The sequence below is a fragment of the Astatotilapia calliptera genome, chromosome 22 (assembly GCF_900246225.1).
Source record: "Astatotilapia calliptera chromosome 22, fAstCal1.2, whole genome shotgun sequence".
In the NCBI taxonomy this organism is placed as follows: domain Eukaryota; kingdom Metazoa; phylum Chordata; class Actinopteri; order Cichliformes; family Cichlidae; genus Astatotilapia; species Astatotilapia calliptera.
The window spans coordinates 17463990-17524938 of NC_039322.1; the positions used below are offsets into that span (position 1 = coordinate 17463990).

General features: G+C 42.8%; 4 protein-coding genes across 11 annotated transcripts in view; 2 read left to right on the forward strand and 2 right to left on the reverse strand.

The window, feature by feature from the left end:
• Positions 1–7692, forward strand: part of pdcd6ip (programmed cell death 6 interacting protein) — a 19017-nt gene extending 11325 nt beyond the window's left edge. For both annotated transcript variants that reach the window (XM_026157034.1, XM_026157035.1), the window contains exons 10-18: positions 668–845; positions 4250–4361; positions 4566–4735; positions 5089–5337; positions 5528–5662; positions 5793–5887; positions 5990–6125; positions 6215–6405; positions 6778–7692. In XM_026157034.1, the coding sequence (XP_026012819.1) occupies positions 668–845; positions 4250–4361; positions 4566–4735; positions 5089–5337; positions 5528–5662; positions 5793–5887; positions 5990–6125; positions 6215–6405; positions 6778–6964 (1453 nt within the window). In that variant the 3' untranslated portion in view covers positions 6965–7692. The remainder of the gene's footprint in view (positions 1–667; positions 846–4249; positions 4362–4565; positions 4736–5088; positions 5338–5527; positions 5663–5792; positions 5888–5989; positions 6126–6214; positions 6406–6777) is intronic.
• Positions 7693–27938: 20246 nt separating this feature from the next.
• arpp21 (cAMP-regulated phosphoprotein, 21) lies at positions 27939–37467 on the forward strand. 5 transcript variants are annotated; one of them, XM_026157038.1, is made up of 21 exons: positions 27939–28188; positions 31061–31150; positions 31692–31857; positions 32005–32170; positions 32266–32304; positions 32417–32482; positions 32567–32681; positions 32869–33007; positions 33207–33344; positions 33430–33529; positions 33633–33731; positions 33822–33859; positions 33966–34016; positions 34261–34451; positions 34925–35056; positions 35226–35344; positions 35483–35554; positions 35635–35796; positions 35916–36009; positions 36736–36842; positions 36977–37467. In XM_026157038.1, exons 4-21 carry the CDS (start codon positions 32009–32011, stop codon positions 37133–37135), a joined length of 1983 nt encoding a protein of 660 aa, XP_026012823.1. In that variant the 5' UTR covers positions 27939–28188; positions 31061–31150; positions 31692–31857; positions 32005–32008; the 3' UTR covers positions 37136–37467. The 5 variants fall into 5 exon arrangements, with proteins under 5 accessions (XP_026012823.1, XP_026012822.1, XP_026012825.1 ...); XM_026157037.1 differs by lacking the exon at positions 31061–31150; XM_026157040.1 differs by lacking the exon at positions 31061–31150 and having other exon boundaries at positions 33636–33731.
• A 2864-nt stretch (positions 37468–40331) lies between these two features.
• Positions 40332–46508, reverse strand: zftraf1 (zinc finger TRAF-type containing 1). Of its 3 annotated transcripts, none has more exons than XM_026157044.1 (7): positions 45963–46508; positions 45359–45693; positions 44208–44302; positions 43388–43531; positions 42103–42314; positions 41776–41954; positions 40332–40752 (listed from the first exon to the last, which is right to left on the reverse strand). In XM_026157044.1, the coding sequence occupies exons 2-7, from the start codon at positions 45644–45646 to the stop codon at positions 40540–40542; spliced, it is 1131 nt and encodes a 376-aa protein (XP_026012829.1). In that variant the 5' UTR covers positions 45647–45693; positions 45963–46508; the 3' UTR covers positions 40332–40539. The 3 variants fall into 3 exon arrangements, with proteins under 3 accessions (XP_026012829.1, XP_026012828.1, XP_026012827.1); XM_026157043.1 differs by having other exon boundaries at positions 45359–45708; XM_026157042.1 differs by having other exon boundaries at positions 45359–46508.
• Positions 46509–47636: 1128 nt separating this feature from the next.
• Positions 47637–54980, reverse strand: dclk3 (doublecortin-like kinase 3). Its single transcript, XM_026157036.1, has 7 exons — positions 54726–54980; positions 53412–53623; positions 52799–52930; positions 50250–51434; positions 49017–49149; positions 48765–48932; positions 47637–48645 (listed from the first exon to the last, which is right to left on the reverse strand). The coding sequence occupies exons 1-7, from the start codon at positions 54790–54792 to the stop codon at positions 47933–47935; spliced, it is 2610 nt and encodes an 869-aa protein (XP_026012821.1). The 5' UTR covers positions 54793–54980; the 3' UTR covers positions 47637–47932.
• Between the last annotated feature and the right edge of the window lie 5969 nt (positions 54981–60949).

Sequence of the window (60949 nt, forward strand, 5' to 3'; positions counted from 1 at the left end):
TGAGATGGGGACGACAACTAAAGGGAGCAGCTGAAAGAAGGCAGCCTACAAACTACTATGAATGAGAGTGTGACGACACGATTGGCTCGTGTGTTAAAGATGGTGAAGATTCAAAGATTTCTATTCGGGATTCTGCCTGTCATGTCTCTCAAAGTTTGCATGACATCACATCAGGCCCGTGTGAGAGCAGTGGTGACCATGTGTTCTGATGCAGGAGTATTTCTTGGAAGATGTCCTGCTCTGTGTAACGTAAAAAGAACGACTTCACCATCTGAGTTTATGTGGAAACTCTCATATGAGTTGCTGTTTGTGTAAACCACTCTGTGTCTTCCTGTTAACATGTCAGTAAGTGCTTCTGTAAATAAATTTAATAATTCATAACATGAGGGAGCATCAGGTACCATTAACGTGTCGATAAAAGCACTCGTGTCGTCAGTGCGGCGCTCTCAGCACATCGTTTGAAGATCTTTATTAGAAATTTGAGCCAACGACGTCAACATGAGTGCATTGTCATTCAATTAAAGCAGTAAAATGAAAATATTTACTTTAACTCGTTTTCGTCAAGTAAACTTTGTAAAAGCTGTTTTTAATGAGCTCCGTGCTGACGAGCTACAAATTAATGTTCAAGCAGCCGTAATAACTGACAGATGATGCGTTTCTCCATCAGGGTGTTGGCGTCTCTAAACCTGCCAGCTGCTCTGGAGGATCTGTCAGGAGACTCCATCCCACAATCCATTGCTGAGAAGGCCAGGAACGTCGTGCAGCACGGAGGACTGCAGAGCATCGAGCAGCTCATCAAAGACCTGCCCGAGCTGTTGACCCGCAACAGAGAGATCCTGGATGAGGTCGGTGACGCGAGCAGACACGTGCCCTCTGACCTTCCTGCTCGCAGCGACCCCAAAATCTGTTTAACAAAGCGAAGAAGCCGCTTTTAGAACAACAGGCTGCAAACAGCTTGTTCGTCATATGGCTTTGCTTTCTTCAAAACGTAGCATATGAATCCTGGCTTGGACGCCGCGAATGTTGGAGTTTTCTACCACCATTATTACCAGAAGAGCGTATTAATGCTAAAAAAAACTCTTAATCGTTCCTAGTGGCGGAAATCCCAGATCCGCATCATCACAGGAATCTAATCCACTGATCGTTGGGCCAAGGACTGTCTGTCCACCGGCTTCAGCCAACCCATTTTTTAAACATCATGCTGACAAACAAATAAACAGATGGGAGGGAAAACATAAAGCACAATCTGCCTCCAAGTTTGTTGGCAGAGTTGAAAAGTCCAAACTGAAATGCCCTAATTTTCCTAAAAAGTAGTCATTAATGAGACTAAAAGGAGGTAAAAAAAAAAAAAAAAAAAGACGAAAATACAATTGAGCTCGCCAAAAAATGACTATTATTTGAGATTTTAATTTTTTATATATTGAGTTTTTATTTTTAATTAAACTGCAGTTTCAGTTTTTTTATTTAACATGCATGTTGAGTGATCATTAAAAAGTACACGAGGCAAACAAATATGGACGAGCAAAGTTTATAATCACTGATGTAATAATCGCTGCTTCGTGTGTCTCAAGTGTGGCAGTTTCTGAAAACACATGAATGAATGAATGAATGTCTTTTATTCGAGCAACCAAATAATAAAGTTATTGTAATGTACAATTACACAAAAAAAGAAAAAACAAGTTTAGCTCGAAAAGGAGTGGGATGAAGACAAGCTTTTTAACTCCCACCCCTACAATCTTATCTGAGTTTTAAATTTTGTAGTTGCGCAGTACATTTAAATATTTGTGACATACAATTACGGTTATAAAATTATCGCATTGTCATAATTACGACATACAGTAGTGTAAATATTTAGCATCAATAATACAGTCTTTGTTACCACCGCTGAATATCACAGTCATCACCATCATGGTCATTACATCCTCTCCGTATATTATTTATATTTTAGCTATGAAAATATCAATGAAGTTTGCTTCCATTGTATAGTTGTAACTTCATCAATTTTACTTTTAAGAATTAATTCTGGTCTACTGTTTCCTAATAATGGAGATAACAGTAATAACAACAGCGTAAGACAATAATCAACAGTGTCCATTTCAACTCTACAAAATAATTGTTTATATAAGTATTTGTTGTTAACATTCTATATATAAACAAAGAAAAAAGAAAGAAATAATACAAAGAATATATTATTATTTACTATCATCGATAAACAATCACACACTCGATTCCTCTTTGTACCTTGACAATATACATTTTTTGTACCTCGATTTAAACAGATGAATATTTGGACATTGCTTGAGCTCTACATCCATTCTGTTCCAAAGTTTCACTCCACACACAGACACACACAAACTTTTCCTGGTAGTTCTAACTATCTGCCTTTTAAAGTTACTACATCCCCTCAAATTGTAACCTCCTTCTTTATGTGTAAAGAGCTTTTGGATATTTTCTGGCAGTATACCCTTATTTGCCTTATATAGGAGTTGAGCAGTCGAGAATTAAACTAAATCAATCAATTTTAATAGTTTTGACTGCAAAAACAAAATATTAGTGTGACTATAATATCCTACCTTTATCCTACCATTAAACCCAAAGAATACATTATTCTTATAGCACATTTTTGTAGTATAGCCAGGTGATGCAGAGAACTTTTGTAATTATTGCCCCACACCTCTACACAATAAGTCAAGTATGGTAGGACTAGTACACAGTATAACAAAAACATTGCATGGCAGTTTAAGAAGAACTTGGCTCTATTTATGATTGAGATACTTTTGGACACTTTATTTTGTATATGTCTGATGTGTGATTTCCAGCATAATTTGCTATCAATCATTACTCCCAAGAATTTTATTTCTGATACTACGTCTATGACTACACCATCTATTTTTATCACAGTATCTTCATTTACATTGTAATTCCCAAAGAACATTACCTTGGTTTTACTCAAATTTATAGATAATTTGTTAACATCCATCCATATTTTTAATTTCCTTAACTCGTTGTTAATGTTAAGTACTAGGTCACTATGGTCGTCGTTAGAATAAAAAAATATTGGTGTCGTCAGCAAATATAACTAATTTTAATAACTTTGATACATTAAATATGTCGTTTATATAAAGGTTAAATAGAGTTGGTCCCAGAACTGATCCTTGTGGCACTCCACAGCTAATGCCCAAATACCCCGATTCAAATTCGCCCATCTTCACATACTGCTGTCTCTCAGTCAAATAACTTTGGATCCATTTCAAGGCCACTCCCCTAATACCATATCTGTCTAATTTTTTAAATAATCTGCTATGATTAATCGTATCAAATGCTTTCTTCAAGTCAATAAATATCCCTGCTGCATGTCTTTTTCTATCCAGACTGTTGGTTATCTCTTCTATTGCATCAATGATAGCCATTGAAGTTGACCTTCCTGTCCTAAATCCGTACTGACTTTCATTGATTAGTTTATGTTTGTCAATAAATTTACCTAGTCTATTATTATAAAGTTTTTCTAATATTTTAGAAAACTGCGGGAGCAGGGACACTGGTCGATAGTTAGTGAAGATGTGTTTGTTTCCACTTTTATATATGGGTATAACTTTAGCTATTTTCATTTTCTTTGGGCATTTCCCCGTTTGAAATGATAAATTACATATATAAGCTAGAGGTCTGGCAATGCTATGTATGATTCGTTTAACTAATGTCATATCTATACCAAAACAATCAGTAGAGGTCTTGTTCTTACAGTTGTTAACTACATCTAAAATATCTAATTCAGTAACTCCCGACAAGAACATAGTCTTTGAATTTATTTCTATCAGTGACATTTCGCTGTGATTACTTTTTGGAATTGTTGTAGCCAGCTCCGGTTCCACATTTACAAAAAAGCTGTTAAAACACATGCCACAATGACAGGATCTCACCAGCTGTATAAGCAATTTTTCCGTATCCTGACATTATAATAACAATAATAAGAATATCCAAATAGTCTAACAGATTCCTCATGTGTCATCAGGACCTCCCCAACATGATACATATTCAAACCCGTTTGAAAACCCACCTTTAGAATCGGTTCTGATTACTTTTTTGTATCATTTCTTACTCGGGTTTCCTCATTTTATGTGTCTTTAAACTCTGTTATCTTATGCTGGTGTTATGTCCTCTCATTATTTTAGATGTACAGCACTTTTGTGCTAATCGATATGTATCGGTGGTGTTTTTGTCCTCTCAGCGTCTTTGTGTTCTCGTCCTTTAGTCTCTGAAGATGCTGGACAATGAAGAGACGACCGACAACGAGCTGAGGACCAAGTTCAGCCAGCGCTGGAGCAGAACTCCCTCTGGAGACCTCTACAAGCCCCTTCGAAGCGGTATGCCAAGGAAGATTGTTGCTCTCATTTGTTGTTGGTGTTGGGCGCTTTTTAAAAAAAATTTATTTATTGGGGCCATTACACACTGAGCGCGCTGCAAAAGAACAACAGGAAATTCCTAATTTATTGGACACAAACTTGTCGTGCAAGTTTATGCGCTGTAAAAAGCCCTCTCTTAGTCCCTCTAATCCTCTCCCTACACAGAGGGCGCTAACTTCCGCAACATCTTGGACAAGGCAGTGCAAGCCGACCAGGTGGTGAGGGACCGCTACAACACCCACTGTGACATGATCGCCCTGCTGTGTAAACCAGAGAACGAGCTCAACGCCGCCATCCCCTCTGCCAACCCGACCAAGACACTACAGGGCAGCGAGGTCTGTCTGACATCTTTACATCTTTGTTTGTGAGCTTAAATATTGGGAATGTGCTTTTTTTTTTTTTTTTTTATGTGTGTGTCCCATAAACGTCGACTCCTGCTGCACAGAAACCCCCGGTGGACATTGTGTTCCTTATGGCCCTTTACCTCCTCCCCTCACTGCCTCCCTTTTTCTTTTCTTTTCTTTTTTTTTTTTGCTGATACTGTGTTGTGTTTCACTGGGGAGCTCAAATAACTAAGCAAGCAGAACTGAAAGAACTGCACCTCTCTCCAGCTGCTGGACTCACTGTAACGAGGGTGAGAGGTTAATGTCGGACTGTGGAAAAGTCATGTGTCTACCTTCCCCTGTAGGTAGTGAACGTGCTGCGCTCTCTGCTCGCTCAGCTGGAGGAGGTAAAGAAAGAGAGGGAGACTATCGAGGGAGAGATCAAGTCCGTGACCTTTGACATGTCCACCACCTTCCTGACGGCGCTGGCTCAGGATGGAGCAATCAATGAGGAGCAGCTGTCGCTGGGCCAGCTCGACCAGCTGTACGGCAGCTACAACCAGCGAGTGCAGGCCAGCCTCCGCACACAGGAAGAGCTGCTGGGGAAAGTTCAGGTACAGGCAGCTTTGGTGGGAAGTGTGCGGGTTTTATGTGTGTTTATTGCTTAAATTGGGTCAGAATTCCCTCACGGGAATGATGCTTTAACTGTATCGGATTAAAAGAATGTATAGATGGACATAAAGTGCATACATAATAAAAGGAGTCGGAGGTTAACCGTCCTCTCAACCTGCGATCTGCTTCCAGACGTCCCACCAGGAGTTCAGCAGCCTGAAGCAGTCCAACGCAGACTCCAACCAGAGGGAGGAGGTCCTCAAGAAGCTGGCCTCGGCCCACGACAGCTACATGGAGATCAGCAACAACCTGCGCGAGGGCACCAAGGTACGTGCTCAGCAGAACAGCGGGACCAGCCGTGCCGCAGCGATGCATATCTTTTGTCAGATGTGCTCTACTTTTGTGCGTCCCAAACCGGGTTAGTTATTTTTGTCCCTGTTTGTTTCTCCCCGCTCAGTTCTACAACGACCTGACAGAAATCCTGCTCAAGTTCCAGAACAAATGCAGCGACATCGTTTTTGCCCGTAAGACGGAGCGCGATGAACTCCTCAAGTACGTACCCGCACGGTCATTCCAAGCTGGCCAAGAAGGAAGACTGTTTTTGCAGTTGGGTTCTGTTTTATTTTATTTGTGATGTTCGATTTTTGCTCTCAGGGACCTGCAGCAGAGCATCGCTCGAGAGCCCAGCGCTCCAGCCTTCAACGTTCCCGCCTATCAGAGCACTCCCGCTGCCCCCTCCGGCCCCGCCGCCCCGGCTCCTGGACCGACCCCTGCACCCAGAACCGTTTTTGTAAGCGGATACTCAGCCCAGCATTGAATATTATCAACATCTGTCAGTCGTGTGCTCATCTTTCTGTTCTCTCCCTCTACGTCTTCCAGCCTGTGCAGCCTCAACAACCCGAGTCAAAGCCCCAGCCCCCAGCCAGGCCACCTCCACCAAGCGTGATCCCTCAGGCAGCCTCCACCACACCCGCCAGCTCACAACCTGCTGCCGCTCCCACTAACAACCCACCACCCATGGCACCCCAGGCCCAGGGACCACCTTACCCCACCTACCAAGGCTACCCTGGGTCAGTTTTCAAATCTGTCTTCTCTGTTTTTTGTTTTTTTTCCCAGTGGATTTCTCAGATCTGAGCACCTCATTTGGTCCTTAAAGTGACAAAAAAAAAACTGCTGCAGGTTGACCGGTTCGCATTCTCATTGGTGCATGAAATATCTTCTCAGTAAACATGGAGCAATTAAAAATCTATAGATGGTCTTTAATTTTACCAGCTGCAAATGCCATTAAACCCAAACTCAGTTCTAGCTCTGTATACTGATGCTAGAAGAGGGCGTTACTTGCTTCATTATAACTTTTAAATGAAGTCTGCAACCTTTGACTCTGAAGTGTTTTGATTATACAATGTTTGAAGTTTGTCTCGTCTGTTGTCTTTTCCCTGCAGGTACTACCAGATGCCTATGGGCTACAATCCTTATGCTTACGGCCAGTACAACATGCCCAACATGCCCTACATGCCCTACCAGACTCCGGGTCAGGGAGGATACCCAGGAACTGCTCCAGCAGGACAGCCCTACCCAGGCTACCCCCAACAACCCCCTCAGCAACAGCCCTACTACCCTCAGCAATAACTCCCCTCTTCATCCCCGTATTCCTCACATGTTAACACCAAATTAAAAAACAAACAAACAAACATCCCCAGCAATAACACTTCAATCCCATGGGCTCCTCCACTCGTCTTACACTTTTTCTCCTCCTGACAGCAGCTGTGTGAAGGTGGAGCTGCTGAAAAGCCTTTAACACTTTTCTGTAACTCATCTTTCTTTTTGTTAAGCGCATGTTTTTCTGGATCCTGGCAGCACTTTTCCCTAAAACTGTTTCAGCTTTCATCAGTGCACTAACACCTCCTCCTCCTCTTTATTTTTTTATGTACTCATTTTCTAAAAGTTTTGTTGATTAAATTAAACCCTTAACCTCTTTCCGATGATAACTGACTCTTTGACTGAGGTGGACTGCTGTAACAACACTCATCGAGGCGCACAGAGCGGCTCTTCATTTCCTCGCTGGAGACTGTGCATCTGTATTGACTCAATCAAATCTCCCAGCGCATCTATATTAACTATATTACTATTTTTGTAATGAATACTGATGCTTCTCTGATGTATAAATCTATAAAAAAAACAACAAGAGAAAAACGAATGGCCGGTAGGTTTTCTAATGTAGATGACTGTTTTTGTTTCTCTTTCACTCTTTCCTCTCGCTCTCTCACCCCGGGAATGTGGGTTTATTTCCGTGTTACAATCAAGAGGCTGTACAAGTGGGAGAAATGGCTCTGCTATATAAATATATGTATAAATAAGACTCTGTATGTGATTAACCGAGACACTCTGTGTGCGCCACTCCTGCTCTTTGTGTTTTTGTTTTTATCCATCACCTTTGAGATTAAAAACAACAGCAACTAGACGCCATTTGTTTGTCTTTATGTGTTTCAGATGTCTTTTATTTATTGATTTATTTATTTTTTCCTCTCCTTAAACTGTGGAGGTTTGTAAAGCAGCCAGAAGAGGGCAGTCCTGCAGTTCACAGGGGAGGGGGAGGAGGGGGTGTGAAGCAGCACTACCTGCCGTTGTTGTTTCTGTCAGCCAATCAGAGATTGACTTGTCCCATCCAACTAATCGGATGCTTTTTGACCCCCGAGCACTGGGGGCAGATCCCATTTAGATGACATGCAAATTACGTTCCAGTGAGGTCGTGATCTCATCCAATCATATTTCCCCGCAGGTGATTTCTCCATAGACAGATTTCATCCCGAGATATTTATTCAGTGTCAGGAGACGCTAATGATTTCGCATATCTCCTCCCCGTGTGTGCGCGCGCGCGTTTGTGTGTGTGTCAGGGAGGCAGATGGCAGCGCAGTGTGATGTCTGGAAGGATGCATGGAGATGTTGGCAGAGAGCTGCTGGTCCCCTGCCTACATCCATCACTCCACCTCTCTCTCCATTTTCTCCTCTCTTCTGTCTAATCTGTCTTCTCGAGTTCCTACCACCACAACTCTTTAAAAAAAAAAAACCCCACCATATTTCACTTAAGTTTCCCTCTGTGCTCTTCCCATCCTTTGTTTTCCTTCTTATCAGATTTTTTTTGCTTTGCTCTTAAGCGTTTTCTCTTTTTCTAAATAATTATTATTTTTGTACACCACCTGGCATTTCCTCGCTCCCCTGGCTCATCTGTTTTTGCTCACCATTCGTCTGTCCTTGCTGTCCGAGCTGCGAATCGCTGGCAGTGAGTTATCTACACCGGTCAGTATCTCCTGGCTCATAAACGTCTCGCAAGATTACGTCAGTGTGCGCGCTCGCGCTTTGGAGTGAGACTCACAAGGAAACACAGTTTTAATCAGATCTAACAGCTCGCATCTCCTACTGGAAGTGACACAACACATACACACTGCCATGTTTTTCTCTCTGTGTATATCTATACAGCATGGCTCTGCCGCCGCTGCTGCCAAAGCCAATTGTAGCTCTGGATGTGTTTATCAAAGGTGTCTGTGCGTCTCTGCCGTTTAATTTTAACAAGGCGTTCTCCACCGGAGGAGTGTCATATTTTAATTGGTCTGAAACAGAATAAAGGCAGCGAACAGAGCACTGCAGTGACAGGTATTAATTACCTTCTGCCTAATGGCTCCCAAACTCCGCACTCAGCCATATTGGTGTTCACACTATTCTTACTCCCCCACTCTTCTCTCTCTCTTTCTCTCATCGCTTTGCTCTCCTCCTCACCATGTGTTTGTCGGTAATAAGGCTGAACCGAGGCTTTTCTTTGGCTATGATGTTGATAATTGCAAAGAAATACTCGATTAGAGGAATTGCTGCGCAGAGATACCCAAACGGGGGATTTGGGGCAATTTTTCATTTGTCCTAGGGTTTATGTAAAGAGTGTTTCAGTTTAATAAAATAATGGAATATAGAGCTGAAGCTCGTACACTAACCAGCCACTTACCAGGCATACTTATTTAACTCGGCAGCAGCTCGGAGCGTTTAGGCACGAAGGCACGGACACGACGACCTGCTGGAGTTCAAACCGAGCTTCAGAATGAGGAAGGAAAAGGGATTAAGTGACTGAACGTGGCTGCTGATATACTGGGATTTTGCCACACAAGCATCTCTAGGGTTTATGGAAAGGGTGTCAAACATAAGGCCCAGGCGCCAAAATAGGCTCAGCAAGGACTCCAACCTGCCTCAATGGACTGCTTTGAAAAATGTTAAGGAGGGCATAATTATTATATAAAAGACATGATAAAGACCAGCCTTATGTCCTTTTATACTACACCAAAGTAATTACCAGATAAACATTTAAATGACAGTGAAAAATCAGGAACTTTTCTATCAACCATATTTAGAGATAGAAATACATACAGTGCTGTGCAAAAGTTTTAGGCACCTGTGGAAAAAAATGCTGTAAACAAAGAACACTTTCAGAAATATAAATGACTGTTTATTGGCCCCAAATAAAAATATTCTGCAGCAGGACAACAAACTCAAACACACGGCCAAAGTCATTAGGAACTATCTTCAGCGTAAAGAAGAACGAGAAGTACTGGAAGTGATGGTATGGCCCCACAGAGCCCTGATCTCAACATCATCGCGTGTGTCTTGGATTAGATGAAGAGACAGAAGGATGCTACATCCACCGAAGATCTGTGGTTAGTTCTTCAAGATGTTTGGAACAACCTACCAACCGATTTCTTTCAAAAACAGTGTGCAAGTGTACCTAGAAGAATTGATGCTATTTTGAAGGCAAAGGGTGGTCACACCAAATATTGACTCGACTTACATTTCTCTTTTGTTCATTCACTGCATTTTGTTGATTGGTGAAAATAAATGATTAACACTTCCATTTTGGAAAGCATTGTTTGTTTACAGCATTTTTTCCTCACCTGCCTAATGAGTGTGAGTTCACAGTGACTGTGTCAAGCTCTAAAAACTGTCCAACATGGAAAAAATCCCAAAAATGTAACAAAATTGGATGTTTGCTTGGAAGTTCCACTGAGATAAAGATCTACACAAATTACATTAGAACTGACATTAGAACCACACGCAAGCTTTAGGCATTCATCACAATATACAAAATCAGCAGCAGGGGTTTCTCAGTAAAAACACCTGCATGCTTCCTGCAGCACATTTTTTTATGTGCTTCTAAATTTAGCAGCAGGAATGTTGACACAATGGTCCTTTTCCTTTTAACTGGTTTGCCTCCACACGCTGCAAGGAAAAACATTTTTATGTCTTGGATAAATGGCAAAATAACACACAGAATTATTCCGGCAACACTTTCCTTTGGAATTTTTGACCTGCTTGCTCAGTTCCTCATGGGAAAAGTTTATCAGGATGGGACTTTTCAGTCACTTCGGCGCTCTCAAATCTCATCAATGACTGATCGCCTTTGCTGCCTGTCTACAATATGGTCAATACTGGCCATATCTGTCACTGCCTGTGTGCTGTGTTCTATGTGCTCTATATTCAGAGACTAGGTATTGTGTTGTGTTGAACCATTTGTTGTAATATTTTTAAAAAATGTAACAAAAACTTCCATTCATCCATTTTCTTCTGCTTATGCAGGGTCGGGTTGTGGGGGCAGTAGCCTAAGCAGAGAAGTCCAGACCTTGCCACTTCCCCTCGCTTGTCCGGGGGAACCCCGAAGTGTTCCCAGGCCAGCCGAGAGATATAATCTCGCCATAGGGACTTGGCCAGAACACCTCGCCCAGGAGGCATCCTTGTCAGATGCACCTTAACTGGCTCCTTTTGATGTGGAGGAATAGTGGCTCTACTCTAAGCGAGAGGCAATCTTGTTCTTTCTGTCACTACCCAGAGCTCCTGATCATAGGTGAGAGTAAGTACATATATCCACTGGTAAATTGGGAGCTTTGCTCTATAAAGTTAATAGAGATTAAAACATACATGGACGAACCCTCCTTGTAGTTTAAACAGGACTGATGCTGGAAGTTCTCAGGTGTTTTGTTAATGAGGGTCTACCTGTGTGAACTTTTAACCTCTGCCTGTGATTGGTTCAGGTTGTCTGTTTGTTAGAGTGATTCCAAAGGTTTTCATGGAGGACTTTTTATTATTATTATTAATCCTTTACTCGCTGTGTGATCGGGGAAAAATGGACAATAGCGGACTTTTGTCTTCCCAAGAAAGCACCACAAACTAAAAATCCAGTGTAGGTATGCGGTCTTGTATTGTGATTGTAATTGAATAAGTTTTGCTGTGACGGCCCCTCTTTAGTGTGCACACACCCTGGCTATCATTCAGCGTTCCTCTTTCGGCTCACTTTCTTTGAGGAGAGTGCGAGAAGCTCTAAAAGGAAAAGGCACAGTGCTAAAATCTCATTTATGGTGTTAATTTGATCAGCTATCTGTCAGCTCACAAGTTGCCAGTATCAGTGCCTGTGCATTGCCTGATAATTTTGCCTCTACTAAAGCAGCTCTCTGGCCCTGCTATGTGCGATATTTTTTTTTTCCCCATAGAAGCGAGATGCCTGAAATAGCTCTGATTGACAGGTATAGAGACACAGTTACTATAACAACTACCTCCTGGCTCTCATGAGCACTTCTCTTCCTCTCAACCACCACCGCCATCATCCCTCCCCCCTCACCTCTTCTCTTTTCATTTTCTTTTACCCCCTCTCCTTTTTTCCCCCCCCCCCCCTCCCCAATCTTCCTCTCACCACCCTCCCCCCTCCACTATGTGCATGTGTGGGTGTAGAGGGAAGAGATTATGAAAAAAAAAAGATGAACTCCACTGCAATATTTCCTTCACATGGAGATGTTTGTGTTGCAAGATAGAGGCCTGGCACCAGCTATTGGATCTAACCTGTGTGGGTGAGGGTAGGCGAGAGTGGGAAGATGAAACATGCTTATACAACACGGGCAAATAAGCCTTTTATATTCTTTTCGTGTTTCCTTTTCGGTGCCTGTTCCTCTGTCAGGTTGAGCCGCTCTGCTTGTATAATCAAGTCAGTCCAGCGTGCTCTGTGTTCCTGCATGCGGTATATATGTGTGTGTGTGTGTGTCGGTGGGTCTGTTTGCATGCGTGCACGCAATTTGTGTCAGCGAGCGGCACAGTGAGGCCACCCGATATGATGAGTGAATTTCAAGCATGATAGGATCTAGTGGGACTGACAACGGAGAGCGCACAGAGAAAGTAGGTGTGTGTGTGTGTGTGTGTGTGTGTGTGTGTGCGCGCGCACTGCTGGGAAGAAGACGGACGTCATTGCTACCACCTGCTTCTGTGGGACAAAGGCCAGACGCATACACAGACATTTGCATATGCAGACAGCCAAGCAGAGGTCAAACCAATCTCTTAACATAGCATTAATGATATGATTTACTTAGCCCCCACATCCAACCACCTCCACCCACTTGCCCCCCCCACCACCACCCTGTCTTCACCCTCCCTCCCCCAGCCCCCTGTCCCTGCCTCTCCTTTCATCTCCCCGTCTCTGAGTCATCACACAGGGTGAGAGGTCTGAGGAAAACAAGCTGCCAGAGTTGGACATGCCATAACAATGCAGCACCTGTCAGTGCATGTGTGTGTGTGTGTGTGTGTGTGTGTGTGTGTGTGTGTGTGTGTGTGTGTGTGTGTGTGTGTGTGTGAGTACATGTGCATGCTGCTGTCTCAGAGCGTCTGTCATCAGGAGAAGGCAGGGAACATTTCCAAGTGCTACTGTAAATACAAAGACACTGTGCCCTGTCTGTGCTTGTATGTGTGTTTGTGTGTGTGTCTGCGTGCGCGTGTGTTCTCACCGCTGTGGCTTTCTCCAGAAGTTGCTCTGTCGCCCTATTGATTGGCTGTCTCACTTTGTGGCAGGAAATGAGACGGCGGCTGCCACTCAGCACCTGTGTGACCCCCCCACCCATCCACAGAGAGCTCCTCTAATGATCTGAGCTCAGCTGCCTGGGTCTTGCACTGCAACCGCTTCCTCACCGGCTCACGGGCTCAGACCTGATCAGTGGCGCACCCATCAGCGTCTCACAATCGTGCACACATCAGACAGGTACTCCTGAAAAATATGTGTGTGCGCGTTTCAAATAATGAGAGCACCTGTAGAGGTCTCTCCTCTGCAGAAGTTGATGATTTGGAAGAAGTGAGCTGTGCATCAGGTTGTGCTTTTGTGCTGATCCATTGCACTGAACTGACCGGCTGAACTGATGTAAACTCGTGCTGATGCTGTCAGCTCGGTGGCAAATTTGAGCCGATTTTTCTGCAGCGTTGACACGAAGGCGAATAATTCAGAATTAATTAGGCTATGACACACAAGAGGAAGGGGGGGTGGGGGTGCAGCCCATAATAAGACATTTAAAACAGGATGGGATCTGGTATCCAAGTGCAGGGTATCCATAGAGACCGTTGCTATGGCGGAGAGAAATCTCACCTCATTAGGAACAAATATAAATAGCCTTGCGACTCAGCTTATGGTCATGATGGCCACGGTTGAAAGAACAGGCTCTGAGGCTCCCGGGTCAGCAATGCAGGCTGGAGAGTTAAGTGGAAGACAGAGAGATGGATAAAGGGAGTAATTCAGAGAATTAGAAGGAAGGAAGATGGTTCATAAAGGGGAGAGAATAGATTGGGTGCCTCATGGTGGGAGGCAAAGAAAGGGAGGAGGAGGAGGTGGAAGGGAAGAAGACAGATGCGTAAAAAAATGGAGACAGAAAGCAAGTTTGTCAGTAGCATCTGAGGAAAATCTCCCAAAGGTCAACCTGTTTGCTTGTTTCTATCCTCAGGAAGCTTTTAAAAAAAAGCCAAATAAGTAAAATCTGCATTCACATCCACTGAACTTTGGATTTAAATAAAAGTACAAGACAATCCAGATACAAAGTGCAAAAGAAAGCGTGACTAAAATAGCATAATGAGACGGTGTGAGAGACTTTTTTTCTTCTTCTCTTCTCAGCAACACATGAGCGATGGAGGAGGGGAGGAGGTGGGAGTCGTGGGAGGAAAAGTTGGGAGTGGGAGAGAGGTTGACAGCCGAGAGTCGAGGAGACTGATGGCAGCAAAGTGAAAAGTGGAGACGTCCTAGCACAGATTGCATCAACAGGTCTGAGCCCCTCCAGGTATGCTGCAGTGCGCCGCAGTGTTACTACAGTATTGACTCATCCCTGAACATCCGGAGATTCTCTGCGTGGACTTCATGCTTCTCACTTCCTGTGTTTTACTTTCTCTTTCGCTTCTTTTGCAGCCTGCGGTCTCATGCTGTCTGCATGCATGCGTGCAGACAGCATGTATGTGTGTGTGTGATTTAAGTGCATATCCATTGTGTTTTGTCATCAAGCCTCAGTTAGCAGCTGAAAGTCTGCTTAGTGGCATGAGACCAATGTGGTTCCTCTGCGTCCCTGACCTGTGTAAAATCCACCCGCTTATTATTCGTTCACATCAGATATCCAACTGTGTCCCCCCCTCCTTGTTTGTAATCATAATTATTGCACTGTAAGTGCATCCCACCCCACCCCACGCCCTCCACATATCTGCCGTCTCATGCTTAATTGCTTTCAAACCTTTTCAAAATGTGCCAGATTATATTAAATCTTGCGGCAAAAATCAGCAGAGATCCATCTGCATGGTGAATGCCATCGCACCGCTTGAGTAAATTTAGCAAATTTCAAGCAAACTGATGGGTCAATTAAGGCAGGAGAAGCAGAGAGAGAGAGAGAAAGAGACTCCCTCCTCTAAGATGCAAATAAACCTTAAAAGCTCGTCGCGGCTTCCTGTTCTTCAAAGCTAAATGGTTTTTCCTCTGCCTTTTGTTGTGAACAGTGTGTTTTCAACTCGGGAACAAAGGTGTCTGCGACTGAAAGATGAAAACTGCGACAGCTGATGAAGATGGTACAGAGTTCAGACGCACGTTTGTGTGGGCCGTCTAATTGAGGGGATTGTTTGATTCCTCTCCCCTCTGTGTTTCTCTCTCTGAAGGCCTGTCAAACTCGCACTCGGCGGAAGAAGAAGGAAAAAGAAAGAAAGAAGAAGAAAACACAACAACGCGTATGGAAGGACCAGAGGAGCAGAGGAGGGAACGAGAGTGGCGATGGAAAGACGGCATTTAGGAAGAAAAAAGGAGGGAGTTTACGCCCACTGCCTGAAGAGATGAGAAGACAGGCAGAAGAGGAGGGGAGGGGGGTGAATGTGTGGAGGAAGCAGCAGTGTGAGTGTGTGTGAGTGTGTGTGAGTGCCATAGCCCATCAGCCTGTCAAACATCCGTTACAGACCGCAAACCCACACAGCCATTGTGCTGCTGAGGTCTATCACTTAACAGGTGCACCTTCTTCACCCTCACACATCGTCTTATGATACAATATATACGTATTTGCGTCCGTGTGTGTGTGTAAAGGTGTGCGTGTGTAGGTGGCCACATTTACGCAAGTTTGAGCTTCGTTCACTGAGCTCAGCCCATCCTGGATGATTTCTGTGTAAGCGGTGATCCACAGTGAGTCACGCTCATTGATCAGAAAATAATAATTAAAAAAAACAGCCGGGTGGATTCTTCTCCCGAGCTCCTTCTCCTCTCCCTCTCTGCCCAACCCACGTTTGAACCCTCATTGTTCCTCGCCGTGCTCACAGTTTTATAATTCTGACTGCTGACGCACCGCATCTAAATTCATCACCCACTTACCCAAAGGTGTTACAGCATTGATTTCAGCACTTTTTAGTGTTTTTTTTTTTTTTGTTTTGTTTTTTTTACCTCAAATACCCTCAGAAATAGGTACAGTTGAGATCAGAGGATATTACATAACAGAGAGAACACAGGAGCCCCCTTTAAATAAGGTTAATGTTCTTCTTCTCTGTTGTGTGTGGGCGATAAAAAGCAGCATGTGATATCTCTAATTAGAATACTCGATCATTGTGAAATCGGCGAATCGCACCCCTGAAACCTCCAAACCTGTAATCCATATGCTCGGATATATTTGCAGTCTCCGCTTATGATGCACGTCAGGCGTCCTACCAATGAGAATAGTCATATCTGTGTTACTAATGTGAACCCTGTTGTGATGCAAAATAGTGAGTCTTGCTATTTAAAAAAATGCAACCTTTTCAGAGGACCTCTTGTCACTTTTTACCATTTGAGATGAGAAAATGATCTATGTAGGCATGCATTGGTTGTTATAGTTAGAATGTTTACATATGCACAGCTATGTTGGGTCACTTTCTCTGCAACACAAAAACTTCCAGGTTTCATGTGATGTCTTATCCATAATTTAAGAGATCTGTCTGTCCATCTCAGCAGCCATCCATCCCGTCCACTTTAGACTTGACAGGTGTGTTACCGGGTACCTGAGTGAGTACACTGCCGAAGTTTGAGTTGGTTTGGATGAGCAGGCCTCAGATTTTTTTTGGCCTGAGGTTGTTTTCTGACACAGTTTTCTGACACAGACCTCATACACTGAGGCTTGTTATGTGTTGACGTTCTCTTAAACCTCCTAACAAACCTCTTAATCAAAAGGTTTAACCACCAAGATAACATCTCAAACCCTCAGAACCACAAACTGAACCCATATTTAAGTTTAACTCTAAATCCAACCTTCAATTAAGTGTTTAAAAAAGTCTTAGATTCTCAGCCTGATGATCTGAACCTTGAATTGATTTTCTTGTGACAAATGTCTTCTATTACTCACTGCTGCTCTCAGGAAAGCTGCTTCCCACACTCTGCCTATTCTCCAACATCGCACACACATTCTGAGAGTCCTTATCTGCTTATTAAGTGATAACATAGGATCCCTGTTTCCAGGCGTCTACTGTGTTGATCTCAACACCTCAAAGAGCATCAGTGGCCATTCTCGGCCTCTCCGTCTTCTCTATTAGCGCTGTTTATGTGCAGCACGTCTTTATGCAAAGTTTTTTTGTATGTTTTTTTACGGTATAAGTAGAGCCCCGGGGCTCGCAGTGTCCCAGACACAAAATATTTGGACACGTCAGAAGAGAAACTTGTACTTGAACAATTTAAACCTTGTCCAACATTTTTCCTTTCTAAGGCGTTTACATTAGCTTAACAATAGCTCTGTAGCTAGCCAGCAGTTAGCAGATCTTTATAGGTCAACTAACCCTCCACACATCACTACTGTTTAGTTGTTTACATCCAAAGTTACAGCAGAGCTGTCCGTTTTAGTTTTTTAAACATACTGCAATCAGCACATGGTTTATCATCTTTAGATGGAAACTAGCTAGCTAACTTCCTGCTAACATCGAACTCAGCTAAACCTTGTAAATGCTCATTTTCACAGATGCCTGGATGTTTAAACCTTTTTAAAATAGCCAGACTGATCATTTTACCGAAGTTTAAAGAATGTGGACCATTTTTAACTTTCAGCATTGCCTCAGTTTTTGTTACTTTTGAGAAGTGAAGGAACGATTAGCATTAGAAACGCTAATGTCAGACTTAACAAGCAGATAGCTGTCGTCTTTGCAAAAACCACACCTTTGTGATTGCTCACAGAGTGTACGAATGAAAAGCGAAGTCTGTGCAGAACTGCATTCATTCTCATGACCAGCAAGGGACAAGCTCTCTGCTTTCAAAGAGATCTGTTTGTGTTAAAGACTATGGTCAAATTACCCTCTTGACTCCTGCGCTCAGCAAACACTTTATAAGTATGCATTGTTTCTCAGCCGGATCCACCAGTGTGATGGCAGGACTGAGGGACTTTCTAAACTAATGCGTGACATCATGGTGGCTATGTCCATCCTTTGCATACAGTCTATGTGTTTTATTCCATGTGTAAAAGCTACAAAAACATGATTGAATTTTCCGCAAACATGGAAAATACTTTTACTGCAATTATTGTGCTGATTATTCAAATACTGCAAAAACAGAAAGCATAGTATATGTACATGGTAAGAAGACATTTATTCAATCTAAATGTAGTAAATATAGTTTATTTTGCTGTAATGCATACTATCATTATTCATCTGCAGAATGTATCTTTATTTTTATCTCATCTTTATAATGTGGACAGTTTGCAGGGTTTGAATCGGTAAGCCTCCACTCAGCAGGTTTGCCTCATTTGGAAACAGGAGCTGGTGGTGTGCTGCAAAGCATCCTGATGATCATTACTCTTACCCTGAGCCATAGTTCACATGAAAACGAAATCATGAAAATTATGTTGTCTTGATTAGAATGAATGAGCCCTTAAAGAAAAGCCGCATCCCACTGAGGTTGGGAAGCAAAAGGAGAGGAGGTCTATTTTTCTGTTTCTTGTCTGTGGATGTCTAGTCGCACGGCCACATGCTCCATCATAGTTTAAATATTCATAGGCTGCCAGCTGAATATTCATGAGGCCCCTATTAATATTTATGAGCTTCACTTGTTGAGGTGTCACTCGATCTCTTGTACACACATGCACACACAGACATTTACGCACACTGACAATCAAAGGATATGACTTTATCTACATGGGTACATTCATAAGCACTGGTTGCTCTTATCATGTGACGCAATGGTTAAAAAAAAGAAAAAAGAAGAAGCCATGGCCTCCTATTTATAGTAGCCAAAGCTTTATAAAACTCTGCTTACTAGGTAACAAGAAGAGCTCGACTTTCTGGGCAATAAATGTGAACTCTTATAAAGTTAGAGCTCAGTGAGGCTTTAAGATGGGAAACCGGCTGTGTCTGAACCTGCAGATATCTACCTAGCAGCACTTCTGAGAATCACTAATTAACACTGTTTAAATTAATCATGAAATCAGTACGAAAACAGAAGTGTAAAAGCAACAATTCACTGCTTAACACGTATATTGTGCAATAGGCAAAAAGCTGAGATTTAGGAAGAAAAGTTCAAACACCAACCCTGCAACATGTAGGATGGTTTTCTATTTATATATATAGTTTCTGTTCTGTGGCAGGGCTGGCAAACATATGGACTGGGGACCAGAGCCGGCCCGCCAAAGATTTAAATCTGGTCCCTTACAGCACATAGAAGGCTTTGGAAAATATGAAAATTTGAAAGGAGAGCAAAAGATGTCAGAGCTTTAATTGTTTTACAATCATCATGCTGACAAAAGAATCATAAAAACCAACATCAAACACCAAAGTGTAATACAAACCATTCAGTCACAGAAAATACGACTTTTTTAAAAAACTGGTTGTTGTGCTCACAACCTTTCCTTGATGATGATTGCGCTGTTTTCTAAAAACGGGTGCTGTCGGTTCATTTCAATAGCAAGCTCAAAAAATAAGGCATACCTTTACCTGCAGTTAGCAGTAAGTTGCGTGTCACAAATATTTGTTAATTGGTGTGCGCGTTTGATTTAAATATTCTCCTCCCTATAGTTTGCTGCTGGAGAAGGGAACTCCAACTTCTTACATGTAGTCTTGTCACTGTGCGCTCTTTGTATCTTTTTTATGCCAAAACCCAGTTCGCAGTGCATCAATGAAAGTTATCTGAATCTGAATAAATCTGCCCCCAAAAGGCAAAACATTTCCTGTTTTTGCTGTATTCACAAAATAATTATCTGTTTTCACGGCGTGTACTGAGTAAAAAACAAAAAAATTGGACACTTTTAGTGAATTAACAGGAATGTACCGTTTTTTAATGACTAGAAGTTCGGAAAATGATCTGTCAGCACCTTTTCTGTAATTTTATTTACTTGTTTCCTGACGCGTAAGCCCAACGAGTTGTGTTGATGGATTTCTTTGATGTACTGCAGGAGTGTTTCTTTATCAACTGGACCAACTGAGACTTGTCATCAGTTTTATAAATAGACATTTATTAAATGTGTAGCTGGGCTCCAGTTTGACTCTCTGGGTTGAGAAGGGGACCCATACACCGTAGGGCTTGTGCAAAGGCCATTTACGGTGCCTTCCACCTGCTCTTTCTCCCAGGTTTTCTGTCTTTTCTTCACTGTCCTGTTACAATAAAAGCTAAAAATTAAGAAAAGAAGAAGAAAAAGTGGATTTAAACTCCTCTACGCTAAAAGAAAGCCAAATTTGCATATGGTTTTGTGGGGTATGAGGTAATACTTTTACTCATCCAGCCCACTTCAGATCAAACTAGGGGTTTATGTGGTCCATGAAATAAAAAGACTTTGTGTAATATGTAATTTGTTACTTAGCAGATTTTAAGGGGCCTGCATGCACTGCATGTGACTACTGAAACAATCTAGCTAATTTCTTCTGTTTATTTCCAGTCATTGCGGTACATCTGCTGGCTGACTAACATCATCCAACCGTGTCACTCTGCAGATGAAAGCGTCTTAGAGAGACTCATGCTTGTGACAGCATATCAGGGTGTACACATTAATGGCGTCCTGCTCGGCTGAGCTCTAATGTTAGTTAGCTGCACGCTTCCTTGGCTGGCAGCTGTAGTTCAGCAGAAAGAAAATTGTTTTCTACATTAAACTGCACGCAGCACACTTTCTTTGTGCTTTATTTTGAGTAACCACAGCAGTGTCTCTCTTCAAAGATGTCTTTGAGTAAAGGCAAGTGATGTGTGTTTCCATTATGTTAAGAGACATCTCTTTATCTTCTATCTGGGCAACTTACACCAAAGTATTCAAGTAAACTTAATTTTTGCGGGTATTTTCTCTTTAATTATGGAATCATTGTTAATTTACAAGACACACTGTAAAGGTGCATGTTTTTTTAATCTAATTTTATATATATATATATATATATATATATATATATATATATATATATATATATATATATATATATATATATATATATATATATATATATATGATGAATTGTTATTATGAGTAACTTACTTCACGTGTCCTTCCACGCCCTCCCTCTGGTCAGGGCCACCCACACTCTTACCCGTTTCCAGTAAGGCCCTAATGACACTTCTTCACCTTAGTGAAAACACAGGAACTGATCTCACTGCCTGACACGCACAGTCAGCTGTGCATTTTCTAATGAGTTTATATAACAAAACACAACTGAGGTATTTCCATGCGTGCACGACGGGAAACGAGCGCCGCTCAGTCTCTGTCCTGTGTGCGCACATGCCAGCCACACTGCCAGACATAGCAGTAAGCAGCAGGTGTGTGGCTCTATATGTGTGTGTGCGCGTGCCTGCCAGGCTCGTTTACAAAGCAAATTTTAGATGATACACACACCAGCTGTCTGTGGATGAAATCTTGAAGTGGACAAAAAAACTGACCTTAAATTCTAATGTAAAGTCATCCTCTCTGTGTCATCAAAGTGACATGCAAATATGACAGACCTGTATAGATGTGTAAGAGTGTTTGAATGCCTGCTAGCTTTCATATGACGCACATCCTGAGGCTCTTGCACAGTCATTTCTGTAACTTGTGGTTGTAACTGTGAGTCTAAACTTCTCTTTTGCCCCCACAGTTCTTCAGTAAGTGTAGTCTATCATCTGTACTGTAAGCAAAACATCACAGAGGCCATACTGAATCTAGATATCAAACAAAGTAAATACACTACTTTTTGTTAATTAGACGTGGGCATGGTTATATATATTTTTGAAGTGGCACATTATTCAGATTATTAATAAAAATCAAAAGAATAAAAATTCCACTTAAATTCTCTTCCCACCAGTGATGGATTAATAGTATCAAAGTTAAGTCTTATTGATTAACAGCGCCATCATTTGTGGGAACCTCCTCTGTGTTCTGAATACTCTCCTTACCTGTGATTATGTGTTAAGAGGGAACTTGCTGTTTAATTCAGCTCAGAGACTCTCCCAAATAATAACATAGAGATCGGCTCAGCAGCGATGGCTTCAGATAATGCGTTTAAAAAGTTCAGACCAGTAATTTTCTATTTCAGGACAAAGCTGTGAAGTATTTTTTTTTTATCCTCCGAGCTACATTTATCACATATCGGACCGAGGGATCTACTTGTGTAATTTTCTCTTTGAATAATGGAGTCTGTGAATGACTTTGAACTGAAAGAGACTAGAATTAATGGAAAGCGAACGAGCAGACTCAGGACTCCATAATCCCATCTTCGCACGGATCTGTGTTTTCAGTTGATTCTTCCATTTGGTCCTGATTGCTTTTTCAACAGGACCTGTGAGATAAGATGCATAAAAAACAACAACAACAACAAAAAACCCCCCCGAAAGATTAATCTCTTTCTAAAATTAGCTGCATGGATGTGCACATAGATCTGCATCTGCAGGAAGATGAACATGTTATTCCAGTGTGCAGGAAGTCCACATTTCTCTTCCAGCAGGGCAAAGGAGGAAAAAAAAGTTCATAAGTGATATCGACCATATGCACCAGTTCAGTTCATATTCACTGCTGGGAGATCATAGAGAAGTGTAGAGCTGTGTATGTTAACACCATTACCACAGAATAATTTCTAATGATGAGGAATGCATCAAGAATCTAGAATGTATCAGCAAGACCACAAGGGTCAAAACATTTATAGTAGCAAGAAGAGGTGGTCAACCACATTATAACAGGGTGTTAGTGCAGATGGTTATCTTATTGAGTCTAGTCCCAAACAAAAACACATCTACACTCATGTTAAAAGAAAGATTTTGAAGGATTTTTTGCGGTGAGACATTAAATACTTCTGTAAGAAGGCAGGGGAACTATCAGCCAGGTGCTGCTAATTAAATCCACTTGATTAAGTGATCATCAGAGAGTGTGAGCACCTCTATAAAAGCTCATGTTGTGGCAGTTTGCTGGTCTGGAGCATTCAGGTGTGTGTTACCACAATGCCACACTCTTCCCAGGAGTGGGCATCCCCGTAAATTCCCCCAAGCTCAGTCTCAAAAAAGTCCCAAGAGCTACATCTCGTGCTCTACAGGCCTCAGTTAGCATGTTAAATGTTAAAGGTCATGCCAGTACAGTATGGCTTGGAGAGTTGCCAGGAGAAATGATTTTCTCTCTAAAAAGAAAGTAGTAGCACAGCTTAGGTTTGCAAAGTTGCATCTGAAAAAACCGCAAGACCTCTGGAACAATGTCGTTTGAATGGAGAAGATGGAGAAGTGGAGAAGTCTGGCCATAATGGAGAAACACTTCATGTCTAAGGCTAGCACGGTGGTGGAGGGGTGATGGTTTGGGCTTGATTTGCAGCCACTGCACTTGGGCAGCTTGAATCACCATGAACTCTGTATAAAAGTGTTATAGAGTCAAACGTGAGGCCATCTGTTTGACAGCTGACGCTTGACCCCAAGTGAGTAACGCAACAGAACAATGATCTTTGCACACAAGCTGCACAGCTACTCGTCTGCAACAGAATGACAGAAAAAGGTAAGAATCAAGAGGTTGCAGTGGCTCAAATAAAATGATGTGGCGGGATTTTAAGATAGCTGTGGATAAATCAATGCACACAGACCTCAATGAACTGAAGCTACTGATAACATGGGCTTTGATCAGTAGTTGTTTATCAATGATCATGAGAATTTGCATATTAATGATCAAGGAACTGACTTTATAGCCCATTGTTCATTCAGTGGCGCTAGTTTCAGTCATTGTGCAATGTACTGGTTTAAAGGTTGGGGAAACCTGCAGTCAGCTAAGACTGAAGAAGTGAGTGACTTGGGTGAGTGACGAAACGTGACGAAACGTTTCTCGCACTGAACAGATGAACAGAATCAACCTTTCCTGGATGATTGAGCATGCATCAAGCCATGCAGAAAATGATTACTTCAAGTTGTCGCTGCTAAAGGTGATTAAATATGCTGAATCACGGGGTGTACTGTAGTTATTTTCAACCTTATAAGGTGGGAAAATACCTTTAAGACCAAAACTCCTCAGTCTAATTTGAAGAGCTTTTCATTTCAGTCCTTTGTGAGTTTACAGATTGTAATTTCCTAATGAATTTTCATTCATGAGCTCTACAAATTATCAATCGGTTCACGCAGCACGAAAAATACAGGGTGTTTGACAGGGGAACTCAGGGACTCTTTTTTTGTCCTGGGAAACTAGCAGGCGGGGTCATTCCCCCAGTTCATTATGTTTGCAAAGATGACCTCAGTATCACTAAAACAGACCTGGGCGTGATATAAAGCTAGATGTCATCCACGTAAAAAGATACCTTTTAACTTGCGTATCTTGTGGTGAAACCTTAGAAGGAGATGAGTCAGCCTGAAAGGTCCTCTGTGGTTAGCGCACACTGACATGTTGATAAAGTATACAAGCCTCCTGCAGCTAAGGCCTCTAAGGTCATATCTGCTGTGATGGCCAAACCATTTCATTATAAATACACAAATATAACTAGGGGTTGGTTTTCAGCGGCAGGTTCAGCTCATTTGGACATGTTATATTCATATTTATTGTAATTTGCAGTTGACAAAACAGACATACCTGGGGAAAAGTGCAAAGGTGGTTTTAAAACACTTACACTAAACACAGGTGAACTTTTAAATACATAAATAATAATGTGAAATGTTTCTTTACTTGTAGTTGCCATAGTTTATCTCATCTACATCATGTTTATTAGGTTTTTCACTCACTTGACATGTCAGGATTGTTATACGTCTAAAAGTGCAACAGTCAGACAAGTTAATGTCACGTGTCTGCAGAATCTCTATTAGATTGAGATCTGGTGACTATGGAGGCCATTTGAGTACAATGAACTCACTGGTTCAAAAAATCAGTTTGAGATGATCTGAGCTTTGTGACATGGTTTGTTAACCTGCTGCAAGCGGCCATCAGACGACGGGTACACTGCGGTCATAAAGGGACGGACAAAGTCTGCAACAATACTCAGGTAGGCTGTGGCATTTAAATTACACTCAGTTGGCACAAAGGGTCCAGGGTGTGCCAAGAAAATATCCTCCACACAATTGTACCACCGCCAGCAGCTTGAACTATTGATGGAAATGGATGGATCAATGCTTTCATGGTGCTTACTGCCAATTCTGACCCTCCCATCTTAATGTTGCAGATGGATACCTCGGTTGTACCAAGTGGTTACTTGGGTTATTTTGACTTCTTGTTGCCTTCCTATCAGCTTGAAGCAGCTCTGACCTCTGATATCAACAAGGCATGTTCACCCTGAGAACTGGATATTTTCCCTTTTTCAGACCATTGTAGAGATGGTTGTGTGAGAAAATCCCAGCAGATGACCAGTTCGAAACTATGAGTTTCTATGATGTGAGTGGCTGATTAGTTTTTTGTGTTAACAAACAGTCTAACAGGTTTAGCTAATTAAGTGGCTAGTTAGTGTAGCTGTCCTCTGTAAAACTCAAGTAATAACCATTTTTTTAAATACACCATTAGTTTTATGAAATGAAGATTTTGTATGAATGGAAACATATGAATTCATCCAGCTGGCTATCATGTTAAAAGGTTAAAACTATCAATAGTTCATGAATAAACCATTTGAACGAATTCAAACATCTGACTGAATCATCCAAGTACGGACACTCACTTTTGATTAAAGTACATGCTCTTGATAATAATTCAAGTATCAGTCTGAATTCACTTTTTTTTCTCGTAACAACCCACTTTTTGACATTTTTACTTGAGTAAATGCCATGAGTAGCACTAATGGTTAGTCCCATGGTTGGGTAAAGGATACTCCAGTCTTTGGCTCCTGAACAGAAAACAAAAAGGAGGCAGCGATTTATTTGCTATTCATCAAGGTAAACTAACCAACGTGTGATATAACAGGCTGTCTAATTATTCTCACACAATAGGCTGTGCACACGCAGCTCTTGTCTCTGTAATTAAATGCTGTTTTGAATGGTCTAACATTGTACCGTGGCAGATTTTTAATTAACTGCACAATTCATAGGCCATATACCGTACGTGTAGAATATTTAAATTGCCCTACATACTGTAAACGCTCGTTATTGCAGGAGCTAAAACATACAGTCTGAATAATATACCACAATTGTTTTAATGCTTGTAATTAATGAAATTATATTTAAATGTAACTGCTAAAAAAAAATCTAAACAGATTGGAAGCTGAAGTGAAAGTGACATTCATACTTTCTTCTTAATAAAGAGCACAAGTAACACAGTTCAAATTTAAAAACAGATCCCCCCCATTCCTCACCTTAACGCCAGTCTCCAAGTGACAGATGAGACGCTACCAGATCTGCTATGCAAATCTGTTCTGTACTCATGCTTGGAGATGTTGGGTCATTTATTAAGAAATCATTTGCCAGTGTGAACTTCCTTTCAGTGCATATCCAGTACGTATTTAGAGTCTGCAGTTAAAATGTTCTCTTAAACTGGACCCATTATGCTCATTTCCAGCCCCACATTTGTATCAGTAGACCCCAGTATGGTAGCTTTGCATTATTCATAGTAGTCCTTATTCATCTTATACTGGGCCTCAGTTAATCCTCTGTATGAACCAAGATGTCTTACCTCTATTTTCTGTTCGCCCAGGCCAACTTTCTTCCAATTGGCTGTCAGTTGCAAACAGAAGGTCTAAATGATCATCTATGAATTTCCTCTTTCTTTAAAAAATACTTTCCCCTACAGATTCAAGAGCAGAAAAAAACTGCCTAAAATTGAGTTTTTAGAGTTGTTGTGTATGTACATAGATGTTTAATACGAGCACCCATAACTGTAACAGCGTGCAGAGTGCAATTGCTTTATTTTAATTACAGCACTGTATGTTCTTTATATTTTGGTTTCAAAAAGCCAGACTTTCTTGTATTTTTTTAAACTGGTCTTGAGAAATAGTTCTGCAGGATTTCTTAAGGTCTCCCAGAGTTTTTCATTGGACATTTGCTGATTTTTTACGCAAACTGAGTCCAGGGCTTCTACCTGACCATTTTCAAACATTTTTTTCCTTGTTTATTAAGCTACCTAATGCTGAACCATGAATCAGAAGCCGTGTTGTGTTTACACATGACAGAAAGCTTAGCAAAGACCAACCTTAAAATCAAATCTTTAGGCACTATGTCACAAATCACAAATCAAATCCAGTGCCTGGACTGGATTGGACTGGACTGTGCCTGCAGTGTGGGATCATCTTGATAGAGAACAGAACAAAAGGCAGCAAACATCCAAAGAAGATCTTTGAATGTCCTTTAAGAAGCCTGGAGAACTATTTCTGATGACTACTTAAAGAAATTACAAGAAAGCTGCTTAAGTGAGTTTAGCGTGTGTTGAAAAGGAAAGATGGTCACACCAAATATTGCATTTCAAGCTTGTTAGAACTGTACAAACTCTGTTTGGTTTATATAATGTATTTACATGTATATTTGCATATTTCAGTAAGTTCCTGCACCTGTTTCCAATTTCCCTGGCAAAATAAAAAGAAATGAGGAGTGTCTCAAAAGTTTTGCACAGTAATGGCTATTATTTGGAAATGTACTATTAGCATAATATTATTAAGACTACACGAGCTTTAATGGAAGTAAGTTATCTTAACTATAAATAAATTATATGAAAAGCACAATCTCTTTTTTTCCTTGCTGTGATGGAGCAGCTTGGCCCAAAACGCTGGCTAATACTCAACCAAAGTAGGCTACATGAGGTAACAGGGTACATGAGGTAACAGGGTACATGAGGCATATTTTTAGCTCCGATAGAAGAGAATTCAAGTGTAGTTAGTGATTATTGCGGTAGTTGTAAAGGAGGCTGAGCCGAGTTGAAAAGAGAAACAGCCGCTCCTGCAGCGAGGGAGACGCAGGGACCGAGATGGAGATGAGTGGGCTGCTGGAGGGCCGGCTCTCGTGCATTCCTTGCGCGTGTGTGTGGGCGCGTGGCTCAGGGTTCAGAGCTGTCGGCCCTCCTCTCTCTCTCTCTCTCTCCCTCCCTTCATCCCTCCCTGCTCCTCTGCTCCGACAGAGATAGGCAAAAGGCGGAGGAGGAGCAACGGAGCTCACAATCAGCAGAGGCAGGGTGTACGGCGGACCGTCGGTTTGTAAGCTGCTCCGGCAGAAGCACCGCGGAGGGAGTGAAGACATCAGCCTGCTCACGGTAAGCTAACTGACGCCGTCACCGCGGCAACAATTGTACTTCTCCGCGGTTAGCTCGATTAACGGTCACTCCGCCGGCAGACAGTGACGCTCCCCTCTCTCTTTTGATGCTGTTATGTCACCTCCGTTTCCTCTTTGTATCACTTACTTAAAAAAAAAAAATCACACCGACTCATCTACTTGGGTTGAACATTGTTTTGTAATTTGGCTCTCCTTTTTGACAGCGGCTAACACCGGTAATCTGACAAGCTAACTGCGCCCCGGGGCGCACCTATCAGCCGCATTTCCCCCTGTAGCGACAGGGGGAAATGTTAGCGACACCGCGGATTGATAACCGCCGATAAAAGCCTCTTATTGTCAACTCAATATGCGTATTATTACTTTAGTAAAGAGGTCCGTTATGCTCTAACAAAGGAATATCCGCCACTTTATTAATATTTCTTATTTCCTCGTGTGTGTTTTTAAGTGTACAAATGTTAGTTTAAGTTGCCCCTCCTCTATAACATCCACATTATTCCTCCTGCTTTACATCCGCCATCCTTCCGATTCACGCTGACAGCACGGTGAAGTCCCGGAGCAGGAGGTCCACTCCCTGCCCCTGGTGTAAAAATAGCCCCGGTGTGTCAGCTTAATGCGACACACGCTCCCACCGGCTTTCTAGCTTCCAGGACCGAGAGAGAGAGAGAGCGAGCCGCAACCCGAAAGTAGACCGCACATGCCCTATCAAACACCGGCCCGTCCCGCTATATGGGTCAACAGGATGCTTCGAAGTTGTGCATGAAGATGCCACCTGTTTCTTGCAGCCTACTTTTTTTTTTTAATGTGTGTGTGTGTTTGTTTTAACCCTCTATCGCCAGCCCTTTCCTCCCTGATGAGCTGCATGTATGTGTGTTTGTATCTGCATGTATGCACAGTAGGTGTTTTCCTCGCCTTTCCTTCGACTTCAGCTGCAGACCAGTGCAGCTGTCGTACCCGCAAGATACTTAAGTGATAAGACTGCTGTGGCCGCCCAGGTGCTGTAACCTAAATCTCACATGTGTAGCCTAGTTTCCTATGCATCTCTCACTGTCTTAAAGTGGAGGGTGCAGCAGCAAGGAGATGAAGTAAAAACCTGCAAGCAAGCTGGAATGAATATATACTGTATGTCTAAACAAAAAAAAAGAGGCACCTTTATATTATGCAAGAGGGGGAACAAAAACAGCCCAATTAGGAGCTTGTGGGGGCAGAGGCTGTACACATTATGGATGAACAAAGCGGCGAGTTTGCCTCGAAATTTCTCAGTTATTGTTTTAACACCAGAGAGACTTGCTCTCTCATTTTCAGTCTGTCACTGAGCCATTTCCTAATGAGCTCCCGGGCTGAGGGAGAAAACATATGAAATCTTGTTTTAGATTCAGCTGCAGCCTTTAGAGACAAAACACAAGCAGCAGCAGCAGCTCCTGTGGCCAGAGGCAGCGAGGATTTTTATTTTTTATTTTATTTTTTGTAGGTTTTCTTGAGATGGAGAGATGCGAATGAATTCCTCGGAGGTGGTAAAATGTAAAGATAAATGTCTACAAGTGTAAAGAGCACACAAGCAATGATGTGGATCTCTGTGTTAAACGATGCATGGTAATTATAGCCCTGCTATTCAAAGGCAGATTTCTTTTCTCTCTTTCTCTCTTTCTCTTCATTGGCCTTAATTACAAACATGGCTGCGGCAGGCTTGAGGACTTAATATAACCCGCTTTAGCTGACAGTGGCCATCTAAAGTAGTTTCTGGACATTTTCCCCCTGGTCCGCCTGTGTCTCAGTGTGTATAAGCCAGGCAGCTTTTGGCTGGAGAAGAAAGGTGTCCTGGTGAGTAAGTGGCTCCGAGGTTGGAGGCTTCGGGGAGAGCAGCAGATGGATGATGATGTAGCGGGTACTGGCGCTCCCTGCCTCCCGCTGCCATCCGTCACACGCTAATGATCGTGTCACACCTTCTCCCCGGGCGGCCGGCCACTTTCTGCAGTGCTCAGCGCAAAAAACCTGGTAGCTCCACTCAAATCCTCTCTTCACGGCCGTCGGCTGAAAAGCCCGGAGACAGACTGCACGGCGAGCCTCTCCCTCGTTAATTCTTCACTCTTCTCGCTCTCTCTCCATCGCCTCCCGTCACCCCTCTTCACCTTTAAAGTCTCCACAGACTGCTTCCTCATCTCTCTTCATCCCCTGCTTCCCGCACCTTCCATTCGTCTTGTTTTCCTTGTGCATATCCTTCCCCAGTCCCGCTCCGTCTTTCCATTTCTCCTCTCAACGGTTGAGGTATAACGCAGCTCAACAGCAGCTTGCTCCCTCTCATTTAATACTCAGTTTGTCTTTGATTGTATGTCGTTTACTGCTCGCCGCCCCTCCCCTCTCCGAGGTGCAAGGTCAGGGTCGGCCTCAGGCAGCGCTCATGAAACTGGTCTGTTTTGGTTGAAGGACAGTTCAGCAGCAACTGGCCAACATCACGCTGGGGAGTCTCTGAAATGATGTCCGTTTGAGAGTGTGTGTGTGTCTCTGAAGTGCTTCTTCTTTCTTAGGATCACAACGCCAAGACAGAGAAGCGGCTTTTTTCCAGCTTTGTGTTAAGACATCAAAACTAATATCAGCAGATGGTCATATCAGTATGTTTGGAACTATAATCAATACTACACATCAGTACATTATGATTCACCTTCTTTAAGTAGTACATAAAATGTTAGACCAACACACACGTTTAGTCTCCTGTGTGCCATACTGAGAATAATTCCTTTTCTTTTGCTGTCATGTACAGTGTTTCATTTCACTGGAGCATAAACACCACTTTGGTTGCACATGGACTGACAGATGATTTTTCTCTTCTCTTCTTTTTTTTTTTTTGAACAAAAAAGGCTGCCATCATCTCCAGTCGGGTGTTAAATAAGCACGCTGTGGGACTCTGCATCCTCTGAGCTCGTTATTCTGTCCCGGGTGTTACAGGAGTAAGTGTCCCCTTGAGCTGTGTCTTACAGCAGAATTCGGCCCTGTTGGGAAATGATGGAGGAATGCCACTGCCTCGTGCCCGTCTGTCTATCTCTTTGGTCTCAGCTATGTTCTCACCACTGGGATCAGAGACTCAGCTTGGTATTCTAGGAATATCAGAGCGGGCCAGATCGGGTGATACTCTCCACAGCTGCTGCTTCTAAGAAAAGCTCGCAGACATGCTCGAACGCAGACACGCGCACACACGTAAATACACACAGCAAATGCAGCATCCGAGCACTGGGCTGCGCGTTACCGTCACCGATACACGAGCGTGTTTACTGTAAAACGCTCGCTGGTGTTAGGCAGTGATTAACTGTGACGCCAGGAGAACATTTTGGAAGCAGAGACACACAAGCTCAGCTACTTGATCATCTTGATGTCATTTCCAGCAGCTTTATGCTCCGAGTGTGTTCGTCAAATGTGTAGTGCAGTTTCTGCTGTTAAATGACCACTAACAGTTTTTTTCTCCTCCCCTCCTGTGTTATTTGAACTCTTCAGGCTATTTCCCCCTCTCCAGTAAAGTGCCGGCAGAGAGAGAGAAGAACAGTAGAGGAGGCGAGCAGAGGCGGAGACGATAATTGTGTTTCTGGCTGCCCTGTGGGAACATGGGATATATGACCTCATCATTCACCTGTGAGGCTCAACAGTAAACAACTCCACATAGGTAGAAAAAATGTGCCCCCACACACACAGAAACAGAGACTCATGCAAATGCAGGCAAAATATCTTTAAATAGCAGTAAAATATACAAATGCAGACACCCACTTGGTAAACAGGCTCAGAGTGGAAGTTGTTTTTTTTTCTGTTTTAGAAGGATGACTGAAGCAGTTGTAGCAAGTACAGATGTCCTCCTAAAGCCCTCCGTTGTCACGTCATGTGACGTCGTCAGCTGCCCCTCCCCTACGTCATGCTTGCCCCCGTGCAATCAGAAGGAGGGCGTGGAGTGTCAGAGTGACTTTAAGAAGCTCGAGCAGCAGGTAAGCAACACTAAGCGTGGATCCACTGAAAATTATGCGTTCCCTCCACCGATGCCCGTTCACGTTGTTATAATAAATTGTATCCTTACTTGCAGAAACAGTGCAGCCAGGTTCAACCAAAGAAAAAAGTCAAGGTAAGCTAAAATAATTCTGCCTCACATTATTCATTCTTTCTAAAATATTGATTGCATTGGACTCTATGAATTCATAATATTGCTTGTGTGTGTGTGTCTGTGTGTGTTTCAGGCTAGACCAAAGTTAGTGCGTGCTGAAGCTGTCTGTGAGGACTGCCCACCATTTGAAGAAACCGAGGTAACACACGTACACACATAATCATCCACCTTCTCCTCATCACCATCACCACCACACTCAACTTATTCTTTCTTTCTTTTTCAGGCACCTCCAGACGCAAACATCTCATCGAGCTGCCATGACAACAGGAGAACTTCCTGTAAAGAGGAAGAGCAGGAGAAGAGCAGCACAGATCCAAAGAAACCTTCACTGTCCAAAGGTATGTGTGTGTTTTCTGAAATATCTCATAAAAGAAAGAAAAGAAGGAAGCAAATAAAATGTAATAAAATTGGACTCTGTGCCGCTATTTACATGTGGCTCTCCTGGGGTGTTTAATATTGCGGTGTAATTTCGGATTGTGTTTGTTGTCTTATAACACATCCTGCCTGTGCCCGTGTCGCTCTCAGAGTCCAGTGTGGAGTACACCGACTCCACCGGCATAGACCTGCACCAGTTTATCGTCGACACCCTCAACAGCAACCCCAGGGACCGCATGATGCTGCTTAAACTGGAGCAGGACATGATTGACTTCATCACCAGCAATAGGTGTGTGTGTGTCTGTGAAAGGACACCTTCACTGAGCTTTTAAAAAAAACAACTCACGTTTTAAAGATTAGGTGAATATGTTATGATAGCGCTGGAGTGTTAAAGTCTATTCTTTTCTCTTTCACTTTCACCTTCCCACTCGCTTTCCCTCTTCCTCTGTTATTCCCGTATCTCTCCTTTTGTTTTTCCCCTCTCTCAGTCCCTTTAAAAAATTCCCTCACATGTCATCCTACCACCGCATGCTGGTCCATCGGGTGGCGGCCTACTTTGGCATGGAGCACAATGTAGACCAGACAGGCAAATCTGTCATCATCAACCGGACCAGCAGCACACGCATGTAAGCAAGTACAATGTGCATTTCTCCCGTAGTGCGCTACTTTTCAGTGCAAACTTAACAGCAGTCCTAACTTCTTTTGTCAAAGACCCGAGGAGCGTTTTGTGGACAAGGTGCATAAGGACAAGACAGAGGAGATCCAGCAGTGGAAAATAATCCTAAAGAGAGACAACAGCTCAGATGACCAGGTCTGTCTGACCTCCTATATTGCAGCTCATTTGGGAAATTTCCATCCTAAGTGACTTTGATCCCATTGATGATTTCACCTGGCCTCTCTTTGCTTCCTCACAGCAGAGACGTCTCCACCCTTTCCAAGAGAGGCAAAGCAAGTCGGTGGAGGAGAGAGAGGAGGAGTACCAAAGAGCACGGGAGCGCATTTTCAACAAAGAGGTGAGAGAAAGAGAGCAAGGAGGACAAAACCGACACAGCGGCACGGGCACAGAAAGGATTTTCACTAATTTCTCTGCCATACTTTTACAGCCGTTCTGCACCCCAGAGAGCGCCCATGCAGAAACCAGGTAACCTTGCCTGCAGTGCAATTTTTCCATTTCAGCCTTTCAGCTTTTATATTTAGATGAGAACATTTATATATGTCTGTGTGTATGTGTGTGTGTGTGTGTGCAGGCATGTGGACGAGTACTATCCAGATGCTGAGGCCCGGAGGAAACTCTTCAGGTAGAGCTTCGTCGGCACAGATGCACAGTCATTTATCATCTTAATTTGGTCAGCCTGGCTGGCACACAGCTTTTCAGCAGAAACAGGAATAAGACCCAGATTTTATTTTCATGAGTTTGTGGGAATCAGGGTTTAGGAATCTTGGCACAAACGAAAGGTTTTAGAGATCATTTCAGTGGCTTTTTAATGGTGCACCTCTCATGGGGTAATAAGACGGTAGGATAATTCTGGATGTGCCTCACAGGGGGAGCCGTGACAGCTCAGGCTCCAGCTGGACAGGCAGCAGCAGGCAGAGCAGCACAGAGACTGACTGTCGCTATAGCAACGACCCCCGACCTTGGAGCAGCACAGAGTCAGATTCCTCCTACCAATGGACAAGTGCCGCCCAGAAGACCCGCCAACCTGCTAACAACGTCTGGGACGCACGAGGTGCAGGTGCGTCTTTTTTTTTTTTTTTTTTTGTACTTCGTCTCAGCGTAACATTTAATGACTTTGTGACACTTCCTGTGTCACACGTTCAAGGTGTAAATTCACTCATCAAAGGCTGAGACGTGTCGGTTCATCCGCACCTGAGCGCTCGCGTTTGCATGCGCAGACATCGGCGCCATTGCCGCACTTGGGAAAAATCACTGTTTATAAATTAGTGGTTGCATCTAATTAGCGAAAAGCGGTGGAAGTTGTGGTGTGAACATTTTTAACTCCATGAGCGCTCGCACACCATAGCTGTAAATTTTCACACAACACCTCCAGCCTTCTTCACATCTTCAGGAAGAACAAAACGTCACTGAGACTGCGCCGAGGGGCCGCGCGCTATGTCTGTAGCACAGACAGGTGGGGTGTGGAAATGTGGTATCTGTTAAGTGGTGTTATAATAAAACTCCCTCCTCTCTTCTTTCGAACGCTCCCAGGCTCCATCTCTCTGTACAGACTGCCATCCACTTGTCCTCACTCGTCTCCTCCCATCATGGAGGAGCAGGCACCCAGCTACATTATTGAGAATGGGATCCCGCCGGGAAGCATTTTAGTGAACCCACATACTGGTAATTGACACGAACGGAGGCTCACACACACACACGCACACACACACACACACACACACACACACACACACACACACACACACACACACACACACACACACACACACACACACAGATATTATTTTAAAGAAGACAAGCACATTTTCATACCCAACCTTTGACCTCTCAGGGCAGCCTTTCCTCAACCCTGATGGAACCCCGGTTGTGTACAACCCTCCAGAGAATCAACAGCCAATCAGGAGCCAAACTCAGCTGCAGGGCTCCCCCCCTCAGCAGCCGCAGCAGCAGGTATCACACATACACACACAAACATGCACACACGCACAGCAAGATGTGCTTTACATGCAAGATACGGTCTAGCTGACACTCAAGCACATGCCACTGTTTGTGCCTTTATCTCTGTCTCCATATGTGTGTCTCTCTCAGGTGCTTCAGTACTCTGTCTCTTACACAGCTCCGCAGATGTTACCTGTCACCCCCCCACAGCCATACTCTACAGTATGTATCGCAGCGCGGCACCTCCACTGCTGTGCGTTTGAAGTATTGTGCGCATTGACCTCCTTTCTTTTGACCTACAGATTGAAGAGCTCTCCTCACAGTTTGCTCATGTGAGCTGTCAGTCAGTGGGTGAAGCCCCACCCCTCTACCCTTCCAGTCAGGGTTACATCTATGCAGCACCTCCCCTTCATCCTCCTCCCCCTCCTCCCAACCCTGCCAACTACTGCCAGCCCTCACCTCAGGTAAGGATACACCAGCGCTTTATATCTCAGGTCTCTTCTTAGTTAAATACGGACATTTTAAAGGAATAATTGCAGACAATCATACACTGAATAAAGCTACTCTTATAAATGTCCTATAGGTGCCTGTGTATTATTACCCTACCTCAGCTCAGCACGGATGCAGGCCTGCCTCACCCACTCAGCAAGTCCACAGCCAAGCTGTTCAGCCAACAGGTACATTCTTCCTGTGTGCGTGTGAGTGAGAGAGAGAGAGAAAACAAGCTGTGGCAGTAGAGGAGGGGGCCGTTACACTGTCAGAGATGTAGTCTGAGGGTCTCACAGTGAACCGGTCTCTTTTCCTGCTGCTTCTATTCATCACAGTGACAAAGAGCGAGAAGACACAATTCAGTCCCGTCATCTGCGGCAATTTACGAAATAAATTATTGTATAAAGTTGGCAGGAAATTTAAATGACTCCATCAGCCAGACTGAGTGAAGGATGGAGAACATGCAAGTGTAATTTCCCAAGCAGCACCAAGTGAAATAACCTGCATCCCACCAAATTTACCACAGATAAAACTGAGGAACAAATTATATATTATTTTTAATTTGCTCTTCTCAAAAAGAGAAAACAAAATAATGAATGAGTGTCAAATAGAGGATATAGCTCCACTCACTATAATAAAACTCTTGTTTTCCATGAAAGTCATATTCAATCAGCTTAATTTCTTTATAATGACCACATTCTGAGAACCACTGATCTACACATTCAACACTAATTATGTTCTATGTGTATTTTTATGGTTTCTTAAAGCAGTATTGAAGCCTCAAACCAGATCTTGCATCTCCTCTGACGTGTTCTTAAATATTTATAATGGTCTTATATGGTTAATTTCTTTCATTAATCCCAGTATCATATAATTAATAATGTTCTTTTTTATATATGTGTGTGTGTCTCTAGGAGGTTATGCCCCTGCTGTGAGGGTGCAGCAGTCTTCCCACACCCAGCCCCAGGCTGTTCTGGGCACCTACTCACCGGTTGCCTCCCATCAGTGTAGCATGGTTCAGGTAAACACCAGAAAGGTCTCATTGGGCATCAGTCTGAAGCTGCTTGAGCCCAGAGAAGAAACCCTCTCACTAAATGCTTCTTGTAGCTGTTCCCAGCACCAACTTTGCTTCTTTCTCTCCCTGTCTCTCTGCAGGGAAGCGTTCCGGTGTCGTTTCCCCAAAGTAAAGCTGTGACCGGGGTAGGTGGGGAGACTGGTTACTGCTGCGTGGTGCCCCAGCCCTCCCACCTCAGCGGCTGCCAACCTTCTACCTGCGCTAACCTCAGCACGCCTGCCTGGAGTGCACAGTACTGATCGAGCACTGATACATTAGTCAATGCGTGAACTCGCTCGCACGCACACATGGTTAACACATAAACATCTTTTTTCACACAACCTCCTGCCCCCCTTTCCTGCTAATGCCCCCTGGATATGCTGTATGCACACATGCACTCACAGAGATAAATGTTCCACTGTACCAAAGCTTAAAAGTATATATAAGAGCTGCTGTATTGAATGCATAATTTATATACACAAATGGAGTTTTATATTGATATTAAATTATATATATTGTGTTTTAAGCAAATGCACTGTGTGAAGAGAATAAAGTGCTGTGGCTGGACTGATGAGGTCACATTTCTATATCATCCTGACTCTGTTTCCTCTGAACTCGATGATGATGATGATGATGATGGTCATGATGATGATCATGCTAATGGCATTAGATGGAGCTGAGATGAGACAAGACACCAGGAAATAAAGCTCAGTGTAGGAGGACAGCCAAACGTACCACACACCCAGACATAAACAGTCTTGATCAGTGCGCTGTGGAAAAGTCCAGAGTTTAGAAATAAGAGACTGATGGCAAGCAAGTAAAGGATTTACATAAAGCATATTGATTGGTATGATCAATCAGGATATTGGCTTTTAGATCAAAAGGGCATTGGTGTTACTAGGAGACTAAAATGATCATGCAGTAAAAGAAGAGCAGCTTACAATGCACAAATTATACCATTTTTCACACTATTAAGCAAATGAAGGATCCCCAATGTAAGACTTAGGCGCCCCCTCCTGTTTAAATACCCTCATTACACATCTTCAACAGTAAATTCTGTCTATTCAGGCCTTACAACAGCTGACTTACTCTTAGAAACCTGTGCAATAAAAAAAAGAGAATAGTGTTCATTTTTACCTTAATCACAGAAGACAAATGTTATCATTTCAGAATGTGGGAAAACAGCAAAATTATTAAAAACAAATACAGATTGTTAATTAAGTAATAAAACGGACAACTACTTATTTCAGCTTTGTAAATAATCGCAGCAAGAGCCCCTCCACTCTATTCAAGTGTCCCAGTAAATCAGTGGCACAGCAGCAGTGCCCTGAATGTGAAGCAGCTAAATGGGATTCAGCTGTCGTTTATTATTTTTACACCCGTGCTTTTCCTGCAGCATCAAGTCAAATAAACAAATCAGAACCCAACTAATTACAGCCCAGAAATCAAACTAGTTTTCACAGACACACAGCACTCCTCTCTTTTTAAGTCTTCAGACAGCTAACATCTCGCTGTGATGTAGCCACTTGCATGCAGGCAATAACTGCCAATGTGTTATTGTTCAGGAGCTGAACAAGCCATTTTGTACTCAAAGTTATTCATATCTCCCCCCCCCCCCCCCCCCCCCCCTTCAAATTCAATGAAACATATCCATCATCCACACCGGGCCTTAAAATTAAATTTAGCTTTCATCTCTGCGGTGCTGAATGCATAATTTATACGGGCTGACGCCTTCGCCGAGCCGGGCCTATTTTTTTGCCCCCAACATTCAGACACGCAGAAGCAGGTTCCATGATCTTTAATAAAAGGCACATGTACAGCCATAGTGAGATGAGTGAGTCCACTGGCATAGAGACAAAGCATTAAAACACAGAAATACAGGAAGTAGAGGTCAGGAGGAGAGAGATCTATCTGCTTTACAGTAGAATCTACTTAAGTAACGTTGCTTCGCTTTCCTTCAAGTAAGTCTAACACTAATATGTCACCCTTGTTAGGTAAAACACCACCTCTCTACACACACACACACACACAAACACGCACACACACGCACACCATCCATCACCACCTGAAGTCTGACCTTCAGAAAAAGCCTCTTGAGACGGCTGCTGATCTCTGAGCAGATGAATGAAGAAGTCCTGATCGCCCTGAGACTCTCTGAGGCTAACCCTGCTGCACAGATTTGGGGTGCGAGGGGGGGGATCGGGTGTAGAGACAACAGGAACTCACTCATGCTCCTGCTGAATCCCAGCACACACTTATACACTGTTCCTAGAAGTTCCTATGTGTCAGTCAGTTTGTGGTAATTTATTTAAACCCAGTGTGATCTAGTTAAAAAGCAAAGGTTCACCTGATTTATAACACAAACACACAAAAATAACAAAAACAACAAGTTAACACAAAAAAACCCTCCAGAAATGCACAATGAGAACTACACTGATCCTGTGATAATCCATCTACTAGATGACATTTCCTTTTAGAGATGCAAATAACAAATAAAGACGATAATTGACCAAAAATTAACTGACACACTGTGAACCCCTAGGGGACTTTCTTTTTGGGGGGGGGCTTTGAAGGTCTTGTGGTGGTCCTGCCTTGCTAGTAATGTCCTCTAAGCTTATACTGCTCACCTGGAGACACGTTTGCAAATAATCTCACAGTTTGGATCTGTCTACACTCACTCACTCATGTATGCACTACACAGGTGGCCGTTCACACGCTAAAACCCAACTAAAGAAAGAAAAAGTTCAGGGGTACTTAAATACTCGGGGTTAAGAGAAAATTAAAATGGTATTAGTGTTGAAGGTTAAATATAACCCCCAGCTGCAGGAATAAGTCGAAGAACTAAAACACATGCACGCAGCCAGGCCGTCTCTCCTCTTGATGAAATGCAGACCGGGGGGGTGGTGGAGGTGGGATGATGAGCTTCGCGGGGAAACTCAGGCGTACAGTGTGTAGAGGGAGGAGAAAAGACAACACAGACTAACACACACACACTCCTTCACGTGCTCCAGCTCAGCAGAGTCGGTCGCTCTGTTTTCACATTATCACGCGTCTTTGGGACACCTGAACAGGTGAGCAGAGTTGCGGCTGTGCTCCGGGGTCCCTGCCACACAACTCTGTTTCCCTCTCACCCATGCACACACACATGTGCACACAACAGCCACACCTGTTTCGGTTGGTGTGTGTGCTACCTTTGGCTGTGGGTGTCAGGAACTGAAAGGTCATTCACGAACCACAGGTACACACCAACATTTGGGAACTTCCCCCCGCCCCCTCCCGCTCCTCCACTGCTGCCGACATTCCCACCCGTGCCTTCGCAGGCTCCACCCCCGCCATCACAATCTCATATCAATGCCCACCCATCTCTATAGCAACTCACAGCTTTCTCGGGCAAGGGGTCTCACTATCTTTTAAAAGCAAAAGGAGGTATGTGTAATTAGTGGTGTGTGTGTGTGTGTGTGTGTGTGTGTGTGTGTGTGTGTGTGTGTGTGTGTGTGTGTGGAAGCGTGTACCCTGTGTGAAGGTGTGTGTTCATGTATTTGTTTTTGTGTTAAGAGGTATCAATGGTTCTGCGGTGTCTCTCTTTAATCATCACATCCTCTCTCTGACCCCTCACCCCCACCCCACCCCTGCTCCATCTTCCTCCTCCTTCTCTCGCTCCTCTTTATTTTTGGACTTGGAAGATGAACAGGCGCAGGTTGATGTTTTTGGCAGCCAGCAGTTTGTTGCACTCCACCGAGTCGGAGATGGGCAGCGGGACGTAGTCGGTCTCGTTGGTGTCGTTGCTGAAGGAGTGGTGGTGGATAACCGGCTTGATCCACACATCGTCGTAGGGGCCCTTCAATAGCAGGAAGGAGCACTCCAGGACCGAGTTTACCTGTGGAGACACATCCAGGTTAGAGCAGGGGGCCGGCTCCAGCTCGTGAGCTCAAATTTTACAGTGAAAACTCATCTGAAAATCTCTGAACTTTGATCAGTCGGTTGGCGAGAATAAGCAACTTCAAAGTATCGCTGACATACACATTTATCATCAGAAATGCCCATGGGCTCTTCTATTACCTCAAATTTTCTTCTCCATAACTGAATTCCTCGCCCTCATAATGCAATAACTGGTGGTAATTTTAGATATTGCTGCTTTTTTCACAAAAAAGAGAAAATGTAAAAAAATGACACATAAAAACACTCTTGGTCTGTTCAGGCATGTCTCACTGTAACTGTAAAGGCAGCCATAATGCTGTGAAAATGTGCACATGTGTGGGGAGAAGCCATTTTTTAAGCCTTATTTTATGAGACTGTATGCATGCAATCCCAGTGACCACTGACACTGAAGTTACCGCAGCTTCTCTGTGCATTTAGACAAGGGTCTTGGGGTTGTTAACCTGCCTTATTTCTAACCTTTTGGTTAGTCTCTTCTAACCAAAAGTCTTTTAAAACTAAATAAATGTAGACTTCCCTTGAAGTTTTAAATAACAATCATTGTGTGTACAACCAATCTGCCTAAACCCGTAACGCTCTTTTCTTGGCTCTCATCTTTCAGAAACCATTTGAATTTTCTATGCAGCCCAAAATGGTTGACGAGTTTCAGTAATGTGAAGCGCACATGGTAACGTCTGTGTTCAAACAGAAGTACCTTGAGAATACTCTAATCTACCATGATAAACCAAATATCCCCTTAGCCTCTTCTTCTCTTCTTTCCAAAACTGTTTGAAATTTGTCTCTTGCACAAATGGTACAAGAGTCACGTTAGAGTCATGGTAACAGAGTTGATTATCTGTCTGTAAAGTCAGTTCCAGGACCTTAAGTGTCTCCAAACCTCTCCATTCAAACCACATCAGGCGAAGAGTGAAATCCAGCAAGCGTGAAGAAACCTAAAAATAAAGTAAGTGGGTAGCGAGTGTACCTTGCTCTTGAGGATGAGCTGGAAGGAGAGGGTGCGCTTGCAGGAGAGGTTGGGGTTGCGCTCAGAGTCGTTCACGCGGGCCTTCAGCACCCACGTCTGGTTGAGGACAGTGAAGCGCGGCGTTTCATAGTACAGACGAGTGATGAAGTCATCAGTGCGGTACGGCCTGAACTGTACCTCTGGGTGGATACACAAATGCAGCATGAATTAGAAAGGAGGAGAAAGGCTGTGATGAGGACAAAAACTGAATTACAGGCACAGATATCACCAAACAATTTTATCCTCTTTTTTATTTTTATTTATTTATTTATTTGGGGGGGGGGTTACCTGTAAACCCAATCTTCTCGTAACACAGCAGGCTGAAGATGCTGTTGTACAGCTGCATGTCTCTGCGGTGGCTCTGGTCCATCTCTCCCAGTATTCCCATGAGTTCTGTTCCAGTCTTCGTGGGGTGTGAGCACTCACTCTCGTGTGCTGGTAGCTCATGAAAAGGACCCTGCCACGGGCAGCCGATCCTCTTGTACTTACACTGTGTCACCCTGGCAAGATAATGGTGGGGAAACAGCTGAGCGCAAAGGAAGCAAAGGCGTGGGTGTACATAAACGACATCCTTTCCACAGGTCCTTTGTGATAAATGCGTGACACGTGTAGTGATTGGACGTTACAGTCACCAAAGGTATTAATTAATGTGCGCTGGGAACTAAAGAAAATTAATGCTGCACTAAAGATGAGACCCAACCACAAGAAATAAATGCATGTATTCATATTAGCTACATCCTTTATAGCGGTGCTTTTCAGCGAGAACATGTTGACGCGCGCTATTAGTAATGTGAAAGGTACTAGTTAGTCTCTGCAACGAGGCACGCCTAATTGAAGCCATGCTTACATAAGTCAACCTTCTGACTGGAAAGTTTTGGCCTACGCGGACATTTAAAAAGGATTCCCAACAAAAACACCTGTAATCATGCACTGTAATTATGCCGTATTAAACTTCATATCTTAATGAGCAAACGGCCCCGAGGGTACGAGCCAACGTCAGCGCCTCCTCGCGGGAGACCGCCGTCATTTTCTGTGTGACCCGACCAGGGGAAAGAAAAAAAACAACAAAAAAATAACACCTGGCGAAACGGCAGTCGTCATAGCAACACTCGCACAGATACCAGTATTCTAAGCAGGGTCACCTATCGCTATAGCAACAACCCCATAGGACTTCATAAGGAGCCATGAGTATCACATACAAGATAATGTGCAGTCTGTAATCATGTTAGTGGTTTTTCTCCTCTGGAGTAGCTGCTTCACCACATTAACCCCGTGTGATCCTGCAGCGCGTCAACACACACACACACACACACACACACACACACACACACACACACTATCATGCTACTGTCACATGTCCGTATGTTTACTCTCCTGAGCCCACTTCATTTGATGCTTTTGGGGCCTTTTGTAAGAAAAGTGGCTGGAACTCATTTCTCACTTTCTCTGGCTACAAGTGCTGCAAAACTTGGAAAAACTGTCATTCTGTGTGTGTGTGTGTGTGTGTGTGTGTGTGTGTGTGTGTGTGTGTGTGTGTGTGTGTGTGTGTGTGTGTGTGTGTGTGTGTGTGTACCTGTCTTGGCACTCCTCTTTCTGGTGTCTCTCTAAGCTGGAGCGGGGGAACTGTTTTAGGCAGAAGGTACAGTCTGTCGGCAGCTCACTGACAGCCTTCTCCACCGCGAGGTTCCTGCAGCACAGGTTCTTGCTGATCTCACACCTACACAAACAGGGAGAAAAAGCATAAATCACACCTCAGGGCAGGGGTATATTTAAGATTTGAGGTATGTAGAATATACTGACGCAAAGTAAAGCCAAGAGCCACTGAGTACTATGTCTTTTGTTGCCAAGCGTACTATAAGGCTGAGTAAAACTAATTAAGGTGTTTTTGTGTTTGTGCAAAAATTCAGATGTCAGACAAACATGCTTCAATAAACCTAATTAAAAATTCAACCGTGAGAATGTTTCTCTTATAAGAGGCCCAGTGCTAACAAGCAAAAGATGAAATATAAAATATTAAGCAGCAAATGTCGCTGGTTATAGTTTTGTTTAGCATGTTTTCTAAACATTTGGATCTACTCCAGCAGCTTCTTCTCACTATAATGACTGTAGATCCATAATAGCTGGGTACACAGGTGGCACTAAACTTTGTATGAACATTGTCACACATACAGCGATTATTAACATCTATGTTTTCTTTTTTTAAATATTATAAATCCAAATTCTTTTGATCCTCATATATATTATATGTTTGTTTGATCATCTCCCTGCGAATGCGACGTTACATACCCCTTTGCGTTTCTTTCACGAGTCACGTTTAATTTATGTCACCCTTAAGCTTAACTTACCGGTCCCCAAAATCGGGATCCACACTGGCATTTTATTTGCTGGTTTACCTGCAGTTGGGACATGTGGCCTGTTCCTCCTTCAGACGGGAATCAGCCAGAAGGTGGATAAAACAGCCAGCGCACATCAGGTGTCCATTGGTACACTAGTAGGACAAAAACAAGATGCTGACGGGTCAATCAGAAGGTCTGAGGAAAGTGATAAATTATCTTGTGATGTTGTTAAACAGGAAGAAACCTAGAGAATAAATATTGACTTAAATGTGTCAAATATTAATGAAATAACAGATCATATGTTACATGGGTTTATTTAAATAATAAACTGGAACAACTTATAAATATGAAAGAGTGGTCAGTTTAATTTATATTCATATTACAACAAATAATTTAGTGTAAAACCATTCAACACGTTTGCTTAAATGTTTGGTTATTTATAATTTTGGTTAAGTTGTAAAACTGAATTGGCTATATCTGCTGAACAGGCTGTCTGCCTCTTTCTGTGAAATATCTGACAGATTATAACTCAAAGAAGAAACTATACTTCTTTTTACATAAATGATGTCATTTTCTGTGTGAAACTGGGCTTAACAAACCTAGCACAATATATCTGGATGCATGTGCAGAATATTATGTATTGAAAGAACATAGCGTTGTGTTTATATTACCGATAAATGTTAAAGATTAACACTGTGTAGTCAGGCATGTAAATGCAGATGACTACCTGGACAATGATTGACTTAGCAAATGTGCTCCTTTGACATTGACAAGAGAAGTTTGGGGTTATTATGTAGAAATCTGGGGTAAAGATCAAGGAAAGGACAAAAGATTATTCCGATTTAGGTTTTGGGAGTCTTATGAGGGGTTGGGGATGTAGTTTTTCTGTTTCTCTCTTTCTCTCTCTGAGGATAATTCACAGTATTATGTTATAAACTTGAGCCAGTACAGCTGACCACCTGGCCTGGTTGTGTCTGGTCTCTTGGCCTCATGGCTCAATCTGCTGTTGACACTTGGGGCCTTTGTCGGATCCAGTATCACTAAAAATAAATGGAGCTGGCCAACACATTCAACAGGTTGACAGTGGGGATTGAGGGCTGGGGACACATGGGCAACTTCTATTATGAGGTTGAGCTGGTGTGCTGATGTTTGTTTGGGGTTGTGGGGTGGGTGGAGGGGGCCAGATTTGTGATTGACAACATGTTTACCTGGTATACAGACGCCTTGGGCAAGTCTAGGCACACGGTGCAGCACAGCACTGAGTACAGTCTCTCCTCCAGCTTCCCTGCCTCTCCCTCGGGTAATTTCACCCTCTTCTTGGGTGGCTCGTCTGGGTTTGGCTCGGGCCCTTCTCGACGTATCGCGACCTCCTCTTGCATGGCTGCGACCCCAGCGACAGCCTCCACAGCTACCCCCACGGCCCCGACCCCTAGGCCGGCCGAGGAGGAGCCAGGGGCGGCCGCAACGCCTACGTCTCGCTCTTCCAGTGAAGACATGACGGTGGCTTTCTTGAAAAGCCTGTTATGTACCTGCCGCGACCAGGCTGAGCCCGAAATACCTGCAGGTTAGCTCGGGGTTAGCTTACCACCTGTCAAGCTAACGGTCAGCTGACAGCAAGCTAACGTGAGCTATGCTAGCGCTTCGGCAGTCAGGAAGGAATGCAGGCCAACTTATTGTTAACGCGACCCTACATTCACAAACTTGTATCTTAACACGCCAATTAATGAATAATAACGACAGCATGTGCACAATGTAATCACGACTATCTGATAAATTAAATGTCGACTTTTTTGGGGGAGGGGGGTGACTTACAGTTAGGCTAGCAGACTATGCGGCTAGCTACGTTGACAAAAACACAGCAGTCCTCTCCCTCTGCCCAGGCAGAACAAAAACAACCCGGGCTCTCTCAGCTGTTGGTGCCCTCTCTCGACGCCGTTACTCGCAATGACAGCGGCTTACAACACCAGCGGGCCCGGCTCGGCTGCTCCCTGCGTCCCTGCTCCGGTACCGGCTGACTGTCCGCGGGACTCGCGGGACGTGTCGGTGATTAAAGCTGCTGCTGGAGACAGTTCCGTTGGGACTTGTCTCTCTAGCTACACAGCCATCTTTGTTTTTTTGGGGGTTTTTTTTCTCCTGTCCGTCTCCCCCCGACTTCACCCCACACAGCCTTTTACGACTCCAGGTCAATTTCGTTAATACTCAGACAGGTTCTCGATTTAGATTACTAGCAGAGACGCAGATATGAAAGTAAATATTTGTCTGTCTCTGCCAGGGCCTCTTATGCGCCAGTAACTACTATAGCACAGCCGTGAATGGGCTGACAGCGGAATGTTTTGTTGTGGCAGATGACTTGGGGTATTTAAAGAGTTTTTAAAGGCGCATGCGTAGTGTGCACCTGTGGGTCAGCGTATGGCAGGGCTTGAAAGGTGACTAAAACCTGATATGCGACGAAATTAGGGTACTACACCAAAGCACACATGCTCTATATAATTTAAACTGTATATATTATAACACCGTGATAACATATTTACTAATAAGACTGCTGTGTAACAAACAAATAAATATAACTTTTATCAAAACCTTTTGACTAAAATAACCTCGTTTCCGGTACTCTGGTACGCCGACTCGATGTTTATATCCCTGCTGCAATCTATCAAACCGGGTTCATCTGATGTTGCTTATTAACGATACATAAATTATTCATCCCTAAACATGTAGTGCTCGAATAACTACCACTACGAAGCCATAAGCATTTATAAGCGTTTGCATGTCCTAGATATTTGTTTGAGGAGCACCGAGGGCTGGGAGGGTTTCATATGTAAAGGATGGGGGTGTTATGCCTGTGCTTTGGCTGCTTTGGGTGGGGTGGGCAGGATGTCAGAAGGTCAGCTGTTTGCAGTCAGGAGGGACAGATCTAACCACTCCCACTGGACACACAGATCTGCCTTATTTGGTCTGTGTGGAATGGCCTGCAGCCCCACTCAGCTATGTACACACACTTTACCCAGTAGCCCTATGTGCTCACCCTGTTAGCGGTGTTGGGCAATCTTCATTACTTACTTGAGCTTACCACATACCCATTTGCCACAGATGGCTGTCTGTCATCACACAGGATCAGTAACATAAACTCAAATTTACAGAAGCTGGTTACACCCAACACACTGTATTGCCAACAGAATTTATTTGGACAAATAATATACAAATGTATATATATTTTTATTTCATGAGCAGATAACAAACTAATGTTGCTAGATAAATAAGACAGATTTCTAGGAAAGAACATCTAGTATAAAAGTATATCAAGTATAAAAGGAAGCTGGATCAGCTTCAGCTTACAGCTAAAAATAACTACTAAAACCAGTGGCATACATGACCTTTTACTCTCAAAGTTAACCATAATTTGCAGAAGAAAAAGAAAAAATACCAAAAATTGACTAAAAAATGCATTTTTAATGCACCAGCATGTAAAAAAATCAGAAACTGCGCTTCACTATTTTCCTTTCCATCCTTCTCTCACAGTATTGCACAGACAGTGCTTTGGTCATTACTTGGTCATTACACAACACGGTGATTAGTTTCTGATTGCAGGATAAATGGATTACATACATTTATGAGATGTATCCAGCCTCATTAATCCGACCATATTCATCCCCAGGAGAGTAAAAATCGCTTCATCTGCAGGCCATTGAAGGATTCAGCTGCCAAGAAATCAACAGTATTGTCCGGAACAATGAAATTAATGACCCTGATCTCATCACACAAATGGGAGATTGACAGTAACATCAGGACAGAGTTGGAGGGTGGGCGATGGTGGTGGCATGTGCGTCTGGTTTGTTATGGTTTTGCGGTGCAGAAGTTAAGTTCTGTTGATGCAGAGAGGAAGCAGGGGTGGAGGATGGGTTGGTTGGAGGTGTAGAACCTGTAGGTGTCTGCATTCTGGTCTGTTTTGCTTGTGTCTTAATCTGTGGTAGAAGTTCAGTTTCAGCTGCTGTGGGGGAATCAAGGTGATTGAATTTAGAGTTCAGCAGCTTTGGACTTGGACACTGTGTTTCTCGTCTATCTGTAGAGGCAGCCTCTGGTTTATGTTGACCAGTCGAAGCCTCTGAGGGTGTGTGCTCTCCGTCCTGTGGGGATAAGTGGCTTGCCTCCACTAGATGTTGCTCTGCTGGTTTGTTCTTATCCTGTCCTCTTCCACTGCTCATTGCTGTTTGTCTCTCATCTTGTCTGCCGAGCTCCTTCAGTGCGTTCTCCTCATTGATGGCGCGTTTTCTTGTTTTGTCTGTCAGTGATTCTGTTGTGTTTGTTTTAGGTGGTTTCTGGACTGTTTCTGGTTTTCCTTCAGTGGCTTCTGTGTCTCTCGGAGTTTTGTCTGTGAGCGCCCTCTGCTTGCAAGTTGAAGCCATTGCTTTCACCCAGGGATGCAGGAGGGTCTGCTCTGCTGTCAGCCTCACGGTGGGGTCCGGCTGAAGGAGAGCTCGGATGAGGCCTCTCGCTTCTGCACACGAGTGCACACAGAGAAAAAACACGCTGTAAATATGTGTGTATACACATATTTGCTTTTACACTTTTACACGAGTACTTTTACTTTTACTTGTACACTTATACTTAACTCACCCTCTGATATGGGGTCCCAGTAGGGGGATGGAAAATTAAGCTGTGCCTGCTTTATTAGCTGGAACAGCTCTACCTGGTCACGATTACGACTGCGAAATGGGGGGAAGCCACACACCAGGATATAGAGAATCACACCCAGAGCCCAAACATCCACTGCTACACCATAACCTGACAGTCAAAAAACAAGTACAACTTTTCAGAATAACAAAACGCAACCCAAATTCAGGCAGAGGAGTCACATAAAGTCCTCACCTGTCTCACAGAGGATCTCTGGGGCTACATATGTGGGTGTGCCACATATGGTGAAGACTGGCTCAGTTACAACCATGGCAAGACCAAAGTCTCCCAGCTTCAGCCTGCAGATGCCAGCAGCGACTTGCTCTATCTGAGAAAGGGAGTAGGTGAAATAAAACACAGACGGAGTGAGCCATGGAGGCAAAGTTGGGTTTGAATTTTTTGAGTCTTTGAGGTCATCAAAATATTTATCCCGTTGACATTTTTGTGCATCTTGGAGTTTAAAAAATAATTGCACTTTCTTACTCTACAGACATTATATATAATACTTGTATGATGATCTGACAGCACACTTGTGTTGATGTGGCTGTTTTGGTTTATGAAGTCAGAGAGTGTGTCAAACTCGAGTGTTGGTGGGAGAAAAATTTGAAGAATAGCTGCTATAATCTAAAGTCATTTTGTGGCGGTTCTCCTTCTAACCTCAGTTTGTGTAGCGTACTACAAAGTTCAGTTCTAGGCTCAGTCTTATCTGCTAGACTTAAGATTACTAGACACATAAAGGATCTCAACTACCATCTGCTTTTAGCAGTGTTTTTTTTTTTAAATCTATATTTATCTCTGTTTATTCATTATTATTAAACTGTATCTATTTGCTTTGGGGTTTTGTTTTTTTAATTTTTGTATTCTAACCACAAATCTAGAAAGGTATTAGTTTAACAAATGTTACTTAACATGATGGGCATGCGACAAAACTATGACCGACCTGTTTTGATTTCATAAAAAATATACTTTGTACTTTTATTTGATGTTATGTTTTGCTGTGTGCATGCATGTGTTTTGTTGCAGAAGTATCCTTTCATTTGAGTTATTTTCATTTTGTTTTAGCACGCATGTATTGTGTCACACACTTGCCAACTCATCTATGCACTGCTTTAAACCACTAATATTGACTTATGTTAGGTTTTATGGTGTGGGTGTCTCATTGGTGTAATTATTGATGTTACACAATATGTATGTTGTGAAACATAAATAACATGAGAAGGCAGACTTCTGCTAACTAAGTTAACAAAGTGTTTTTGCCAGGGGCCCAATTGTGTTAATGTTTGTTGTCACCCTCCTTAAGGACCCCTTTTAAGCCAGGGAAAACCCTGAATAGTATTATGTTAAAATGAAAAAAAGAAGCTTGATTACCATTTTTTACACACAAGACCTTGAGAACCCAACAATCATTCTCACTACCCTGAAACCCACCAGGAGGTTCTCTGGCTTGAGGTCTCTGTGGACGATGCTCTTGCAGTGGATATAATTCAGAGCTTCACTCACATCTGACACCATCAGTCCTGCCTCTGCCTCTGAAAACTTTCCCCGGTCACTGATGGCCTCAAACAGATCCCCTCCACTCACCAGCTCCATCACCAGATAGGAGTGAGTGTTTGTGTGGTGGTGAGCGAACAGCCGCACTATGCGAGGGTGACGCAGACTCCCCAGGAGACTCAGCTCATTCTGCATCATGTGCTCTCGACCAATCAGTTTGGTCCGCTCTACTATTTTGATGGCGAGGGTTTGACCATTGTCACGACGGCGGCACTCTCGCACCACCGCAAAGTTCCCGTCTCCAACCACACGTCCAAATTTGTAGCATTGCTCAATGTCTGTCAGGGTGACGTCTCTGCCATCGGTGGGGGGGTCAGAGGTTTCTTTATTCTGTGATTCTTTAAGAGCTTCACCAATGTCTGGAGCTGCACTTTGAATATGGCTCTTCTCCTCATCTCTGCTGATTGGTCGAGGAGATGATGGGTTGTTATAGATATCCGGCTTTATTGCCTCCTGCTCTTTTTGCCTCTTTGACACAGGAGGAAGTGGGACCCTCGCTGATAGCACACTGATCGGTTGTGGACTCTGATGTTTAAGTCTTCTCACTAAGCAGTTTTCACAAAGTGCAGGAGATGGTATGTCTGCATTTCTTGGAACCTCTTCATGTTTAAAAGGATCAATCAGAGAAGGCTGATGCACTCTGACTCCTCCCCTCACATTTAGCCTCTGCAGGTGGTTGGGAAGGTGAACAGATTTTCTGCATGAATTCTTTTTATGAAACTTCTGTGTGTCAGAATTATATTTGTCTGCCTCATGTGTGTCTGTATGTTGAGATGTGTGAGTATTAGTATAAGGCTTGGCATGTGTATTTGTGTCTTGGCATGTCTCTTGGTTAGTCCCACTGCTGTCGGTCCCTTCGCTGTACCCACTGTCAGCCTTGGCTGCTTTATCTGGCGGTGGCCTTAGTCTCTTCTCCCAGGCCCGCTGCGCACTTGATCGGTAATGTGAATGTTCTGGAAATAATTCCTCCAAAGCTTCCTGGACACTGCTCAACTCAGGACGAGCCTTACCAAGAGCCAGGAAGGCGACCTCCCCTCGGAAAAAATCACACACACCCTTAACCTGTGATAGACAGAGACAGTGGTGAAAAAAACACACTCACAGACATCAGATCTGCAGCAAAAATTCTATCAATTTCATAAGGCTGCTAAAATATTTATATTTAATATAAAATCATGTTTTTCTTTTTGATCTTTTCCACCTCTTTTAATTTCATGTACTGTGATTATGTGGCTGTAGCAACCTATATTAAAATGCTCTGGCTAATTATAAAAGCAAAGTTAATAGATTTTGTGCAATGATTTATTTGTCTGAGAAATATACTATCAATGTGCATTATTTTGCTCAACATTGTACAGAGCAAACTGTGAGGGATGCTTCTCAGATTAAACCTGTGAAAAATGTGCAACTTATTGTGAAAAGAAAACATTGAATATCTTTTATGCTTAGCTAAGTTTATATTGGTTCATTTGTCAGTCAGTTGTGGAGTACAGCAAAGCCTAACACGGTCTTGAAGACCTGGAACCCCTAGTCCCAGTCTTTGTCACTTTTACATACACACCATACTGCTTTATGTCCAAATATGTTTTCTCTGTGTCCAAATCAGACCATTCAAAACATTTTTGAACACAAAAGAAAAAAACAACAACTGTGCACCTTGCACAAATGGGGTTTTATAGTTGCACATTTTCCCCCTCAGTCTGAAAGTCTGAAATATGTGCCAAATATAAATAATATTCATATGAGATGATTTGCAAATCTCAGAGCCTTATACAGTATTTTATTAACAGATCTTTTTTTAATTTGATAGCAGCAACACATCTCAAAAGTTGGAAAACTAAGTGGTACTAAAAAGAAACAGCCAGAGGAATAATTTAGAACTTTAGGTTAATTGTGATCAGGTCAGTAACATGGCTCAACCATCTATAACAAAAAATATTAACAAATTACAGAAGAATTTCAGAACAATGTAAAAACACATCATTATCAAATAGTAAAAATTAACCTAAAAATATAAAAACTTTGAATATCCAAACATCTACAGTGCATAACATCGTCAAAAAATTCAGAGAGAAATTCTGGAAAAATCTCTGTGTGCAAGAGGCAGGGCAAAAAAAAATCTGTGTTGGATGTCTTTGATCTTAAAAAATGGTACATTTTCTGAGTTAAAACATTTTATATATTTTCAATGCTCTACTGTAAATAAATGTTCAGTTTATAAAATATGCAAGTCGTTCCATTCTGTTTTTATTTAAATTTTACACAGTTTCCCAGCTTTTTCAGAATTGAGGTTGGAGTAAATGACCACAAATCTCTACATTGAACTGTATACTGAATGTGTGGGGTGCAGGAGGTTAATAGGGGCGCCTTCTGCACATTTTTGCCTGCTCCTTTTTCAAGATAATCTGGTCATGGTTGGGCCTCACCTCTCGTGCATGAGTTGTGTAAAGACGTGTGACTCTAGCTCTGTGCCAGCGAGGAAATCCCAGTGCCTCTGAGATATCCAACAGCAGTTGCTCAAAGGACACCACACCCCTGCGGTTCAACAATACTGTTACCTTGCAAGCCCAGAGACAAAAATCACTGTTAGGTTAGGAAATTCATCCCATCTAAATTATATTCTTAGAAATTGAAAACATCAAATCATCACTTTTAGAAGGGATTTATAAATCATCAATATTGTCTTTAAAGTGGTTAATAAATCAGGTTGATTCTAAGCTATTAATAAGAATCACTTTTAGAGTGTCCCTTCTTTTCTTCTACTAACACTTCCTTTATCTTATTGGGTCTTCTCTTCATTAGATAAACATCTCCAGTGGACTGTATGAGCACTTCTGATGAAGAGTTGCCATGAATCAAGCCATCATTGTGTTGCATTATTATCAAATAGAAAGCATTAAAGTCACCACAGGGGATTTTTTGATATCGTTTTAATCCAAAAATGGTTGTAATAACATGTCTCATAAATAGTCTGTGAGGCACTAGTAAGATTGTGCCTTATTTTAAAGAGCTACCAAAAACAGTCAACATTTAGCTCACCTTCCGTAGTGTGCTTTGGCTACATGGGCGGACAATGGTGACCAGATGAGGCCGCTCAGCGCTCTCCTCTGCATGCCGGGTGTGGAATAGGGGGAGGAGAGGAGGAGGTGGAGGAAGAAAGTGGGACCTGCGAGCATGTTCTGCAGGATGAGGGTGAATGGGCCAGGGCTGGGGGACCCCAACTGGACGTTTCGACATGGGTACAGAAGGACCTGAAGCAAAGGGAGGGGTAGAGGAACAAACACGGAAACCAAGTTGGATTTATGAATGTGTGCTATAACACTGACTGAAGTTGACATGGCTGGTAGATCTCTTGTAGACTTGTATACAATAGAAACTCATAAGTAACACAACACCCGCTCCTCATCCTGTGAGCCTGTGTGAGTGTGAAAGCAAATCCGGCTGATCAGATTTGAGTGTTTTCCATCCTACAGAGTCCAAAGGCCATTTGAGATTCCTCAAGCACCTTGCCCCGTCGGCTGAATTATTTAGGCTTCCTTAAGTCATGAAAAGCCGTTACAGATATACACACGCCCACACCAACAAAAGCTTGTGTGACCTATTTAGGGCTCAGCAAAATCTGCATGATTAATGAATCATTAGAGACCCACACAGCATCTTTGACATTTCACTTTCTGGCAATGCGGTGAGACAGAGAGATGCTATCCATTCAGTCAGCAGAGCTGTGGGTTTTATGTTTTGTTTCCACACAAAGAACAACGGACAAAGACACAAGACTTTACCTTCAACATGAGCAGCCCCCCCCCCCCCCCCCCCCAAATGTGAGCAAACACACACACACTCAAAAAGCTTTTCAGAGTGGACACAGAAAAACATTCATGTCCCATAAAGAGCCAGCTGTGACCAGTCAAAGAAGACTGAATCAGCCTTTTTTCTGTGTGTGTGTGTGTGTGTGTGTGTGTGTTTTGAGCTTAGGCCATATATATTGTGAGGTTAACTATTTTTCATGCCCTTTGCGGGCTAGCCTTTTTCAAAAGAGCCATTTTAGCATGACGTTATAACACAGGTGTTACTAATCTCATTAATTAAGCCCCAAATATATGAGGATATGAATATCAGAGACCATTAATATCAATTAACATAAAAACGTTTTCTAAAGCTTACCTCGTTTCAGAATGGTTTCTATGAAAAAAAGGGTCTTTAAGATTTTAGTTAAATAATATTTGTATTTTTTTAGTAGCTAAAAGCGAATGTTTCCCACCTACTTTTGTAGTTCAAAGTTTTGGCTGAGACACTCAGTTTTAAATTATTTTAGCTGCACGTAAACTCGATTCAGCCCGACCAAAGACTCACCTGACAATCTTAATTTAGCGTTACGCCCCCCTTCGCATCCATACCGTGCTTTCTGTGAGGGAGTCATGTCTTTCGAAACAATAACATTTAACAAAAAACAAAACAAAAAATACAGCGAATTAAATTAAAACACAAATGATAAAAAATATATTCAAAAACCAGCGACTCTTATTTCCTGCTCGGCTTTATTCCTCCATGAGCTACTGCTGTCATACCGCCTCTTAGCTTTCACGTAAAGTAACGGGATGCTCTGAGAGAGGGCCCTGTAGCTACTGTGGTTGCTATGGATACAGGTCAAGTTGAACGGATGGAGAGGGGAAAACACCGGAAGCTCAGCGAGTTTGACGTCAAAATAAAATACTTTGAATCAGTGAGCATTGTGTTGCATCTAGATGTGTGTGTCTCCCGAACTTGATACTTTTAAAAAAATCCACACATATTTATCACGGCAATTAATTACTCTACTGACATATTAAACAAACTAATAGCTCGAGATGGCTAACGATTGTAGCGGGCGCGTGGCTTTATTTTGAGCATTTTTACCGGAAGTATTCAGTTTTGTCTTCAAGACTTGACACCGAGTATTATTGATTTCTTTGAACAGAGTGGACTGATTCTACAGCATACATCTTTGATGACTTTGAAAAGCAAGAATTGGGTTCACAGGTTTGCATTTATTTTGGAATTTCTCTAATCCAGCGGTTCCCAACCTTTTTTGCGCCACGGACCGGTTTATGCCCGACAATATTTTCATGGACTGGCCTTTAAGGTGTCGCGGATAAATACAACAAAATAAAAGTAGCGAAAAAAAGAAAATTTATTCATAACACACATGAAAAGACCCAGGAAAACCGAGTAAACGATAAAAACGATAACAAAATAACGCTGAAAACCGATGAAAACTCTGAAAACTATACATTTCACACCTGAGCCTCAACTCTCGCGGCCCGGTACCAAACGACTCACGGACCGGTACCGGTCCGAGGCCTGGGGGTTGGGGACCGCTGCTCTAATCCACACAGGCTCAAATATATACATAAACCTCCACATGTCTGTGAAGGTTCTCAGTCATCCAGGTCATCGTAGTCAAAGGAGCTTTCAAAGAAAAGCGTCTGGACTTCTTTAAGTTGCTTGAAACCTCCACATGTATTTGTGGGTTGGGTTGTGTGTGTGTGTGTGTGTGTGTGTGTGTGTGTGTGTGTGTGTGTGTGTGTGTGTGTGTGTGTGTGTGTGTGCGCGCGCGCCTTAGCAACTTGCACCTAACCTCAGGGGTGAGTTTGGGATCATTAAGGGTTAAAACCCAGACACATTTCTGACAGGCCAACAAAATAGTTAATCTTTTTCAGATTCATATCTTAACCTTAGATTCAGGTCTATATTTTCTCATAAAAAGTCTACCTGTAAGTGATTGTCGCTATTTTATTTATTTCGCAATATTTCCCACAGTCCAGAGACTTTCATGTTTAATTTGATTAAGGTTAAATGGTGATTCTAAATTGGCCAGAGTGTGAATCTCTGCGTTAACCCTGTGATAGATTGGCAACCTGTGCAGAATGTACCGCCTCTTGCCCTATGACAGCTGGGACAGGCTCCAGCTTCAGCCATGACCTTGAACTGGATAAGTGGAAGAAAATGGATGGATAGATAGGATTTGGTTGATCTAGTGGTTAAAAACACAGCATGGGCCTTATTGCTGGTTTAAATCCACATCAGCGGCATTCACTGTGTGCCATTGCGCTCTCTTTTGCCCTTGTTTTCTTACTTTACTCTTTGTATATTTGGATTGACAGTCCTAGAAGATGATGACTTCATGGCTTAGAGGTTTAAAACAGTGAACATGTAAGAGAAGAGCCATGTTTTTTTTAATATCGAGGAGCTATGCTTGAATGTCTTTGCCAGTTTCGTCCTCCATTCATCTTCAAAATTCTCAGAAAAGAGAGAACATGAACTGACTCGTCTGTGCTTAAAGCCAGCTACTGTCCTTGTGAAATCACTTTATGTTTCAACCACAGAATGAGGGAGAAAAATGAATCCCCAAACAAAGCCTTTTATATCACAAAGACTGGAGATATGGTGACAATTCACAGTGACGGAGGGGGAGAGGAGCTGCCAGTCTCAAGGGGGTTACCAGAGTTTCACAGATGGAATTTAACACACATACACAATGAAACACACAGTTTGTAGTTGATCTTTAGATACGCTGCCCCCGCCCCCCCCCCCCACACACAACTCTGTCTCCCAGGATACCGTTGATATTGGATCAGGAAGCATCAACTTCTGTTCCGGCTCCTGATCCTGGACGCACCACTGAAACGTAACAGTGCGTGTGTTTTCTCAAAGAGAGGACAAAAGCTCAGATGACTGCTAGGACTATATTTATTATTTATTTTGCCTTTATATCAGGAGGAATACCAGCTTTTTTAATATTTATTGTTATTTTATACACTTTAACTTCAGAGTACTTCAGCAGGGAGCTCAGAAGAGCCGTACCTGGAGCTGAACCAATTTTTTCTATTAAGGGAGAAAGAAGTGGAGACCCTGGAGGGTTAATGTGGATAATTTCTCTGCCATTTGTTGCTAATTTTCGTGAAACTTTGTTAGAAATGTGGGTCACAGGCAAAATAATATCCAGTGCTTCACTTTCTTCATGAGGTTTTGCAGCACGACACTTCCACTGATGCAATCACATTCACATTGATTCAGTCTTTTGGATCGAATCCTTGGCCAGATAATATTAACAAGTTTAAATCAGGGTAAATATCTCAGAGGTGGTAATTTTTGATTTACGTGTTCACATAATTGCACTTCATGTTTCTGACCAGCAGATGTGGCTCCTGTACTCACTATATCTTCCTGCCTGCAGAGAGGACTTGGTTCCATGTGGTTTTCTTGAAAAGGGCTAAGCGATTCCTTGGAAGAGCCATCCAGCTACAGAAACCTGAATCAGCTGTAAGATGCGGTGCTGTGTTTCTCTCTGACTGCTTTTTGCAAAACATACAAATTCCAAAGAAGACGACAGGTTGACTCAGCACTCTGTCCTTGAGTGACTCAGTCTGTTTTTCCTCTTTAAAGCTTGTCGATAGGTACTGGAGGATATGCAGAGTAAATCTAGGATTTTGAGCTTAGGCGTATCAGATGCGGTAAACAAATCAAGTCAGTGCTGGTGCTTTCTAATAAGCTAAAAGCCTTTCAGAGACGAACTTTTGGGTTGGCACGCTTTAAGAAATCTTATTTTAATTATGCTTTCTCTATCTTTTTAACTTACTTTTAAATTAGCCAGGATGCTTCTCTGCATGGACTCTCTGAACCCAGTGGCTAAAAGAGTTGCACTTTATTAGTGTTACTGGTTAGTAACCATTAACGAGAAGCTGCTGTTGCGCATGTCATAACAGGCACCACACACCCTGGATGCCATCTGTTTGGGCTCCACTCATCCAAACATCCATGACATTTAAAAGCTCTGACACAGTCAAAGTCAGGCATCTTTTGACTAACCCAGGCATATGCAAACGTTACTGTCAAAGGAGCCATTTTTCATCTGTATGAACCCCATAATCATATTTAGGTTAAGTATATACTAACTTATCCGTATTATATGTGTAAATATTTTCTTACTATTACCTTTTTGCCATGTGTGAACTCTGCAGCTGCAAAGTTGCATTACAGAAACAACATGTTTTGTGCCGATTATTAAATTATAGAACCAAATCAACAACAGTTGTTTTTCCATTATTTTTTTTTATTATCAACATAACAGAACAATTATGAAGTGGAGGAAAAACAACCCATTAGCATGTTTAGGCCTATTTTGAAAATGGAGTAGCTATAAAGCCACGCAGGCCACTTTGAACCCTACCAGTGTTTGTGCAGATGAATCAGAGTAAAAGTACTCCACTGTGTTCACAAATAAAAAAAATATAAAAGCTTTGAAAATAGAAACATTTAAAAACAGCCTTCAGCTAATCAGGAAGAGCACTGAGTCAATAGTGTTGGTGGAGGAAGCAACATACTGTTAAATTCTTTATTTTCTACAGTGACATCCACAGCAGGACTCCAGATCAGCCATTTGTATACACGCATCCATGTTAACCACCGCTACTAAAGTTCCTCAAAACTACAAAAGTCAGGCACCAGGTCATAAGTGTATGGGGTGACCCACAAAATTCTATTTACCAGTTGAAAGCTGGAGAATAAGTCCTGTGCAAAAACGAAAGAAAAAAATCGTCATTACCACGTTCATATTCATCTGGTTTTTGCCAAAGACTGGAAATGATCACAGACTGGTCACATGAGCCACATGTCCGTGGCTGACTAGTCATGTGATGCCACACATGCCTCAAACTTAGACACAAACCACAAGTGACAGTCGGGTCATTACAGTCTGTCTCTCTCCCTTTCTATCGACACTTTATTAGGTACCCTTTCGTAGCACTGCGTTGGACCCCTTTTCCCTTCAGAACTGCCTTCATTCATGGTAGATTCAACCAGGTGCTGGAAAATCCTCCGAGATTTTGGTCCATTTTTACACGATAGCATCATACAGCTGCTGCAGATTTGTCGGCTGCACATCCGAGATGGAATTTCCCGTTCCGCCTCATCCCAAAGGTGCTCTATTGGATTGAGATCTGGTCAATGTGGAGCTCATTTGAGTATATAGAACTTGTCGTTTTCAGCAAACCATTTTGAGACGTTTTGAGATTTGTTATATTGTGTGTTATCCTCCTGCAATCAAACTTTAAAAGGTACAGTGTGATCATAAAGGGATGGAATGGTGAGCAACAATAATCAGGTACCCTGTGGCCCAAAGTGTTCCCAAAATTATCCCCCACACCATCATATCCCCATCAGCAGCCTGAACCATTGATTCAAGGCAGGATGGATCCATGCTTTCATGTTGTTGTTGCAGCAGAAATCAAGACTCATCACACTAGGAAATGTCTTTCCAATCTTCTGCTGTCTACTTTTGGTGAGCCCATATAAATTGCAGCCTCAGTTTCCTGTTCTTAGCTCACTGGAGTGATACCCAGTGCCGTCTTCTGCTGCTGTCCATCTGCTTAAAGGTTTTGCATGTTCTGCATACCTTGGTTGAAACAATTGAACAATGACAAACTTCTTGAATCTTGAATCTCATAAAACATGCCATGCTGAAAGGTGGGTGCACAATAAATAACACGTTTAAAAGTCTGTCGCTCATTCTGCAATCTGAGTCATGCTGATTTATGATGTTCATAATCACCCTGTAATTTTCTATCCTGAGCGCCGCATAGACAAATCAGTGTGAATAAAATTATATAAGCATTGCCGAGAGAGAACCCGACATATGAACACACTACAGAAGGGAGTGGCAATTTCCAGATGTTTATTTAGTTGTATTATTCCCACACTCACATAAAGTTCTATAGAAAAACCCCAAAACACCCTTCTATGCTTGTGAAATTGGTTTTAGCCTTGTAGTTACAGTTGTGGTCAAAAGTTAATACCCCAAAAATAATATAATGCTCACCGATGTCCTTATGATTTCTCTCTGAAGAGTGATTGGAAATACTGTTTGTCACAAAAATTTGAGTTTGGTCTTTTGCTTTTAGGTTAAGAAAAAAGTGTCACTTACTGGTCAAAATATACTAAGACATGATAGCAATTTGGACTAAAAGTTGTCGTGACGAGCTTATAGCATGCTCTACTGTGAGTGATTATGACTACAGCTGCTGACTTCTCTTGCCAGTAAATAGGCCATGGATACAAACGCCCACAAACGCTACAATGGGAAAGTCAAAGGAGCTCAGCATGGATCTGAAAAAGAAAATTATTAACTTGAACAAGTCAGGAAAGTCACTTGGGGCCATTTCAAAGCAGCTGCATGTCCCAAGAGCAACAGTGCAAACAATTGTTTGTAAGTATAAAGTGCATGGCACTGTTTCGTCACTGCCAAGATCAGGAAGAAAACGCAAGCTATCACCTGCTGCTGAGAGAAAATTGGTCAGGAGGGTGAAGAGTCAACCAAGAATCACCAAAAAGCAGATCTGCCAAGAATTAGAAGCTGCTGGAACACAGGTGTTATTGTCCACAGTCATACGTGTTTTGCATCTCCATGGACTGAGAGGCTGCCGTGCAAGAAGGAAGCCCTAGCTCCAAAAGCAGCACCTTAAGGCTCGACTGAAGTTTGCTGCTGATCACATGGACAAAGATAAGACCTTCTGGTGGAAAGTTCTGTGGTCAGACAAAAC

Bases quoted from the DNA above. Each gene is read 5' to 3' on its own strand.
- arpp21 (XM_026157038.1), top strand. From the start codon at position 32,009: ATGACTGAAGCAGTTGTAGCAAGTACAGATGTCCTCCTAAAGCCCTCC. The intron at 32,305-32,416 runs GTAAGCTAAAAT...TGTGTGTTTCAG, and splicing joins AACCAAAGAAAAAAGTCAAG to GCTAGACCAAAGTTAGTGCG. The intron at 33,008-33,206 runs GTGTGTGTGTGT...CCCCTCTCTCAG, and splicing joins GACTTCATCACCAGCAATAG to TCCCTTTAAAAAATTCCCTC.
- zftraf1 (XM_026157044.1), bottom strand. From the start codon at position 45,646: ATGTCTTCACTGGAAGAGCGAGACGTAGGCGTTGCGGCCGCCCCTGGC. The intron at 42,315-43,387 runs GTACACACACAC...TTATCTTGCCAG, and splicing joins AAAGAGGAGTGCCAAGACAG to GGTGACACAGTGTAAGTACA. The intron at 40,753-41,775 runs GTACACTCGCTA...GTGTCTCCACAG, and splicing joins AGCTCATCCTCAAGAGCAAG to GTAAACTCGGTCCTGGAGTG.
- dclk3 (XM_026157036.1), bottom strand. From the start codon at position 54,792: ATGACTCCCTCACAGAAAGCACGGTATGGATGCGAAGGGGGGCGTAAC. The intron at 51,435-52,798 runs GTGAGGCCCAAC...TGTCTATCACAG, and splicing joins ACACAACTCATGCACGAGAG to GTTAAGGGTGTGTGTGATTT. The intron at 48,646-48,764 runs GTGAGTTAAGTA...ACTCGTGTGCAG, and splicing joins CTGGGACCCCATATCAGAGG to AAGCGAGAGGCCTCATCCGA.